The sequence below is a fragment of the Helianthus annuus genome, chromosome 16 (genome assembly GCF_002127325.2).
Source record: "Helianthus annuus cultivar XRQ/B chromosome 16, HanXRQr2.0-SUNRISE, whole genome shotgun sequence".
Classification (NCBI taxonomy): Eukaryota; Viridiplantae; Streptophyta; class Magnoliopsida; order Asterales; family Asteraceae; genus Helianthus; species Helianthus annuus.
Genome location: NC_035448.2, coordinates 180,758,916 through 180,831,004, shown reverse-complemented (window position 1 = coordinate 180,831,004; position 72,089 = coordinate 180,758,916). Strand labels below are relative to the sequence as shown.

Genomic DNA, 72,089 nt, shown 5'->3' with positions numbered 1-72,089 from the left:
TTTCCTGAGTTTCTTTATTAATTATCATTTCTTTTTCTTGACTTTTTCTAATAATCCGACGTCTTTTCTTAGGGGTAAGTGGTTCCTCAAACTGTGCCTTACGAACAAATATTCCTTCCTTAGTATCTGCTGCGTATCTGGAGGAATTTGATTGATATGAGGTTCCCTTATCTTTTGGTGAATTGTCTAGTTGACGATAGATGTCCGAAATTCTTTGCTTACCTATACTGTAAATTAACAAATAGTCAAATACCACAAAAGAAAACACATAATCACGATAACACGTATAGTCAAAATTGTCGACCTTGCGACTATCCGATTTTATATATTTTAATAGTATGCATCCGTACACACTGATTATCTTACAAGAGTTTTATTTTAAGTTATTTTACAAGATTATATTATTTATTATTTTATTATTATTAAACAAACACACCACACCACCACATACTATCCCTCGTCAGCTGGTATTTCAGAAACGACGTTCCCTCTCGCCGTACTTCTAGGAGATCTGTTCTCCCACTTCCCGGATTCTATTCCCTGCATCCACCAGCTCCTCGCCATAATAGCGGAGTTCAGCCAAGTTTTCATTGCTCATTGGCGGGTTTGGTGCAGGTTCCGGGTCGAACTGAGGGAAAAAGGTGTTAGGGTTATTCAAAAGGTTCTGAAATTCCCAGTCAGTGGTCCACGGTTCTTCTAGTTCTGCAGGTAGAGGTTGGGGGTTAACAATGGGATCTAGGATAGCAGGCTCCAAATTTACTGGGAGTTGGGATTCCACCGGGTAATAGAAAAGGTCTTCATCGGCAGGTCCGATGAGGTCACTAAGTGCCAGTTTCTGATCTAACTCCTCCCAGGGTGGCATTTCCTGGGCTTGCTTAGAACTTTCCCCGTCAGCTGGTATTTCAGAAACGACGTTCCCTCTCGTCGTACTTCTAGTAGATCTGTTCTCCCACTTCCCGGATTCTATTCCCTGCATCCACCAGCTCCTCGCCATAATAGCGGAGTTCAGCCAAGTTTTCATTGCTCATTGGCGGGTTTGGTGAAGGTTCCGGGTCGAACTGAGGGAAAAAGGTGTTAGGGTTATTCAAAAGGTTCTGAAATTCCCAGTCAGTGGTCCACGGTTCTTCCAGTTCTGCTGGTAGAGGTTGGGGGTTAACAATGGGATCTAGGATAGCAGGCTCCAAATTTACTGGGAGTTGGGATTCCACCGGGTAATAGAAAAGGTCTTCATCGGCAGGTCCGATGAGGTTACTAAGTGCCAGTTTCTGATCTAACTCCTCCCAGGGTGGCATTTCCTGGGCTTGCTTAAAACTTTCCCCAATCTCTATCCCTTTTCCTTTATCTTTGGGTTCCTCGACCTTTTTAACCTTCGCCTTCGGTATCGTTGGTTTCTTCCTACGCACACGCCTCCAGCCAATAAACCTCCTTCTCTTTTTCACCTTTGGTTTATCCTCGGGTTGAGCCCGGAATACCATTGGTTCCTCAACATCAGCCTAATAGCTCGTGGTAGTATCCATATCTGTAGTATGGATAGTAAAGTTTTGAAGGGCTTCTGATAGTTCATTCATGTTGTTAGCACACACGAAGACGCACGCAATCTTAAGTTAAAATTTTGTAACTAAAATTTCACAATATCACAGAATGGCAATCAGAAGATTAAGTATTTTTAAATACTTAATTGGCTTAAATCAGTGGCTCTGATACCACCTTTTTCTGTCACGGCCCCCGTCCCGGTTTTACCCGGTGCAGGAGACGCAGGGAAGAAAACCCGTGGTATTTATTATTTGATTTAGCAGCGGAAGATTTTAACAGGATCTTTAAACTTGAAAATGCCCGATTATTTTATTTCATCACTTAGGATGACCCCCGTAATTTACATTAGAGGAATTTCCCGAGGAAATTCCCTGATTTACAAAACATGTTTATTTATTTAACTGAGCCACCACTTCAAGCTTGATTAGTGCTCCGTAGCACTTTTCCCTTGATTCACAGGAGGTCGCCTGAAACATGTTTTAAAAATATTTTGTCAGCGGGGAAATGCTGGTGAATCATTCAATTTTAATAAAACGACACGTAGCTATTAATTACAGCATAAGAGCGATTACAATGGCCTTTATCTTATTTTTATCTGGCGTCGTGTCACAGCCGTGTGACGATGGTCATACCACTATTGGGTCCTTTCACCCAAGTAGTGATGATTATCACTGTTAGGATTTATTAGCCTAACCGTGAGAAATTAGTAATGTGCACAATACCCCACTAGCCAGTGATTCAAGATAACCACGACTTAATCCCTGTAATTATAACTTTTAAAAATAATTTGGAGTATTGTAAAACATGGTTGATAAAAAGAGAATGACTCACATTGCAAGTTTATACGGGCAGAGTTTAGCCTACTAATAAGCCTGATAACCTAGTTTAAACAACAATGCCCACGAACTAGGTTAGTAACTAATACAACATTTACGATAACTCACGAGATACAAACCCTCACAACGAATGACAAAGTGCGATACTAAACATCCATCGAATTCACGACGAATGACAAAGTATAACCCTAATGTGGGCAGCACTTAGACATCCATCGGATAGTTCCAATCGATCCGACATTGAATCGTAATAGCGATCGAGTTAATACCTGGTATCGTGGCAGCGCCTCCCTAATGAAAATTATAATTTCAAGCAGTAGAACTTCGTTTTGATTGAAAATTTTCGACACAGAATGAAAGTCCCATGCACAGGCTATTTATAGCCTGAATTTGGGTTTTACGCGGCCCACGTAAACCCTTCTTAACTCTTACGCGGCCCGCGTGGCCACCTAGTCTACGTGTAGGGCATATGTGTCACGAGTAGGGTCGCCATCTGGTCAACACGTGGTCCTGGATGCTTATCTGGTCAAACTTCATGTTGACGCGGCCCACGTAAGGGTGGCTTAACCTTTATGCGGCCCGCCTGAAGGTCAAATTTATTGTTTTCTTGGCTTTTTATGTACGTTAGGGTTTCAAGGGTCCGGGTTTTCACTTACGGGTCGTTTAGGGGTATTTTCAGCAGTCCTTACACTTATGACTTATAAAAAGTTAATAAGTCATAACTTAAAAGCTAACCCAAACACCCCCTAAGACTAGAGCATTGATTGGGTACCTTTTAACCGAAATTCTTCTTTGGCTCCCTGCTACCTCCATCCTTCATTTCAAAGCTGTATCTAAACATTGGCGATGGCTTTTGATTCACACACATTTCACCCTCTGGTATGATAAGCTTTCAAAATCTCCTGGTCTTTTTGTTCGAAATGTATATGTCCCGTTTGATGTTGAGAACCCAAGCACTCCTCCTTTTCCTAGTCTTGATTTAAACTTAGATCGTTGTAATGTTGAAATCGTGCAATCTTGTAATGGGTTACTACTTTTCTGTAGCGATATAGAGAACAGAGGTGGTTGTAAGTATTATGTACATAATCCCACCGCTAAGCAATTGCAAGTTATCCCATCTGTCCCAGGAGGTCATAGCGTTCATAAAACTATATGTTTTATGGGTCTGGCATATCATTATACAGATTGTCCTCACTACAAACTTGTTTGTATTCGCTCTTTAGATCCTCGTATGGAGTTGTTTCAGATTCAAATCTACTCGTCTGATATAGGGAAATGGAAGATTTCTGTCGAATCTTTATCTGCAGATACATCCGTCTTCCTCCACGCGGTTAACTGGAATGGGGCGGTTTATTGGGCTTCTCTTTATGGCAGTCTCTTGTATTATAAAATTGACGTTGAACAGTTACAAACGTTGCCTATGCCGGAGGGGATGTCTTATGAGATAGTGCCAATGTGCTTTAAGGAATCTAGAGGTCATCTGCATTTGATAGTATACAATGATTTAAATGTATCCAATATTCTTGAACGTAATAGTTTACGCCTGAGTGCGTATGTGATGTAGAGTCTTCATTCCGGGTGGTTTCTCAAGTATCAAGTAGTGTTTGATAAACTTGTGGATGCTTTTCCCAAACGTTTTCTCAGTACCTGGCTACTATCCTACGATGGATCCGAGTTGGCCATCCTCGCAATTTTCTCTCAACGCTTTCTCGGGTTTCCAAAAAACCCCCAACGCTTTCTCTCAAATGAGCCAAATCTAATCCATGCGACAAATGCAATCGTTGCAACAAATGATGATGCGAAACCCGTTCAACTCGCAATTTTAATCACAACAAAAACCTTCGCCAACACCGGTAGAATCGTCTCCCCAACCACAACCCTTAAAAGATGAAGTTGAAGAATGTGTTCCGGAGACGCAACCCCAATCCTCGAAACGGAAAAAAGGGTGTCACACCCCAACCAATGGCGGAAACATCGGGATGAGACGAAGTGTGAAGATTGCTCGAGACATCATAACGCTAATAATTGTGACAAGTATTTAAATAATCCGATTTCATTTCATAAGATAAATTGTCAACATTACAAGAAATTCAAAATACAACAAGTTCCAAAAGTAATACATAACAACATAAGCAAAATTGATACAACATATTAAACCTAAACGTCTATATGTGTATCTAGGCATCAACGCTACTTCTTTTCATAGCATCGTCATCATCAACCTGTAACATGTTTAAAAATACAATTCAATGCAAAAGCAAAGGCGAGTATACAAGTTTGATACATACATAGCAAGAGATAAGTTTTAAACAATTCCTCATAGCAAGCATGTGATTCAAGATAAACATCTAAACATGGTATGTGTCTAACATATCAAACCAAGGAAACGCAATATGCTCATGACATAACCGAAGATAAAGAGGCGGGTCGTTAATCCTATAGCGCTACATATGTCACGGTTTGGCTCGTACGAAGTTAATGATAAATTCAACACATAAGATTAATCCAAGTTTAAAGCATCAAGCCATCACGTATACAAGCATGTTATAGGAATGTTCATGTGTTTAAGCAAAATGTTCATGTGTAAGTTTGTTGATAGATAAAACATGTTACACCCCAAAAGTGATAAAAGTAAAAGGGGGAATACGAGTATTGATGTATAAGAATTTATACATCTTTTAAACGTCAAATACGCCCCGTTTATGCGAAAACTCTTTGTATTTTCATTGATTTTGGTACTTATTTGAGTTGTTTTTGAAAATACAGGTCCGGGCTTCGGCCCGGTGATGAAACGGAAGCTTTTGGAGCAAAATAGAGCTAAAATGGTGCATTCCAGCAAACTGCCAGATATGGCACTACCGTGCCAAACAGTGGCACGACCGTGCCAAGCCTCCCGAAGCCGGCACTCTCGGCCAGCACTAGCATCTGTCGTCCAAATCATCGAAATCAGGTCATGCACGACCGTGCCAACCACTGGCACGACCGTGCCATACCAAAATCAGCTCCTGATCATCTTATGTCCGAGAACGAGGTGACTGTTACCGAGCACTACCGGCTCGCACGACCAGAGCATCTCCGAGCACGGTCGTGCGCCCTCGGGAACATTTGAGCGCGATTTTTCCGGAAATGGTAGCTTGCTTGGTCAACACTCAAGAAAGTAGCTCTGACACTTGCCAAGCACGACCGTGCCAAAAGGTGGCATGGTAGTGCCAAACGCCCAGCAGTTTAAATACGAGTTTCTAGCTCATTTGCAAGGGAGTTGGAGCATTTTGGTGACTTTTTCTCTCAAGAATCTGGTCTTGGAAGCTTGTTGGAGCCAAGAAGGAGCCTTGAAGAGGATTAAACCACTTGAAGATCTACTCAAACACCATTTAATTCTTGTCTTTAACTTGGTTAGCTTACTACATTATGAACAATTTATGGTTATTTATGCTTGATTTGGTAGTTATGAGCCTTGTAGGCTAAACATTTGTGTTGTCTAAACTATGTTGAAGCTTATGAACATGTGATAATATGGAAGTAGATGTGATGATTGTTCTTGTTAATCTTCATGTTGTCATTTGATTTTGTTCTTGGAGTTCATATGCATGCTTAAAGTTCTTGTTCTTGAATGTTTGCTCATAAGTATTTACATGTTGTGTTGGAAAGCCCATGTAGAGATTATGATTATTGAATCTTGTTAACTTGTTAGTATGATTCATAGCATGAAACTAGGAATGGTGAGTGCTAATATGATATGAACAATGATTTGAGCTTGTGTGTGAATTCTTGCATCTAGATTTGGAAAGATCAAAAGTATGTTTATATGAATTCTATAGTTTGTGTTCATGTTTGGTTGATGATTTAGGCCAAGGTTGTTAGCTAGCATGACCATGCTTGTGGTTCATATCAAGAACATAGTGATAGTGCCAACTACTTAAAACCAAGTTAGGGTGATTAGTGTGTTTCTCATATTAGTTTTCCCTAATTTGTAGAGTTAGGAGTTTTGACAAATGAATAACTCATCATCAAAGATTAACATCAACTTAGCAAGTGAGCTTAAAGGAATAATTTTTAGGTGATTAGAATGTTAATTCATTTTTAATTTTCCTAAGAATTATAAACTAGGAAGCCTTGATTGGGGACTTAGTTAAAATTGGAGCTTGCATCATCACAATCCCTTCCTCTTTGTTGTCACATGTGAATAAGTGGATACTTAGTTTAGGCAACCTTTCTTAGTTATTGTTATTTGTTAGAAATTTTAGTAGTTTATTTATTTTGCATGATAAGTTAGAAAAACCAATCCAATCATTTGAAAAGGCTTTGAAGTAACAAAAGTTTAGTATCGAGACACCGCATCCACGGATTGATATCCGGTTCTTACCGATTAGCTATATTACCACCCGACGGGTACACTTGCCCTTTGTGTGTGTAGTTAGTTTCTAGGTGAAAAACCATTTTAAAACTAAATTTGTGTGAAGAAAAACTCAATTAAAAATATATATAATTCACGCACATCAAGTTTTTGGCGCCGTTGCCGGGGATGCGGTCTTCTTGAAAACGATTCGAGTTACTTATTTAGCCATTGTGAAAAGTGTACAAAGTTTTTGTCTACTTGTTTTATTTGCCTTTGCTTGATTATTTGAAAAAAAAATGATTATTTGCTAGTTGTTTTTATTTTTGTATATATTTTTGTGCATTGTGCTCCTTATTCCCTACAGGTCGTGCATGTCCTCAACCCCTGCTACTGATATCGTTGAGCCTTCAGCGAAGCCGGAGCGTGATCTTCACCGGAGACTGCGGGAGCGGTTTCGCGTAGTAGCCGAGGCGATTGATACAGACGCAGCGGACGACGACACCTTCTACGAGGTTCGGGTAGACATGGCGGACGCGGAGGAGAATAGGATCTTGAATGAAATTGGAAAACCGTCACTCGATGGTTTGCCTGCGAGCATCAATGCACCGACAATCGACAATAATAATTTCGAGATCAAGGCTGGCACCATATCGATGTTGCAGAATGCGGTGCAGTTTTATGGCAAGGATCACGAGGATCCTAGTGTTCACATCGCGGGTTTTCTAGAGGTTTGTGCCACATTTAGGATTCGTGATGCATCAGCGGATGCTATCCGCCTTCGGCTCTTTCCGTTTTCCTTACGGGATGGAGCCAAGGAGTGGCTTCTTTCACTTCCAGCTGGATCTATCACTACATGGAATCAATTAGCTGAGAAGTTCCTTCAGAAATATTTCCCTCCAGAGAAAACTGTTCGGTTGAGAACCAAGATTCTGAACTTTCGTCAGGACGAGGACGAGTCCCTATACGAGGCATGGGAGCGTTTCAAAGAGCTTATGAGAAAGGTCCCACATCACGGGTTGCCCAAGTGGCAACAGTGTCAGATCTTCTACCATGGTTTGGACAGTCAGGGACAGATGATGATTGATACATACTCGGGTGGTGATATCGGCACGAAAAATGCCACCGAGGCATTTAAGATTCTTGAAAAGTGTGCCGCGAAAAACCGGACGCAACAGCCCCCGAGGGGAAAGAGTTCTCGGCAGGGAGTTCATCATGTGGACGACTACACAGCCATGACAGCACGTATGGATGCCTTGTCTTCGAAATTTGATCGAGTGATGGAAATGCACTCGAGAGGTTCTTCGAGTGGGGGAGCTTATCAGGTAGGTGATTTTCCGACGGGAGAGATGTCACACGAGCATGTTGATTTCATGGGAAACCAATACCGTCCTCAAAATAATCCCTACAGCAATACTTATAATCCGGGGTGGAAGAATCATCCAAATTTTAGTTGGAAGCCCGATGCTTCTAACCAGCATCCACCCGGATTCGCTCCACGTCCCACAGCTCCGACCCATGGAGCATATGGTCCACCTCGTCCTCAGCAGGCACCTTCCTCTAGCGATCCGAGTGTCCATGATATGCTTAGTCAAATCTTAGCTGGTCAAAACACACAAAAGGCGGAGAATGAGAAGCGCTTTAGGGAGTATGACGGCTGTTTCACGAGGCACGAGAGTGAGTTGAGAAGCCAAAAGGCTTCCATGCAGACCATTGAGAACCAAGTTGGCCAGATTGCCAAGATGTTGTCTGAGAGACAACAGGGGGGCCTTCCGAGCAACACAGAGCCAAATCCAAATGCTACTGCAAAGGCCATCACGTTGAGAAGCGGCAAGACCGCTCAAGCTACCCCTCCGGCTGTTCCAGAAAAGCCAGTCGATGATGAGGAGGTTGATGAGGAGATTGAGGCTGAGTCTCCGGGTGAGGTGCAACAGAGGCGAGTCCCAGCAAGTACCGCACGACCCAAGGAGCCAGTGAGAGAGTATGTCCCTCCCGTTCCATATCCGGGGAGGTTGAAGAAGCAGAAAATGGAAGAACACTATGGTAAATTCCTCGAGCTTTTTAAGCAACTTCATATAAATTTACCATTTGTCGAGGCACTTGCTCAAATGCCTAAGTATGCCAAGTTTCTGAAAGATATCCTATCCAACAAAAAGAAACTTGAGGAGCTTTCGCAAGTGACCTTGAATGAGGAGTGTTCAGCGGTTCTTCAGAACAAACTACCGAAGAAGATGAATGATCCTGGGAGTTTCACTATCCCGTGTTTGATCGGTAGTTTGTCGGTCAGCAATGCGTTGGCTGATCTTGGAGCTAGCATAAACCTCATGCCATATGCGGTTTTTGCTAAGCTAGACTTGGGAGAGCCCAAGCCGACTCGTATGAGCATTCAGCTAGCCGACCGTTCAGTGAAGTACCCTCGAGGCATAGTTGAGAATATGCTGGTGAAAATCGACAAGTTTGTCTTTCCTGTCGATTTCGTGATTCTGGACATGGATGAGGATAAAAACGTTCCCCTTATCTTAGGTCGCCCATTCCTAGCCACTGCGAGAGCCTTGATTGATGTCTGCACTGGTAGACTTACTCTCAGAGTTGATGATGAGGAGGTTACCTTCGATATAGGGAAATCCATGCAACACTCACAGAGTCAGGATGATACACTCTACTTCATTGAGACTATCGATACTTATGTGAGTGATCATCTTCATGCTACATTCGAGGAGGATGTTATGGACACACAGCTGCTTGGAGGGGAGACTTTTGGTTCACCTAGTGTGGACCGAATGGTTGAGGAGGTGACCTGTCTGATAGGTCATGCATCTCCCCCGTGTCCCGAGGTATTTGAGGTTGTGGATCGCGTGACTGAGCCTAAAGCACGCCCTTCTATTGAGGATCCACCTTCGGTTGAGCTTAAGGAGCTCCCAGATCATTTGGAGTATGCTTTCTTGGAGGGTGAGACTCATCTGCCCGTTATCATTTCTGCTGGGTTGTCGAGGGAAGAAAAGGATCGATTGCTTGAAGTCCTGAAGCAGCACAAGAAGGCGATTGCTTGGAAGATTATGGATATAAAAGGGATCAATCCATCCTTTTGTACCCATAAGATCTTGATGGAGGAGGACTTTAGACCTGTAGTACAGCATCAGAGGCGTTTGAACCCCAACATGCAGGAGGTTGTGAAGAAAGAGGTCATCAAACTACTTGATGCAGGTTTGATATACCCGATCTCTGATTCACCGTGGGTTAGCCCTGTACAGGTAGTCCCGAAGAAAGGAGGCATGACAGTGGTGACCAATGAGAAAAACGAGTTGATTCCTACTCGTACTGTCACCGGATGGAGAGTTTGCATTGACTACCGCAAACTCAATGATGCCACGAGGAAGGATCATTTCCCACTCCCTTTCATTGATCAGATGTTGGAGAGGTTGTCGGGAAGGATGTACTACTGCTTCCTTGATGGTTTTTCAGGATATTTTCAGATTCCCATCTCTCCTGAGGATCAGGAGAAGACGACATTCACATGTCCCTATGGCACATTCGCCTACCGGCGGATGCCCTTTGGACTGTGCAATGCCCCGGCCACATTTCAGAGATGTATGGTGGCCATTTTTCACGACATGATCGAGGACTCCATGGAGGTTTTCATGGATGATTTTTCTGTGTTTGGGAGTTCTTTTGATCAGTGTCTCGGGAATCTGAAAAGGATGTTGGCTAGATGTGAAGAAGCCAACCTTGTGTTAAACTGGGAGAAATGCCACTTCATGGTGAAGGAGGGCATTGTGCTTGGGCACAAGATTTCACAGGCGGGGCTCGAGGTTGACCGAGCCAAAGTCGAGACTATTTCAAAGCTCCCGCCTCCCACATCCGTGAAATCTATTAGGAGTTTTCTGGGTCATGCAGGTTTCTACCGGCGATTCATAAAGGACTTTTCCCAAATCGCCCGTCCCATGACTCAGCTCCTCGAGAAGGATGCCCAGTTTGTTTTCTCCGATGAATGCCTTCGGGCATTTGAGTTGTTGAAGGAGAAGTTAGTGAATGCCCCGATCATGGTTGCCCCCGACTGGGAGCTGCCATTTGAGTTGATGTGTGATGCGAGTGATTTCGCAGTCGGGGCTGTCTTGGGTCAAAGGAAAGATAAACACTTTCACCCGATTTACTATGCGAGCAAGACCTTGAATGACGCTCAGGAGCACTACACCACGACAGAGAAAGAGCTCCTAGCTGTGGTCTTTGCTTTCGATAAGTTTCGGTCATATCTTGTCCTTTCCAAGACCATTGTGTACACGGATCATGCAGCTCTTCGGTATCTTTTTAGCAAGCAGGATGCTAAACCGAGACTGATACGTTGGATCTTGCTGCTGCAAGAGTTTGACATCGAAATCCGTGATAAAAAAGGGGCTGAGAATTTAGCAGCCGATCATCTGTCTCGACTTGAGCATTCCGAGGAAAAGGAAACTCGTGGGCCTAGCATCAATGACAATTTCCCCCACGAGTTCCTCATGAGGATCGAGACTAGTGATGATTCCCCATGGTTTGCTGACTTTGCAAACTACTTAGCTAGTGGCATCCTGATCAAGGGGATGACCCACCAGCAGAAGCGAAAGTTTTTTGCGGATGTCAAGCATTACTTCTGGGATGACCCTTACTTATTTAGGGTAGGAGCGGATCGGATGATCCGGCGATGCGTGTATGGTGACGAGGCGAGGGACATTTTACGCCACTGTCACGAGGGACCCACGGGAGGCCACCACGGAGCGAACAACACGGCGAGGAAAGTGTTTGATGCCGGATTCTTTTGGCCGACTATTTTCCGTGATGCCCACGATTGGGTGAGGTCCTGTGATGCTTGCCAGAGGGCGAGCAACATTTCTGCACGCCATGAGATGCCACAAAACGGCATCCAAGTTTGTGAGGTTTTTGACGTATGGGGGCTAGACTTCATGGGCCCCTTTCCGACCTCTTTTGGCAACCGCTACATCCTAGTCGCTGTTGATTACGTTTCAAAGTGGGCTGAAGCACAGGCTTTGCCCACTAACGATGCGAGGGCAGTGGTGCGATTTTTGAAAAAGCTGTTTGCTCGCTTTGGTGCCCCGAAGGCATTGATTAGTGACCGTGGGACGCATTTCTGTAATGCGCAGCTTGAGAAAGCATTGTCCCGATATGGTGTGCAACATCGATTCTCCACACCATATCATCCGCAGACGAGCGGACAGGTCGAGGTTACTAATCGGGGTATCAAGCGGATCCTGGAGAAGACGGTTAATTCTAGCCGTAAGGATTGGTCCGAGAAATTGGACGATGCACTGTGGGCTTTTCGGACAGCCTACAAGACTCCTATAGGCACCACACCATTTAAATTGGTCTATGGGAAGTCTTGTCATTTGCCTGTTGAACTCGAGCACAAAGCATACTGGGCTTTGAAGACAGTTAATCTTGACATGGCTGCTGCGGGTGAAAACAGGTTTGTGCAGATTCACGAGGTTGAGGAGCTTTGCCACGATGCGTATGAAAGCTCCAAGTTGTACAAGGAACGTACGAAGACGCTCCATGATGCCCGCTTGAAGGACAAAAAAGAATTCCGAGTGGGCGATCGTGTGTTGTTGTACAATTCGCGTCTCAAGTTGTTTCCTGGCAAGCTTAAATCTCGATGGTCGGGTCCCTACACTGTGCGGTCAGTGTTTCCTTACGGGACCGTGGAGATAGGCCATGAAGATGGCCGGTTGTTTAAAGTCAACGGGCATAGGTTAAAGGCTTATGTTGGAGGGCCCGTTGACCCGAGTGAGGAGGTTGTTACCCTCCACCCCAGGAACAAATGAATTCGGGGTGGTGAGTCTAGCTAAAGACTCGTAAATAAACTCAGCATGTTTGTGTATATTATCTTGTTATTATTTTTGTGTGTGGTTGTCTTTTTATTTTTCAGGTTGCGGTTCGTTCTGGTCGCGAGGGATGTTAGAGCTTGTTGCCGGCTCTCAGGTATGTTAGTTCGGTTCCTTTTCTTGGTAGGAGGTGCTTCGTGAGTGCCCCGGGTTCAAGGAGTTTGTCTATAGAAATGTCCATTTTCTACACCCTTAAAAAAAAAAATTTAAATCCGAAAATTAGCACCACCATCAAAATTCTGGCACTACCAGAAAGTGTCAGCCCCTTTTGCAGCTAATAATAGAACCATCTTTGAATAAAACCAACCACCACCATAAATTCTTCATAAAGCCTTCATCTTCTTCTTTGAACCCATTCAAAGCACTCACGGATTCTTGCATCTCCTAGCTTCCTCCAAGAAATTCTTTCATTCCAACATCATTCCAGGTATGAACCCTTCCCTTTTCTAGTTAGATTCAAGTGTTTTGTTAATATGTTCTTCTTGTTCTTCATAGTTAGTTTCCTTAGGTTTTTAGGGCTTGGTCTAAATCACCCGATTCAAGCCCGTTTTTTGTGTTTTTTGTGTTGGTTTGAACCACAAGTGACCGATTTACAAAACCCCTAAGCAAAAAGTAGAAAAAAATCGGGGTTTTGGGGCTGTTTTGAGCGATTTTTCGGGCTGGTGTTCGTCGCGCACGAGGGTGCCATACCCAGGCATGGTCGTGCTCTTCATAATTTCTTCAAATCTTCATAAAATCTTCAAAACTTCATAATTTTTCCCAGAAAATCCAAACGGCACGAGGGTGCCAAAACCCCGCACGATCGTGCCGCTCGTAAAAACGCTCAAATCGCTCAAAACACTCATCGGTGACCGGCCGGGCACGAGGGTGCCGTATCTTGACACGGTCGTGCGTTTCGGAAAATCGCCGAAGATCTGTCACGGACATCGGCCGAGCACGAGGGTGCCATTTGGTGGCACGGTCGTGCTTCTCGAGAAGTTGCTCAGATCAGTGCCGGTCGTCGGTCAGGCACGAGGGTGCCAAAAGGTGGCACTACCGTGCTTCTCGCAAAATTGGTTCAAATCCGAGCCGTTTACGGCCGAGCACGATGGTGCCGTGGGATGGCACGGTCGTGCTCCTGGGGAATAAAAACCCAGACTTCATAATTTTCCCAGAAATCTTCATAATTTCACTGATTTGCAGGTCTCGCACGGTAGTGCCATATGGTGGCACGACCGTGCCATTTTGTCCAGTCCCGAGATTTTTGCCTGTTTGTTTTGGTTGCTGATTAATCTTGTTTCAATCTTGCAGATGGATCACCCCTACTTGCAGTTCTCAAACAATGCCAGGGAAGGGTATTGTATCCCGAAGGTGGAACGATTGTGGGCCCGACGACACCTTATCGAGCCTATGAGGAAGCTGCAATTGGTGGATTTGGACCTGCTCGGACAGGCCGAGAGGTTCGATGATCTGATGACTCCCCCGTGGTCTCGTCTCTTTGAGATCGCGGAACCGCAATATGTGGAGCTTGTTATCGAGTTTTTCGCGTCATTCCGATTCACCTTTCCATGTCCGGATGTCTACGACAAAAAACTTGGTGTTAAATTCCGGTTGGGGAGGAAATGGCACCACCAGTCAATAAGTCGATTCGGGATGGTGTTGGGGTTGTATGAAGATGATGAAATCGACTCGGAACTTTTTCACGGGAGCCTGCAGGATTGGGAGCCTGATGCAAACAAGGCAGCCTTTTGGGAGCAGATTACGGTGCCGGGTCGGATTTGGGACCCTCGCAGAGCCAAAGCTACATGGATACTTGACCCGCTTCATAGAGTCATCGAGCGCGCCATCTTTCATGTGATTGGTGGTCGGGGTGATAGCACAGGGAACATCACCACCCGCGACCTATTTCACCTGTACTGCATCATCTCGGGCTCAAACTGCAACTTAGCGGTCAGCGTTGCAGAGTCGATATTTCGAGGCGTTGGTTCGACGCCCACGTCACGGATTTGCGGAGGAGCCTTTGCAACCAAGCTTGCGAAATTTTATCGGGTTCGGTTAGACCATCTGACCGAAGCCTGTGACTACGGCCTTCTCGACTTGCAACAGCTGAATTCGATGCATCTTACCAGGAAAGTGAACGGGATTCCGAAGCTCGTTGACCGACATGGAAGGATTTGGGACCCGCTACCTGTAGTTGAGGAGGGTGGTGATGATGGTGGTGATGATGGTGATGGCGGCGATCATGATGTGCATATGCACGATATCCCGGTTCAGGGCCAGCATGGGGGCGCTGGGGGAGCGGACCCCCACATGCAGGTTGGACATGTGATTCACGGGTTTGATAGCCCGAATTGGGATAATGTGTATGGTGGCTTTGGTGGTGGAGGTTATGCGCAGGGTGGTTATGGCGCCTACGGTCCTTCCGAGCCGTCATCGTTGGACCTCTGGAGGCGGATGGACGGACTGGCATTGGACCAAGAAGAAGTGAGGCGAGATGTGGGTCTCATACGCGCGGAGCAACATCGGCAGGGCAACTATTTGGAGGAGTTGCACGAGCAGCATCGACGAAGCATGGATTGGTTGTTCGGTTCGCAGCAGCATATCGCGAACTCACTCAACCATCCATACACACAGCCGCCTCCGCATTTTGCGCGTAGATCCAGGTTTGATCGCAGGGACGACACCGGTCCTTCGGGATCCGGTGGGAGGTTTTAGTCCCGCCCTCATCTCGTATTTGTATTACTATTTCGTGTTTGAGGGATGTGCCATTTTCCATCGTACGTACATCCCTCCGTTTTAGGTGTTAGTTTTTATCGCTTTATTAGTGGGTTAAATTAATAAACAAAGGCAAGGGAAGAAATGGGTTGGGTAAACTTCCTATGTATTTGATCTTGTTTGCTACATGTGCAGTGTTGGGTTAAATGAGGTGTCGGCTTGGTGGAAGGGTTGGTAGTTCGTTGTGGATGCTCCTAGTTGCTTCATCTTGTTCCGCTTCTAGCTTCATGTTTCAGGGGAGTTTTCGTGTTCCCGCCTTCCTTTAGTTGTATTGAATTTGCAATTCTTTTGCTTATTCAATTTTTTGTTGTACATCGAGGGCGATGTACAATTCAAGTGTGGGGAGGTGGTCTATCGCTTGAGCTTTGTCGTTGTCATATATATATATATAAAAAATATATATATATATATATATATATATAATAATAATAATAATAAATAAAATAAAATAACAATGCAAAGCTCTCTTTTAACAATTTTTGTGGCATATAAATCAAATCAACATAAGTATCTAAATAAGCACCAAAATTTTTGATAAATAAAATTGGGTTGACACAAAAAGGGGGTTCACTCGTGTAAAGAAAAAAAAAAAGACCGTTTAGTAACTTGTTTTTTGTACAAAATTGAGCATGAGAAATCAAGCGATTGACCTACTTGTTTGCCTTGCATATTTACCCAATACGCCCGTTTCCGTGAGTTATTTTTGAGCCTTATAGCTTTAGATTATTTTTGCTCATGTTTTTGCGGGCAAAGATTGAGTGAGCCGGATAACTTTTGCGATTTAGAACTTGTGTTAGGCATGCATTTCGAGGCCACAAAGCGAGAATACAAGCATAGAAGTGATTGAGGCATTAGGAAACCTTTTCATTTTAGCCATTTTCATTCACCTCCCTACCCGAATTATTCCCCTAGTTAAACCAATTTGAGCCTTTCCCGTTCGTTTCTTAAAAACCCCAAAACATTAGCCACTTAGCCAAATTAGCCTTTTATATTTTTAGCCCATTTTTGGTTGGAAGCCCGGTTCGGTTTTGATTAACTTGTAGCTTTTGTATAGTTCTTCTTAGTTGTTATATCCCTCATGTTCAAGAGTTTTTAGCTAGGTAGACGTACTTAGTTCTCTCCAAAGCATGGGTTAGTTCTTGTAAAAAAAAAAAAAAAAAAAAAAAAAAAAAAAAAACGAAAGAAATATAGTTGAAAGAGCCTTATCAAATGGCTTTGTTAGAGCGATTTTGGGAGCAAAAAGAAATACTTGTTGGTGAGCTCTCGGTTAGTTACTATTTAGTTGTATAGTTTTATTTTTCTTATGCTTTAAGTTAGTCAAACCGTCGGGTTACAACCGTTTTAGCCACTTTTCAAAATCCACTTCCATACCCCTAGCCCAAGCCAAGTTACAACCCAACCAAGACCTCATGATTTATGCTATATTTTTGTCTAGTGATTAGATTTGATCCTTCCACAAGCTTATGATATCGCATAGTTATCGTCTTGGCATCGAGTGTTCTAAACATACTCCATGAATTGTATGTGTTCCTATATTTAGCCGAGTGTGTGTGAACATTGTGAGGATGCTTGGTGAATTGGTAGGGATTTCTAAGATGGACCATTGCTCATAAACTTATTTTACATATCTCTTTTCGGTTGTTTCTTTATATTGAGCACTCCTTGATTGTTTTGACCCAAGTTATTTGTTTGTGCTTATGAAATGCTAGTTGAGATGATTGCCATTTAGAGAGTTTCGTTGATTTTAGTTTGCTTGAGGACAAGCAAAGTTCAAGTGTGGGGATGTTTGATGTATAAGAATTTATACATCTTTTAAACGTCAAATACGCCCCGTTTATGCGAAAACTCTTTGTATTTTCATTGATTTTGGTACTTATTTGAGTTGTTTGTGAAAATACAGGTCCGGGCTTCGGCCCGGTGATGAAACGGAAGCTTTTGGAGCAAAATAGAGCTAAAATGGTGCATTCCAGCAAACTGCCAGATATGGCACTACCGTGCCAAACAGTGGCACGACCGTGCCAAGCCTCCCGAAGCCGGCACTCTCGGCCAGCACTAGCATCTGTCGTCCAAATCATCGAAATCAGGTCATGCACGACCGTGCCAACCACTGGCACGACCGTGCCATACCAAAATCAGCTCCTGATCATCTTATGTCCGAGAACGAGGTGACTGTTACCGAGCACTACCGGCTCGCACGACCAGAGCATCTCCGAGCACGGTCGTGCGCCCTCGGGAACATTTGAGCGCGATTTTTCCGGAAATGGTAGCTTGCTTGGTCAACACTCAAGAAAGTAGCTCTGACACTTGCCAAGCACGACCGTGCCAAAAGGTGGCATGGTAGTGCCAAACGCCCAGCAGTTTAAATACGAGTTTCTAGCTCATTTGCAAGGGAGTTGGAGCATTTTGGTGACTTTTTCTCTCAAGAATCTGGTCTTGGAAGCTTGTTGGAGCCAAGAAGGAGCCTTGAAGAGGATTAAACCACTTGAAGATCTACTCAAACACCATTTAATTCTTGTCTTTAACTTGGTTAGCTTACTACATTATGAACAATTTATGGTTATTTATGCTTGATTTGGTAGTTATGAGCCTTGTAGGCTAAACATTTGTGTTGTCTAAACTATGTTGAAGCTTATGAACATGTGATAATATGGAAGTAGATGTGATGATTGTTCTTGTTAATCTTCATGTTGTCATTTGATTTTGTTCTTGGAGTTCATATGCATGCTTAAAGTTCTTGTTCTTGAATGTTTGCTCATAAGTATTTACATGTTGTGTTGGAAAGCCCATGTAGAGATTATGATTATTGAATCTTGTTAACTTGTTAGTATGATTCATAGCATGAAACTAGGAATGGTGAGTGCTAATATGATATGAACAATGATTTGAGCTTGTGTGTGAATTCTTGCATCTAGATTTGGAAAGATCAAAAGTATGTTTATATGAATTCTATAGTTTGTGTTCATGTTTGGTTGATGATTTAGGCCAAGGTTGTTAGCTAGCATGACCATGCTTGTGGTTCATATCAAGAACATAGTGATAGTGCCAACTACTTAAAACCAAGTTAGGGTGATTAGTGTGTTTCTCATATTAGTTTTCCCTAATTTGTAGAGTTAGGAGTTTTGACAAATGAATAACTCATCATCAAAGATTAACATCAACTTAGCAAGTGAGCTTAAAGGAATAATTTTTAGGTGATTAGAATGTTAATTCATTTTTAATTTTCCTAAGAATTATAAACTAGGAAGCCTTGATTGGGGACTTAGTTAAAATTGGAGCTTGCATCATCACAATCCCTTCCTCTTTGTTGTCACATGTGAATAAGTGGATACTTAGTTTAGGCAACCTTTCTTAGTTATTGTTATTTGTTAGAAATTTTAGTAGTTTAGTTATTTTGCATGATAAGTTAGAAAAACCAATCCAATCATTTGAAAAGGCTTTGAAGTAACAAAAGTTTAGTATCGAGACACCGCATCCACGGATTGATATCCGGTTCTTACCGATTAGCTATATTACCACCCGACGGGTACACTTGCCCTTTGTGTGTGTAGTTAGTTTCTAGGTGAAAAACCATTTTAAAACTAAATTTGTGTGAAGAAAAACTCAATTAAAAATATATATAATTCACGCACATCAAGTATACTCACAAAGTTTGCATATGCTTTCCAATTATCCAATTATTGACGAGTTGATGAGGTTAGAAGATTGAATGTGTAGGGTTAAAGTTCAAGTATGCTTATAGTCGAGATTCGGTATTTAAAACAACATAAAAGTAAGATATGAGAATAGCATGTGAAAATAATCATCTTCAACACTTAACACTTGTATGACACTTGGTAACCACAAGGGTTATGATAATGTTTTCATGAGTTGAACACCCATAAGAATCACAACAAGGTTTAGGTCTTAGGTGATGTTCTACTACTTTAACATATAAACATAAGTTCAACATCAAAGGTTCGAATGAGTGTATATATATATCTAGGTTAAGTACTACATATTATTTAGTCCAATAATTCAAGTAGGAGGTAGAAGATTAGGATCTTCATTTAGGCACCTCGTGTTATCATAGATGTCATGTATGGGGTATGAAGGACATGCTTCCATTTAGGAACCCCTTGAATGTTCACCACTTCACTTGATGTAAAAACAACCAAGGAGGGTCACGAACTAGGTTTAGCACAATAACATAAACAACCTAACTATAGAGAAATCATCAAATCATGTGAGGATTGTATGTAGGACAACCCAAGTTGTTCCATAATCACTCATTCATCAAGATCTAAGCTTGACATGATTTGTGGGTTAAATACCCTAACAAAACAGAAAGTATTTGAGGTTTTAACCTCTGATTTATAGTGTCGCAACCTTGTTTTTAAGCTTAACCAACCATAAGTGAGGTTGTAAGCATTAGTACATAGGTGTGAGATGTGTTAGACACAAGTTGGATGAGTTTAACAAAGTTTAGATAAAAACAAAAACGAACAACCCACTTTGGAGCCTATTTGGGGACATTCCAGGGACTTATTTACTGTGAAAAACCCATGGAAACGTAGATAAGGTCAATACAAAGTAGTAGGAAAAAGAATCGAGTGAATCGGATAAGAATTGAGTGAGTTATGCTCATTTTCGTGAAGGGGTGTCAATCTGCTCGAACCCTTGCTTTCAGCTACGGTTTGGAGGATGTTTTGAGAGTTTTTAGTGTTGCAAAAGTGGTAGGGAGGCTGGTTATAAGTGGTATTTATAGGGGGAAGGATTAGGGTTTCAATGGGTTGGGCTTTGGAAGTGTTTAGAAGGGGTTACACCTTGAAACTGGCCCACAAAACCCAACTATATGGGGCTGAATTTTGCTGAATTGGGGCTGCCATATTTCTTTATTTTTTTTTTATTTTTTTAAAACATTATAATGAGTATTTTTGTTAATTAAGTTGTGTAATAATATGCAACAATGTTTCCCCTAACTTGTAACAAGGTGAAATATGAAATAAAACATGATTTAACTAGGTAAAAAGTGTAATGTACAAGTATGTAACATGTTTGTAAGTGACAAGTATATGTCACATATTAGATGATTAACCGTTGTATAAATAAGCATATTATTAGGGGTTTTTAGGTATCAAAAATTTAAGGACAAGCATGGACATGCATCGTGAATAAGTATCGTATAAGTATGAATTACGAATAAGGATTCGATGTACAATGAATTCGAACGTATGAACATGTGTGAATATGTAGATGGTGAATTTAAAGAAATACGAATTTTATTTATGATCCAAGTCTCGGATTTTACAACGAAAAGACGACTACAATAATACAAGATTTCCAAAAATAGCATTACAAGGCGGGTTTTCTAATTATGGAAAGTATGAAAAAGCAGGGCGTTACAGTCTCCCCTTCTTTAGGAAATTTCGTCCCGAAATTTGTTCAAGAGGAAGACCTTGGAGAAAAAGCATTTTGGCTAAAAGAATCGAGACTTGGGAGTTTTGAAACGTTTAGAAAAGTACGAAATTTTGAAGAACGATAGGATAGGAATTTGTTTGACTAAAATGAGTTGAGGCGTTTAAGCATAGGTAAAACGTGTATGCGTGCGCATAGGCAAAGGAGTTTAAATAAGTTTGAATGTCCCAGAATGGAGAGGTATCTTTAAAATATGATATCCAAGAAGTATAATTTTCGTATAATGCGTTTAGTATTTTTGATGAAAAGTGTGGTAGTTTGCATGGGGAGTCTAAAGGATAGTATTAAAATCACATTTTCGTAAAAATTGTTTATTGAGAGTAACGAAAAGATTTGTTAAAGGTATACTAAGTACATTTACATAAGAATAAAGAATAGGAAGACGGTTTTAAAGGTAATGAGATAAGTTAGGATTTGAATGTTTAAACAAGCTTGATTGCGAACGGGGTTCATATGAAAGAAAGGATAATGGAGAATAATAGGAGTATGGGGTGAACAATTGACACTAAATGAATGCAAGTATATGAATGATATAAGTATTAGATAGACGAAAGTAGCGTGTTAGAGATGAAGTCTCGTCATGGATAATCGGATATAATGCGTTTGTGAGTTATTTAAAGTTTGTATTAGGTCAAAGGGTCTGCAAAACACTGAATTTCTCGTGGCACGTTTTACGACGGTTTGGTAACATGGTGAAACACTTATATATAGGAAGTACCAGCGGCGTATCCACCATGTTTTGACCATGTCACGTCTGTCTCGTATTCGGTGTCAGGTTACGTTCCGTGTCTTACCATACACTGTAGTACACTCTATGGTTCTCATACGCCTATCACTATAATCCCGTGTGCACCCGCGATTATTTTGATCGTCGCATGATCTGCATAGCTTGCACTAGTTGTGTATGAATCAGGGTATACATAAAAAGAATAAGAATGTGTACGTATAAGAATATAGTATGTAAGCAATTCCATGCTTAAGTATGTATGGGACCCACGCAAGCGAATCCCTCGGATTACGCTCGCGTATAGGTACGAATGTATGAATCATGAGTATAAGCAAAATTACGAGCATAAGTATAAGTTTAAGTATGAATATACACGTAAGTATGGGTAACAAACGTACGAGTAGTATGAGTATACGTGTAAGCATGAAACGTATAAATATAATTATAAGCATAAAACGCATGAGTACAAGTATGAATACGATTATAACTATAAGCATAAAATGCGTTGTTATGAATATGAGTGAGAGTGTGAGTACAAATACTAATGATTACGTATATAATATTAATTGAAACATAACAAAATTACATATGTAAGAGTGCTCAAAAGGTTGAGCATGTAAATACGAACGATATAAGTGAAATTGTCGCGATGAAGCGACAAAAACGTGTATGATGATATGAATGTATAGTTGTTTAAACGAAACGTTGAGTTTATTGAATCAAATTTAGATTGAGCTTGGTTTAAAAGGTAGAATATAGTTTGCATATGTAAGAGGATATAAAGTACTTATTGGTCATGCATATCGTATTTTGTAATGAATGGAAATGCTACCTTTGTTTTAAAAGAGTTTACGAAATCCGAAGATGGTCGGTCCCCATGAAGTCTTCTTGCCCACATGTTTTGGAAAATAGGTGTAGGAAAAGGTCTTCGAAAAAGTAAGTTCGTTTCATCAAAATAAGAAATTTTGGAGTTTTTGTGAATACGTTGATCCTTGGAAAAGGGATTTATCAAAGGTCTTAGTGTTCATTTTAAAGGGTTTTGACAAATGGTTCGTTGATGTTGGAAATATTCTTTGGTAAAACGATCTCATAATATCTATAAGATCCTATAAGTAATTGAGAAAGATTGGTTTGGTTTCAATTAAGAATGGAAGTCTCTAGTATGACGCTATAATGTGAGCAAGTTTTAGTGATTAAGTCGAATATGAAGTTCATGGGCAAGAGTTTCGTTGGACCGAGTTACTTGATAGGTAGCATTTCGTAAGGTTTTGGAGTTCGAGTAATAAGACGTTTTAAGACATGATTAAGAATCTCGTGTATATGAGTTGAGTGAAAATAGATTGTAGAATAAGAAGTACGTTTGATAAAACAATGTATTTTGAAATCGGTATGAGTGGGTATTTTGAATAATGATAAACAACTTGGGTATAAAATATGATCGAGTTTGCATAATAAGATATTTTGAAGAGGCGTTTTGGTAGCGATCACCTAGGTAAGGGAATCACCCCTAACTCGTTGGTGATGTCGTTTTTTTTTTAAGAAAAGGGGAGTGGAGTTACTCGTCAAGGTAAGGAAATCACTCCAATCTTAATGATATGTCTCCAGTCGTCGTTACAAGGAATACGAATTTAAATTATATGAAATCATGCATATATATAAATGTATGGAAAAGGTTCGATATGTTGTGTGTGTGAAAAAAAGAAATCGAAAGTAAACTCGAGTTTGAAAGATTGCATCGTATAAATAAATAATAGAAACACATGTTTGATCTAAATTTGGATGGTTCCAAAACGGAACTTTGACTAACCAAAGTGGTCGAAAAGTCTTTTGAATTTGAGGAGCATGCTTTGGCCTAACAGATAAAATACTCTCGCCGACAAGTCGGTTAACGGTATTTACCCTTCCGGTTACTACATGTCCCAAATCAATTGAAATTTCGAGACTTGGCGGGATTAAAAAAAAATATCAAGGAGTGGAACTAGTCGCCAAGGTGCGGGTTTCACCCCTAACTTGACGATTTCGTATCCTAAGTGTGGTTGGTACTCGTCGGGTCAAAATTTAGTTTCGGCATGTTGACAAGGGTCCACTAGAATTTGAAATTTGAGATTTACCATTAAGATGTGGATTTCACTCCTAGCTTAATGGCGATATCTCGTGTAAAAAGAAGAATAGATAGATTGAGAGTCGTTCACCAAATTGTGGGTTTCACGCCTATTTTGGTGAATTCGTCTCATTTGTATAATGCGAGTGTTTACGGATTTAGAATAGTCGAGTAAAATGCATGAGGGAAAGAGTATGTTAAAGGAATAAACAAACAAATTTAAACGCACAATGAAGCATATTAAGAATAGCACATAATGAGTGGGACAATAAAACATGTATTAGCACATAATAAAGCAAATATAGCATGCCAAGTGTTAACACATAAGCGACATATATGCTTAAAAGATAAAAAAGGAATAAATAAGAACAAATAAGGTAGCATGCAAGTAGTTTCAAGCAAAACATAAGAATAAAGCTCTAAAACTATAGACTAGGCTAAAGCATTCCTACTTTCCCTAATTCCCTATAGTTATGGCTCTGATACCAATCTGTCACACCCCAACCAATGGCGGAAACATCGGGATGAGACGAAGTGTGAAGATTGCTCGAGACATCATAACGCTAATAATTGTGACAAGTATTTAAATAATCCGATTTCATTTCATAAGATAAATTGTCAACATTACAAGAAATTCAAAATACAACAAGTTCCAAAAGTAATACATAACAACATAAGCAAAATTGATACAACATATTAAACCTAAACGTCTATATGTGTATCTAGGCATCAACGCTACTTCTTTTCATAGCATCGTCATCATCAACCTGTAACATGTTTAAAAATACAATTCAATGCAAAAGTAAAGGCGAGTATACAAGTTTGATACATACATAGCAAGAGATAAGTTTTAAACAATTCCTCATAGCAAGCATGTGATTCAAGATAAACATCTAAACATGGTATGTGTCTAACATATCAAACCAAGGAAACGCAATATGCTCATGACATAACCGAAGATAAAGAGGCGGGTCGTTAATCCTATAGCGCTACATATGTCACGGTTTGGCTCGTACGAAGTTAATGATAAATTCAACACATAAGATTAATCCAAGTTTAAAGCATCAAGCCATCACGTATACAAGCATGTTATAGGAATGTTCATGTGTTTAAGCAAAATGTTCATGTGTAAGTTTGTTGATAGATAAAACATGTTACACCCCAAAAGTGATAAAAGTAAAAGGGGGAATACGAGTATACTCACAAAGTTTGCATATGCTTTCCAATTATCCAATTATTGACGAGTTGATGAGGTTAGAAGATTGAATGTGTAGGGTTAAAGTTCAAGTATGCTTATAGTCGAGATTCGGTATTTAAAACAACATAAAAGTAAGATATGAGAATAGCATGTGAAAATAATCATCTTCAACACTTCACACTTGTATGACACTTGGTAACCACAAGGGTTATGATAATGTTTTCATGAGTTGAACACCCATAAGAATCACAACAAGGTTTAGGTCTTAGGTGATGTTCTACTACTTTAACATATAAACATAAGTTCAACATCAAAGGTTCGAATGAGTGTATATATATATCTAGGTTAAGTACTACATATTATTTAGTCCAATAATTCAAGTAGGAGGTAGAAGATTAGGATCTTCATTTAGGCACCTCGTGTTATCATAGATGTCATGTATGGGGTATGAAGAACATGCTTCCATTTAGGAACCCCTTGAATGTTCACCACTTCACTTGATGTAAAAACAACCAAGGAGGGTCACGAACTAGGTTTAGCACAATAACATAAACAACCTAACTATAGAGAAATCATCAAATCATGTGAGGATTGTATGTAGGACAACCCAAGTTGTTCCATAATCACTCATTCATCAAGATCTAAGCTTGACATGATTTGTGGGTTAAATACCCTAACAAAACAGAAAGTATTTGAGGTTTTAACCTCTGATTTATAGTGTCTCAACCTTGTTTTTAAGCTTAACCAACCATAAGTGAGGTTGTAAGCATTAGGACATAGGTGTGAGATGTGTTAGACATAAGTTGGATGAGTTTAACAAAGTTTAGATAAAAACAGAAACGAACAACCCACTTTGGAGCCTATTTGGTGACATTCCAGGGACTTATTTACTGTGAAAAAACCCATGGAAACGTAGATAAGGTCAATACAAAGTAGTAGGAAAAAGAATCGAGTGAATCGGATAAGAATTGAGTGACATTCCAGGGACTTATTTAGTGTCAAAAGTGGTAGGGAGGCTGGTTATAAGTGGTATTTATAGGGGGAAGGATTAGGGTTTCAATGGGTTGGGCTTTGGAAGTGTTTAGAAGGGGTTACACCTTGAAACTAGCCCACAAAACCCAACTATATGGGGCTGAATTTTGCTGAATTGGGGCTGTCATATTTCTTTATTTTTTTTTATTTTTTTAAAACATTATAATGAGTAATTTTGTTAATTAAGTTGTGTAATAATATGCAACAATGTTTCCCCTAACTTGTAACAAGGTGGAATATGAAATAAAACATGATTTAACTAGGTAAAAAGTGTAATGTACAAGTATGTAACATGTTTGTAAGTGACAAGTATATGTCACATATTAGATGATTAACCGTTGTATAAATAAGCATATTATTAGGGGTTTTTAGGTATCAAAAATTTAAGGACAAGCATGGACATGCATCGTGAATAAGTATCGTATAAGTATGAATTACGAATAAGGATTCGATGTACAATGAATTCGAACGTATGAACATGTATGAATATGTAGATGGTGAATTTAAAGAAATACGAATTTTATTTATGATCCAAGTCTCGGATTTTACAACGAAAAGACGACTACAATAATACAAGATTTCCAAAAATAGCATTACAAGGCGGGCTTTCTAATTATGGAAAGTATGAAAAAGCAGGGCGTTACAAAGGGAAGCAAGTGGCGCGTGAAACCGGTGACAAAGATCAACCTTCGAGAGCCAAGTCAAAACATTGGACAAAGTTCGAGGAGGAGGCATTAGCGAAGGCGTGGATTAGCACATCAAAAAAGCCCCATTGTCGGTATGTAAAAATATATAAATTTTATACTAAAAATATATAAATTTTACATTTTTTAATATATACTTTTGTTACATTCTAAAAATATAGGTAACAACCAAACCGGTGATGGGTTTTGGAAAGAAATATTATCAAAGTTCCTTGCGATTATGGAACAAGGTTATCACGATCTCGATTCCGTCGCTTTGAAGTGGCGAAAGATGCATCCGGTCGTGAACCGATTTGCAGCGATATATAATAATTTATATACGAGTAATCGTAGTAGTGGGATGAGTGACGAAGATGTTTTTAAAGAGGCGATGCGTAAATACGAAGAATCGCATCAGGTTGTTTTCCCACACGTACGGGCATGGGAAGTTTTGCGAACCAATAACAAGTGGGCGCCGATTCCAAACGAGGTTGCAATGGCTAAACGAACAAAAACCTTAAGAGACCGGAAGTTATAATGCAGGGGGCTCGGACGCACGATGCCAAATAAATATAAACGACGAGCCCGAATTTGACGAAGAAGAGTACATAGTTCGAGATGAGGCACGTCCCCTGGGTAGGGACAAAGCCAAAAAGGCAGCAGCTGCAAAAAAACAAGCCGCACCGGGGGGTGGTTCGAAAATGGACGAGTTTATGGCCCAGTTCAAAGCATACGCCGAGGTCATAACCCAAAAGACAAAAGCGAAGGAACGTGAAGTGGATGAACGGGTTCGGTTGAAGCAAGAAAGGAACAAACTAAAGAATGAGAGATAATGACAACCAATATCAACTCATATCCGGAAGAAGACCGAGTGGTTTTAAGTAAAATGAAAGAAAAGATCGCTAAAAATGGAATTCTTATTATTTTAATTTTTACAAATCTAGTATTTTTTTAAGTTATGTTTTCTTAGGTTATGTAATGTTTGGTTTTTTAGTATTAATAATTTATTTTATAACTTATTAAATGTTACAAAAACTTGATGAATTTAAAAAAATAATAATAAATTAAATAAGTGGGGTAGGGTCATCAACCATTTCCTTTGTTCCATCTTTGGAGGGGCATCCTCCTTGGATGGTGACATGGCGTTGAGGTGGAGGAGCATCCTCTAGGGATGAGCTCGGTACCGACCGGTACCGGAACCGAAAGTACCGGTACCGAAAATCCTCAAAAGTGGATACCGCTACTGGTACCGAATATACCCGGTACGGTACGGTTCGGTACCGGTACGATACCGGTATTTGAGGGTAAAAACCAGTACCGAACCGGTACCGTACCGGACCGGTACCGAAAATGTCAAAAGTCGGTACCGAATCGATACCGAAAAGGTACCCGGTTCGGTAAATTCGGTACCAGTACCGGTACCGGGTCAATTTTGCTCATCCCTAGCATCCTCAAAGGACTTGCATCGTCCTACATTGAGTAGCCTAAGGGTATTTGTATTTGATATTTTACCTAAAAATGGTAGAATTATATTATATTATAATTAAACGTCTTATTTTATTTTTAGGGTTTTTTACATATTTCCCCCTCCTAAGCTGGCTTATTACGTATCCCCCCCCCTCCCAAAAAAAAAAAACAATTACATATTTCCCCTTCTAAACCATATATATTACATATTTCCTCTTTTCATTAAAATTACTCTTAAAATGACTATTTTACCCTTAATGAACTTTAAATGATTATTTACATATTTCCCCTATCTAATATTATCAATTAATTACATATTTCCCCAATTCACCCATGTCAAAAAATGGAGAGAGAATAGAGTACATTACATTTGACTAACATTAAAACGTGAGAAATCTGTAAACATCATGATAAATTAATTCCTCTATTTTGTCACACTATTGTCACCTGTCATTACTATAACTTGATTGTTAAGGAAATCGACATTGAATACACAACCATTAGCTCTGGCAGGTTTCTTCGTTGTTTGTTTCCTTGTAAAGCCTTGACCTTGTCTGTAAGTATGGATAATTGTGTGCCATCAGACATGGAGGCTAATGTAAAATGAAAGCACCAATGTAGTGTGTGCTAGATTGAATGCAACAATGATATGTTGAAAGAGTGATATAAATTTACTCAGAGCAACGGTGGGAGAAGAATCACAAGGCTAGTAAGAGATGGGAAAGAAGCCATAACAAGATTTCTCATAACACACACTCTCTACATGTTCCTATATTAAAATTAAAATGCTATACGGTTAGAATGTTGTAGACATGGCATTGGTGATGAATCGTTACGCAGTTCATTCATAACAAAGAGTGGCAACATAAACTTTTTTTTTGAACCGCCAACATAAAAGAGATTTTATTCACAAAGCAAGTGGCAGCATAAACTAAAGTCACTATTACAAATTTTATGTATGACATGTCTATTAAATCCTTAAACATGTACTAGCCAATTTTCTATCCTAGAAATACACACATGTTAATCAAACGAGTGTTGCTAGATGCACTCCCTTTTTATAGAGTATACATAGAGAATTACATTAGCTGGCAAAAGAAGTGAAACCACATTCTAAAAAACTGAAAGTAGTGCGACAAACTGAAAAACATTAAATAAAGTTTTTTGAATTGATGATAAAAAAAAAGAATTAGGGAAATACTACATGAATTGGGGAAATATGTAATTAATTGATGATATTAGAAAAAAGGAAATATGTAAATATTCATTTAATAGTTCATTAAGGGTAAAATAGTCATTTTAAGAGTAATTTTAATGAAAAGAGGAAATATATGAGTGTTGTTAAATACACCCAAAAAGTCAATTTTTTTTTTACTTTTACCCAAAAGTCAAGCCATTTCAGTCAACTTTTCAATTTTTTTCCATAAATCAACTTTCATGAAACAAGTTTCCATAAAGCAACTTTATTTCATTTTCTTTCATTTAATTTTTTCTTTTTTTTAATTGTTTTTCTATTTTTCTTTCTATTTCAATTCTTAATTTTGTTTTTCATTTTAAAACTGAAATCTTATATTATTATTTACTTTTTTTATTCTTTTTATTATTTAAAATTATTACAACTAAACAACTATTTAAATTATTTTTTTTCCTTTTATTTTATAATTTAAAACTAATGAAATAAAGACGCTTTGAAAATATTATAGCCTATGTAGCACGGGAACGGGTACGAGACTAGGGTACGGGGACGATACGGATACGGAGAACGGCAAAACTCAAAAATCTAAGATACGAGTATGGCAAAATATATATATATATATATATATATATATATATATATATATATATATATATATATATATATATTAAACAAAATTAGTTTTTTATAAAGAGTAAAGTCCTATTTGAGTCCTTGTGGTTTGTGCAGTTTAACTATTTAAATCCAAAAACCAAAACTGTGTTGATTTGAGTCCCTGTGGTTTCTAATTTTAACAGTTTGAATCCAAAAGTAAACAACATCCAAATCAGAAACATTTTGTTTTTGGATTCAAATTGTTAAAATTAGAGACCATAGGGACTCAAATGGTTAAAATTAGAGACCACAGGGACTCAAATCAAAAGACAGTTTGGGTTTTTGAATTCAAATGGTTAAACTGCACAAACCACAGTGACTCAAATAGGACTTTACTCTTTTATAAATAAACTACAAAACAATCTCTTTCTTTCAAGATTTTCGAAAACCCACTTCTAATTTCAATATACACACATATCTTCTTAAGGTCTATTCTTCCCCATCATCCACACAAACTCGTCACACACAGACCACTTCGTTTAACCTTAAATATCAAATAACTAGAAGAGTTAATTGCCCGGATGGTCCCTGTGGTTTCACGTTTAGTCCCCACCTTTTGAAAATAGCAGGTATGCTCCTTATGGTTTGTCATTTTGTTACTCAGATAGTCCCTGAGTAGATGTCAGTTAGTTTGGAAATTGCATGTATGCTCCCTATGGTTTGTCTTTTTGTTACTCGGATAGTCCCCAGAGTAAATGTTGGGAGACTATCCGAGTAACAAAATGACAAACCATAGGGAGCATACATGTTATTTTCAATAGGTGGGGACTAAACGTGAAACCACAGGGACTATCCGGGCAATTAACTCTAACTAGAATATATATTTTAACTTAATTATACGTTTTAGACTCAAGTCTCAAAATCAATATAAATGAAAAAACATCCTCATTTGTAATTTGTCTTGGTCACTCGAAAAGTCTCACAAAAGACAAAACAATTTGAAAGAGATTATAGCTATATTTTTTTAGATTTTTTATTTTAGTTTTCATGACGAATAATTTAAAAGAAACAAAGTTTTCATGGCATACTTTTGTGATTTGTTTTTTTTAACTGTAAAGGAAAAGTTTAACAAAATATAATTAAAGGAAGGTACCCGATTCCTACAATCACGCCTTATTGGAATTTTCGCAAAATTAGCATGTCTGCGGCTAGATGGGAGACCATGTATAGGTGGCCTCTAAAATTATATACCCAGCTTTATCGTCGTGAAAGTGGTTTTGTCGATCTAAGTGATTAATTGTTTTAATGTTTGCGCGTTTACTTTTTTATTAGATGAACTTTTATTTATTTATGATGAATTTTTTCACTTTCGTGTTTATAATAAAGTGTCTTGACTATTTATTTATTAATATTGCTATTAATACTAATAATAGTATAACAAAAAAGTAACAAAAGTATTATAAAGTAAAATAACATAAAAAACATAATTATTAATTTTGACTTTATAATAAAACATAATTATTACTTTTAACTCTATAATAAAATAATATAATAAAGTAGTTAATCATTACTAAATCATTATTAAATTTGACTTTTGGGTATATTAATCTTCATCTTGGGTATATTTATCACACCCTAGATGGGTTAAAAAGGAGAAATATATAATTGATTTTTTTTTGTTTGGAGAAATACGTAATAAAACAGTTTAGGAGGAGAAAATATGTAAAAAAACCTTATTTTTATAAACTGGTCAGTTTACAGCTCTGATTTCATTGGTAACAAGTGAAATTGGGGTTCATAAAGGGTCAGATTAACACCATTCCCCGCCGTAACCACCTAGTTAAACATGATAATGAATGAATTTCGGTAGAAGCTAACCAAATGAAATTATTTAATTACGAATTCAGAAATCGCTGAAAATCCTAAACTGAAACCAAAATAACAAATAACAAGATTTGACAGTTATATAACAAGATTGGGCCCGGCCCACTTTCTCCTTTTAATTTCACAAAGGAGTTTCTAAAACCCTAACGGAAAAACACACTCACCACAAAAATGGTGCACGCCAGAGCCAAAACCAACAAGTCTGGAGCTTTGATAGGTTCCAACGATGACCTTTTAACCGAGATCCTTCTCCGGCTACCAGTTACCTCCATCCTCCGCTTCAAATCTGTTTCCAAACACTGGCGTTTGCTTTTGACTCACACACATTTCACCCACAGGTATGATAAGCTTTCAAAATCTCCTGGTATATTTGCTGACAATGTATATGTCCCGTTTGATGTTGAAAACCCAAGCACCCCTCCTCCTTGTCGTAATCTTGATACCTACTTTGACCGTTCGGGTGTTAGAATCTTGCAATCTTGTAATGGATTACTACTCTGCTGTACTGAACGAGGGTCTATAGGTCAGAAAGCTGCTGATAAATATTATGTATTTAATCCCACCACCAAGCAATTGGCCCTCATCCCACCGATCCGCGGAGGTCTTAAAGTTCGTAAAACAGTCCGTTGTATGGGTCTGGCATTTCATCAAACAGATTGTGTTCACTATAAACTTGTTTGTATTCGTGAATTAGATACTCGTGGGGAGTTGTTTCAGATTCAAATCTACTCATCTGATACACGGAAATGGAAGATTTCTATTGAATCTTTCCCCGCGTGGATAGCCACCTACAGCCATGGGGTTTACTGGAATGGAGCTGTTTATTGGGCTCCTTCTTATGGCACATTCAGTCCCTTGTACTTTAAACTTGATGTTGAACAGTTGCAAACGTTGCCCTTACCTGCGCAGATGAATCCTTCAGAAACAAGATTCGGGGAAATGTACTTTGGGGAATCTAGAGGTCATCTGCATTTAATAGTATCCAAACGTGATAGTTTGCGCCTAAATGTGTATGAGATGTTGAGCGATCATTCTGGGTGGTTTATCAGGTATCAACTTGAGCTTGATGAGCTTCCGGGTGCTTTCCCAGAAATCAACATTTTTTTCGATCAGTACGAATTACAAGTCATTGATGTGGTCAGAGGTGAAGAAGAAGAAGATACGTTCCTGGTGCTGGTAACCCCCTTTAAGATGATAACATATAAAGCTCGTGCCAAGAGTTTTAAGGAGATCTTTACGCTCACCAATTCCTTCCCCTTTCACTTCCATGATGGGTACTCAAGATTTCATCGTTACACCGAAACCTTAGCTTCTTTCTAAAAGACAAGTTGATTTGTTATTATCTCTCGCTCGTAATAACGGGGTTTGAAAGTGCGTTTTTTTGAAAAAAAGTATTAGCTTATAAAAATATTAGGTCTTGGTAAAGTGTCTCGGTTATGACTTCCATAACCAATCAAAGTTAAGGGGGATTTGAGCGCACCCTCTGTTACGCCCTTAAGTATGCGTCATTGTGTCCGTGGTGATAAGTGTACTATGACACGGGCTTAAAGAAGCTACCTTATGTATATATAGAGGGTGTTCTAGTATGTTCTACTTTTCAGAATCATTAACATTATTTTTATTGTTGTTTAGGGGTGTTTGGATGTTTATGATTATGTGATTATTGTGACTTGAAGTCGTAATAATCAGTTTTGGTGTTTGGATAAACTATAAACTTATTTTGTATGTGTTCCTTACCCGCTGCAAGTTAAAAAAATGGAAAGTAATATTTACTGGTTTTTACTTCCATCTACACTTTTATATAATCAGTTATTCAATTAATAAAAAGGTTGTTATATTTTATTTTATTTTAAATGTTCCCACCTGCATCATGTTCAAGTGTTTTGAGTTTAACTGTTAAATATCACATAACCTGTTTCAAAATACACATCCAAACACTCCCTTTGATGATGAATTTATATTCAGCGAACTTGTTTTTTCGCTGCATTGAATTGTGAAGCTGCTGCTTGCCTAAATCCAGATGTCATAACAGATGAATATGTCGCATCAGGCATGTGAACTTACTACCAATATCAGGTCAGGTAAACTCATATACTTGATATGATCGGGACTGGATTTCCATGGGGAACAAGTCATTATTTATGCTTCATCAAATTGTGTAAACGACGCGTTCTGGTTCTTTTTATATGAATCATAGTTCCCGATCTCCCCTGCATAACATTTATTTGATTTGAACCACAAATACAGTCTTGCTCTTCAATTTTGCAAGAATAACAAATAAATGTAACCAGTTAAATCCACTTTATAGCATAGTTGTTGATAGGGTCAGGGGTGAGCTACGTAGCACGGATACGGATACGGGACTGGGGTACGGGGACGACGAATGGCAAAACTCAAAAATACAAGATACGGGTACGACAAAAAAAAAATATTAAAAAATAAAAATATATTAAACAAAGTCCAAATGTTAAAAATATATTAAACAAAGTCCAAAAATATATTAAACTCTAAAAACACTACATCAACCATAGGTAATTAATCAATAATCAAGTTGTTTTCAAATTCCGTTTCATCTAGCGAGAGATCGGCAACCTCCAAAAACCCAACATCTTCCATTGAGTCAAAAGCATCTCTGCCCACACCCCACATCTTTACATCATCATTCGGATTCCTTGACAAAAGTTGTAGATTATTGTGGATGTAAACCAACTCTTCAGCACGGCTTGTAGTCAATTTGTTCCTCCTAAGCGAATAGATAAATGCATAAGTACTCCAATTACGCTCAGCACAGGAAATTAATGAAATAATGTTAAAATTAGTGCACTTTTAACATTTACACCCAATAATATACCTAAATATTAGAATCTTCAAATATTTTATCAGATGTGCATTATTTGGATATTTAATTCCTTATTTCAACCCGGCAAGTGACCCCCACCATAGGCCAAGAAATCAAGAATCTTCAAACGTTTTTCATATTTTACCCCAATATTTTTCCACTTTCAACTTTGGTCTCATTTAACTTTTTATCTTTTACAAATTTGTCGTTTTACATTTCGGTCTAAATATTATGAGTTAATACCATGCAACGAACGTGTGTGGTTCAAAGTTTTTACGCTATTTTGTTTTGCGGTGTAATGGCTCTGTCGTAATGTACGGGTCCTAAGTCGACTTAGTTATTATTTTCTTTGTTTTATGTTTCAGTCTAATTTTTTCAAGTTAACACGTTGTTATGCACATGCGGGATTCAACATTTTCACGTCTACTTTTTATTCAGTTTAATGGTACCGTCACATCGCATGGATCCTAAATACTAGTTAGATTCATTTAATAACAATATTCTTAAGACACAAAATTATAAGTATACCAATATAATAAGGTATATAAAACTGAAATGTAACAACATGCAACATGACTCGTGTCGTAATAATACAAAAGTATTTATAATCAAACATGATAAAGAATGAACAAACATAAAAACATTTTTGTAGAAGCGAACCAAATGAAATTGTTTGATATTAGATCTTCGAAACTGTTAGTCGTAAACTAAAACTAAAAATAACTAGATTTGGCACTCTCTGTAAATTTGAGCGGGATAACCTCTGTTTGTGATTATAGATTAAAGGACATGTACTTTAGTGATATCTAAGTTTGCACTAAAAATATACATTTGAAGTGCCTGAAGATTTTTACTCATATAGCAAAGAAATAAACAATACTACTTTACTCATATAGCCAGTGGCGAAGCTTGAAAAAAAAGTTCGGGGGGTCGGAAGGTAACAGACCTACAAAAAATTTTCTATCGCGTAGTTTCGAGGTGTATGTTCGGGTCGGACGTCGGTGATTTGATTCGGGTCGGGTCGGGTCAAACATTAATATCAAATAAAAAACGTTCTCAAACATTAAAACGTAAACATTGTTTAACAAATAAATGAACAAAGACACCAAAACATTAAAAAGGAGAGAGGAAAGTGGGCACACGGTTCTCCTGGATGAGAATTATAGTTCTGCCCATCTTCCCCATAGCATAATCTAATAACAAAACAAGTTAACAAATCACCCTAAATTTCAAACCATAATTCCTATGTAAATCAAATCACAATAAGATTAAACAAATAAAATTAGACATAGTTACAGAAAGATTCAACAAGTTTAGGGCAAAAATTCAAAACAATTTCACCCCTTATTTCAACCTAAATCATATAATTTGCAGCCCTAAATTAAACCTAAAGATAAAAAAACACATATCTTTAACCTTATGAAGATTGAAGAAGTCGAACAAGAGTACAAGACCACAACAAAGAGCAGCGTTTGGGCTTTTGTTCTCGAACAAGAAGCTGAAGTCGAACAGTTCTGAAACCTGCGTTTTCCCCCCTTCTGCAGTTTTGGCTTGTGGCTTCTGTTCTTCTGGTCGATGTCCCAAAGTAATCGAATTTAGGTTTTTTTTTTGATAGGGTGGGCTTTTAAGTTGGACTATATAATTATTTGATTTGGGTTATATAATATACATTCTAGTATTCTACCAAATATAATGATTTGGGCTATAATATTTGGGCTAATTAAATATTTTATTTGGGCTATATAAATAAAAAAATTAAAACTAGGGGGTCGAAAACGTATATACCTAATTTTTTTGATAAATCCGGGGGTCGAAAACATATATACCTACAAAATCATATACGAAACGTACATATATAACACTACTGGCCGAAAAGTTCGAGGGGTCGGGCGCCCCCTCCTGCCCCTTAAATCCTACGCCCCTGCATATAGCAAACAAAACAAATAAACAATAGTGTAAACTGTCAAAATGGTTATTGAGGCTTGCTCATTTTTAACATTTTAATCTAAAACTTAAAACTTTTGAATTTGGGTCCATGTGGTCTCAATTTTGTTGTGATTTTTAAAATCAAAATCTGGTCAGATTTTTCAGTTGACAACAAAATTGAAACCAAAGAAGCCCAAATTTAAAATTTTTGAGTTTTGAACTAAAGTGACCAAAACCATTTTCGCATTTTACTCTAAACTAATCTATAACTTAAAAAGAAAGGTCGGTGGGGTTTCCCCACCAACGAACTAACACCCTCAAGTTTGACACTTGACATAAAAAAGCCCATTTCAAAAAGTCAAAATAGCGAATAAACTTTAGAACTTCACAAAACAATCCCTAAACTTTTGAAATTGACATTTTTACCCTTTAAATTCTAACCTTTTAAATTTACCCACGTATTTTCATTATTTAGCTTAAAAAAAAAACTATTTTCGAAAGTAAGTATTTTTATGTACGTGTCGGTGTAAATTCACAATGCATTAGGGATGAGCACGGTACCCGTTCGGTACCGAACCGGTACCGGTACCGAAAGTACCGGTACCGAAAAAGGGGAAAAGTGGGTACCGGAACCGGTACCGAATACACCGGTTCGGTACCGGTGCCGGTACTTAGGGGTGTTTTACCCGTAAACACCGGTAACGTACCGGTACCGGTACCGAAAAACGAAGAAAGTAGGTACCGTACCGGTACCGAATATACCCGGTACGGTTCGGTACCGGTACCCGGTACCAAATGCTCATCCCTACAATGCATGCTTATTTTTATGTACATTTTCAGATGGTCTGCGTCTTGAAGTTTAAATGTATGCGTTGGTATATATTCATGTTTAATCGATAAAAGTTCATGTTTCATAGTTTTTTTCGAAAAGAGTCTGGTCAAATATAATATGTTTTCATACTATTTTTGCATACGTTTTCGGGTAGTCTATGTTTTGACGTAAACAATGTTCAGAAACGAGTCGCGTCAAATATAATACGTTTTCCTTCAACGATATAAATTCGATTTGTACGTTTTGACGTCGCTAAGTCTTGATGCAAAGATAAGAGTGGTGTAGTAGTTAGGTGAAACGCTCACTAAACAAACCAACTCGGGTTCAATTTTGTTTCTTTTGTAACAACAATGTTTTAGATCGAATAGGCTAAAACACACGTTTTCATATGGTTAACGCTTCACATAATGTGCCTCCAAGGCACTAAATTTAAACAATCAAGGTGTCACCGCCGCAACGCGCGGTTCATGACAACAATCTAGTTTTACTCTAAACTACAAATTTAAAAGTGTTTTCATATAGAGCCTGGCCCCGCCCGGCCCAGCCCAGCCCAGCCCGGCCCACTCTCTTCTCACCATTCTCCGAATTCAGTACACACCTCACAAAACGAGTTTCTGAAACCCTAATCAACAACACATCTTCTTCTTCAACAATCACTCTAAAAATGGTGCAGACGAGAGCCAAAAGCAAGAAGTCTGCAGAAATAATTAGTTCCAACGATGACCTTTTAACGGAGATCCTTCTCCGGCTACCAGTTACCTCCATCCTCCGCTTCAAATCTGTCTCCAAACACTGGCATTCGCTTTTGACTCACAGACATTTCACCCAAAGGTATGATAACATTTCTAAATCTCCTAGTCCTGGTCTTTTTGCTTCCTATACATATCATTTAGCTCCAGATGCATATGTCCCCTTTGATGTTGAATCCCCAAGCACTCCTCCTTTTCCTACTCTTGCTTCCTGTTTTGATCTTCCGGGGGTCAAAATCGTCCAGTCTTGTAATGGCTTACTACTTTGCTCTACCAATCGAGGGCCCAAAGGCGGCAGAGGTGCTCTTAAATATTACGTATTTAATCCCACCACCAAGCAGTTGGCACTCATTCCACCCGTTCTTGGAGGATGTCGTAAAACTATATGGTTTATGGGTCTGGCATTTCATCAAACAGATTGTCCACACTACAAACTTGTTTGTGTTCTTTCTGCTGTAGGACCTGATGTGGATTTGTATCAGATTCAAATCTACTCGTCTGATGCAAGGAAATGGAAGATAGCTATCCAATCATTCCCTGCGTCGTCTATATTCCCCGCCCGCCCGGGGGTTTACTGGAACGGAGCTGTTTATTGGGCCCCTTTTCCTGACAATACCAATTTCCTGTACTTCAAAATGGACTCTGAACAGCTGCAAACGTTACCCTTGCCTGTTGGCTTCATCTGTTCGTACTTTGGAGAATCTAGAGGTCATCTACATTTAATAGCATACAATATTCACCAAGAAAATAGGTTACGTTTGAATTTGTATGAGATGTTGAGCCATCATTCCGGGTGGTTTCTCAAGTATCAAGTACAGCTTGATGCGCTTCCCAATGCTTTCCCGGATATGATTCGTCATAACGGTTATATTTTCAATGTCATTGATGTGGTTAGAGGCGAAGAAGAAGAAGATACATTCGTGGTGCTGAAAACTCCTAAAAAGATTATAAAATGCAATGTTCATGACAAGAGTTTCAAACAGATATTTGATTTTGGCGAGTACCCCTATGAAAATTTCCATCGTTACATTGAAACCTTGTCTTATTTCTAAAAGACAATTTGGTTTGTTTAAATCGTTTTCATTATCAGGGTGATTAAATATGCGCTTATAGGTAGTCTTTGGTTTTAAAATGCGCGCATAATGCGTGATGCGCCCGTTGCGCTAGTAAGAGCGCATCGCAACACCTGATGCGTTGCGTTTACATGATGCGGTGATATTGCGACAATTTCGCATAATGCGACCATTGCAAAATGCGCTATGATGCGTGCAATATTGTTTTTTTTTTTTTGTTTTTTAAAGAGTTTGCTATGGGCTGGGCTGTTTGGGCGGTACAATAGGGTTTTTTGGGCGGGAAAATAGGTGATATAGGGGTAGAAACAAAAAGTAACTTTATCAAAAAGTTGTCTGGGAACTTGTTGATCCATCATTCCATTCTGCAATTTCAAAGATAATAGTCTACAAAAAGGAAACTTCTGTTGTTTGCTTCAAAGAATGAGATTATCAACCGGGTAAATGCAAAAAAAAAAAAAAAAACAGCCATCGATTAGAGCAGCAAAGATCCAGAATGAGTGACTTTCATCATCTCTTCTTCTTCTAAGGTTCTTCAGGTACTTTACACTTCTTCTTCTTCTTCTTCTGCTTTTGTTAACTGATATCTACATCTTCTGATTTTATATATATGTTGACTGAATCACAATGTTACATATTTGCCAAATATGTTGATACCTGTTTTTTTCATAACATAATGTTTATATTTAATATGTTGTTTTGATAAATTGTGTTTTTGATGTTAGTATTGATCATTACATTTGAATGGATGGTTATTTGTTGGTTTGGTCATTGTATATGTTGTTTAACCAGCATTTGGTCCATTATTATATATGTTGGGTCATTATATATAACATATGTTGTTTGGTCAGTATGCTTATGCTGTCTAGTATGTGAGTGCAAATTGATCATGTTGTTGCTGTCATGGATTAGAGCAGTCTAGTTTTTTTTTTTTTTTTTTTTTTTTTTTTTTTTTTTTTTTTTGTATTTCTTCCTCTTCTGATGTATTTTGGGCATAAACAACCTTCTGCTTGATTAAAATGAAATTTAGTGTCATGTCATGAGTTGATGTTTACAACCTGTTGATTGGTTCTTAATTTCTCATGTTTTATATTATTATATGTTAATTTTGTTTTATTTGTTTTTCAGGTTTCAAAAATACAATGGCTACACCTTCAGATTGAAACGCCAACACTTCTGCACTAAAATCATCTGGCGATCCAGCGAGAAAATATGGAACACAAGACCCTAAAGTTCGTAATAACATTACTTGTAATTTCTGTAACAAAGTGGTTAAAGGAGGAGTTTCTCGACTGAAACAACATTTTGTAGGTGGCTTTAAGGATGTTGTTGTTTGCCCAAAATGTCCGGCACATGTAAGAGAGGAGATAAGAAAATATATGCAACAGAAAGAAATGTCTAAGGTTGAAAATATTATGAACTCCACAATTGGACTTGATGAGTATGATGTTGGTGATGAAGATTGTGAAGAAGTTGATGGTAGTAATGTGACTCAACGCAAAAAAAACAAGGGTAAACGGTCCCTTGAATCTACTTTACAAGAGATTTAGAAAGGAAACGGGTGGGAGCTACGGGATAAAGCATGTAGAGATGTAGCAAGATGGTTCTATGATGCGGGCTTATCATTCAATGCAGCCACATATGATGGTTTTAAAACTATGATCGAATCTATTGGACAATTTGGTCCGGGGATGAAACCTCCGAGTATGTATGGACTGAGTGTTCCTTTACTTATTGAAGAACACAAGAAAGAGTGGGCAAACAAAGGGTGCTCAATTCTATCCGATGGATGGCGAGACTCGGTTGTCCAAAAGGATATACTTAACTTTATGGTTAACTCGCCAAAGGGTTCGGTGTTTCTAAGATCTCTTGATGTTTCAGCCGTGTCCAAAGATGCAGCTTTATTGTGTAGGGTTCTTGATGCAATGGTGGAGGAAGTTGGAGAAATGAATGTGATCCGAATTGTAACCGATAATGCATCGGCTTACAAGCTTGCGGGTCAAATGCTTGAACAAAAGAGGAAGCATCTTTATTGGACTCCATGTGCGGCGCATTGCATAGATCTTATGTTGGAGGATATCGGGAAACAAATTCCGAGGGTGAAGAGTTGCATAAAGGAAGCCATGTTTATAAATGGGTACATTTATAACTTTGTTGGTCTTGTAAACTTGATGAGAAAGTTCACGAATCAAAGGAACTTACATAGACTCGCGGTTACAAGATTTGCCACGTCCTTTATCACCCTTCTTCAATTTCACAAACAAAAAAATAATCTGTCTCAAGAATGGAGAGATTCTAAGTGGTTTAAGGATGCAAAAGGCAAGAAAATGGAGAGTATCCTTTTACAGGATACCTTCTCGAGGAATATTGTGTATGCTCTCAAATTAGCAAGTCCTCTTATTAGTGTACTTAGGTTAGTTGATGGTGAAAGAAAGCGGGCTATGGGATATATCTACGCAGCCATGGCTAGTGCTAAAACAACCATCGAAAAGAGTTTTAAAGAGAAAGAAGAATTTTATAAAGAAACTTTTGAGATCATAGATCAGAGATGGGAATGTCAGCTTCACAAACCATTGCATGATGCTGGACACTACTTAAATCCGTCGATTTTTTTATGATAATGCAAAAGAAATTTTAGAAAATGAAGAAGTTATGGGTGGCTTATTTGACTGCATTGTTAAGTTGTCTCATGGAGGAGTAGAAGAACAACAAAAGGTCACCACAGAGCTTACTCGATATCATCAAAACGCAGAATGACTTTTTGGTCAAAGTCTGGCTATCAATCAAAGAAAAACCAAAGCTCCAGGTAATTACAATCCCAACTCCCACATATTGAGTTACTGTTGCATATTTTTATCACTTTTGCTTTCAAATGCTGAACTCAAATATAAAAAAATATACTTACTTTCTAAAAATTTTCTTATATTTTAGCGGAATGGTGGGCATTATTTGGATCATCGGCTCCTAATTTACGACGATTTGCCATACGAGTTCTTAGCCTAACTTGTAGTGCTACAAGTTGTGAAAGAAATTGGGGTGAGATTGAAGAAGATGTTGGAGTGTTCAATGGTGAAACGGTGCTTGGTGATGAAGATAGGGTGATTATTGAATAGAGGAGATAGTAGAGGCCATTTAAGAAGGAAGTTGTGACCAATATCTATAACTAATATCTAGATACAGAATTACACACTCTTAGTATGTCTGATTTTGACCATTATGGTTACTACTTGCTACTCTTTTTTGTGGTTCTAGATATATTTTTGTATGGTTGATTGGACTAAAAAGCATAGTTCTTATCTTCTTATTATTGTGTGTTTTTTTAGCTTATGTGTGTTTTTAAGAGTTGTTATCATGTATAATTAATTTTTTAGTATTTTTTATATAAAAAGCGCATCGCATACGTGATGCGCTCGCATCGCGCATTAGATTTTTGGATCTAAAGCATCGGAGCGCATCACGCAATTTAAAACCAAGCTAGGTACTATGATTGTAGTTCATTTCTTTATCGTTGCGCAATATGTTTATACTGGTACTAAACTGATGATCAAACCGGAAGTTTTAGTCATAGTTATTAAGGGTAAAGTTCTTGTACAAATAATTTTAACATACTAAACATACAAATTGAAGGAAAACTAAAAAAGACAAGGTGACATTTTTGTAATTATCAATAACTATCAAAGTTACTCTACAAATATACCTAAAAAAACCTAACCACTCCCCCCACCCCCAAAAAAAACCTAAAAAAACCTACCCCCCCCCACCCCACCCCCCAAAAACCTAAAAAAAACCTAACCCCCCCCACCCCCAAAAACCTAAAAAAACCTAACCCCCCCACCCCCAAAAACCTAAAAACACCTAACCCCCCCCCCCCCCCACACACACACACACAACCCCCAAAAACCTAAAAAAACCTAACCCCCCCCCCCCCAACCCACCCAAGCTAAAATGCTAAAAACTAAACCCCCAAAAAACCTAAAAAAATAAAAAAAAACACACAAATTATTTTATTTTATTTTTTAACATTTTTTATTAAAAAATCGCTACTTTTAGTAGCAGCAAAAAAAAAATTTTTTTTTTTTTTTTTTTTTTTTGCTAACGAAATGTAGCGATTTTTTTTAATAAAAAATGTTAAAAAAAAATTTGTGTTTTTTTAGGTATTTTTGGTTGTAACTTTGATAGTTGGTGGTAATTACAAAAATGCCACCTTGTCTTTTTGGGTTTTCCTTCAATTTGTATGTTTAGTATGTTAAGATTATTTGTATTTGATCTTTTGCCTAGTTATTAAAGGCACTAGGTGCACTCAAGGTGCATAGGTCTCGCCTGGTGCCTAGGCGCAAAGCGCAAAAAAAGCGAGGGCTTGAGAAAAATAAAGCGCATAATGAAAAAAAAAATTAAAAATATATTATATATTAGAAAATATATTATATATTAGAAAAGAAAGCGCATAAACAAAGTCTATTATGTAACACTTTATATCATCTAATTAGTACCAAAATATTAGTGTATTAGTGTAGAAAAGTAGTTTTCTTTGATTAATATTAGAAATTTGGCTAGAATCTTGTCGGAATTTAGCCGGAAATCTCCGGAATCTAGGAATCTTGCCGGAATGTGCGCCTGAACCATCACCTGGAGAGTTAAAGCGCAATTTCCTCGACTTAAAGCTCAACTGCGTCGCCTCGCTTGAAAAATGGGCCTAGGCGCAAGAGGCGATGGCTTTTAACAACTATGGTTTTAGTAATGTTTTGTGTTTGTTGAAAACTTTGTTTATCAAGAAACGGAAATTCATTTACTTGCAACTATATATGTATTTGCCTATTTGGATCAAACTGGAAGGTTAAGTCAACCGACAGATCCTACCCACAGCCCTAAGGAATCAACAATTTTTCTAAGGGGCTGTTTGTTTATCTCTTAATGAGACTCTTAATGGTTCAGACCTCAGACCTCTTACTGGTTCAACACTTAGTGGTTCAGACTGTTTGTTTCACGAGCAGATGTTTGAATGGTTAAGACAATATTTGCATCTGAATGGGTAAGACCTCTAATCTGAATTGGTCAGACATTTGCCTCTGAACAGTTTAGCATTATATAGGCTCTTAATGGTTCAGACCTCTTACTGGTTTAGCACTTAATGGTTCAGACCTCAACACTTAATCATTCAGATGTTGCCAAACAGCCCCTAAGTTCCACAATTATTGCAAACACGTCGTTCAACTTGTTAATCGCTGGCCCAACACCCTATTTTCAAATCTAACATGTCTATATAATCCAGATGCACACATCACGGGTTAACAGAAACCATAGCAATCATTCAAGCATATCATATTCTTGATGGGGAGGGGGGGGGGGGGGTTAACGGGATTATGGGTCAAAATGGGGAATGCGTTTTCAGTTAAACCAAGGCCACCACACTTTGACAGGTTAGAGCATTCGACGCCTCTTGTTCTAAAAGCTCAGCTAGCTTAGCCTGTAAAAGTTAGTTTTTATGGTTATGGGAATCTTAACTGTTTATAAAAGTTTGATCTATATCAAGTGTGTAGGGCTTATTACTTGATAAGGGAGGCTTAACGTGTGAGGCATGGTCACAGATAATTTCATTAATGGGACAATTCTTCGTGTTTCTATGTTTTAAGTTTAGTATCTACAGAAACAACAAAAGACTAGAGTTTAGTTAAAGGCCTTCATCATTGAGACTCCATAACCGAATGGTATAGACCTACTCGGGTGAAAAAAACTAGCGTGCATCTTAAAGTTTATCACAGTTGCCAACCGACCCACTTCAGCTTTACCATCACTCGTTTTACATTTTTGTCAAAACCACCAGTCCCACACACCGTCGTAACGTCTACCGCACTCGCCTAAACGCGTAAAAAGACCTGGAATCAGGTAGTTATTAAGGATGTGGGTCTTGTTTCTATATTTAAAAATGAGGATTGACAGATTTGATGCATCAAAATTTCCAACCTGCTTCGGGTGGTCAGTTTGTTATTGATGGAAAATGAGCAGGGACTCGTAATGTGTGAGGAATGTTTAAACTTCAGTGGACCACTTAGACCATCACCGGTGCAAGATGCTAAATGCACCTACAAACACATCCAATTAGCTTACACATCAGATTTTCGTAAATGCATTAAAAACACTTATTTTATCTCCAACCCTACAAACATTTCTGTCAATACTTACATTTCCACATCATCACTGCTTTTTATATTTTGTTTTTAATCCATTTTCAATTGTTCTATTATTGAAAATATAAATAAAGTAAGGATCATGCTATTCACACACCCCAAACCTTATTTCCACACCCCCAAAGCGGGGCGTTTTAGCCTGCTTTCTAGACAACCGGTGATGTGATGGTGTACGATGTCAGTTGAAGCGCCCCGCTTTGGCCAAAGCGGGGCGTTTAGGGTTCTTTCTGCAGACAAAGGGTGACAAGACTTGATTGGATGTTATATTCTGTACGGTGTCGCGCAAAAGTGGAACATTTGAACCCTAAACGCCCCGCTTTGCCAAAGCGGGGCGCTTCGACCCTCATTTCATGCATCGGAGAATCTATTGGCACACCCAACTTATCTATCCGCACACTTTTCCAAGGGGTTTTCTAAGGGCACACCCCCTGTCATCCGCACACTTTTCCAATTCAATACGCATCGTATAGGCCTATACGATGCATATTGAAATAAAGTAAAAGACATGGCAGACTGATTTTTTGAAGTTTATTTTTTGGTGTCTTCTGTCGAATGTGAACCCGAGAAACGAAAGAGATTTCGAGCAGTTGGTCGATGACATGATAGATAAAAATCTTGACACGATTATATCCATTTTCAAGTATTAGACTAGATAATCCAAGATGAAATATATTAAAATCATTCAAGCCCACTTGTCTACAATGTGTTATGGTGAGATTTTTCAAGTTTGCACAGTGGAAGAAAAGACCAACACCCTTGTCAGTGGGAGAAACGAAAGGGATTTCGGTGGCTATGGGAAATACAAACCGCAATCGTTTGTGACTATGGTTGTAATGATGGGACCCTTGATTTGAAACACATAATGTGCGTTGATTGGATTGTAGATATTCGTTGTGTGCATTCATATTTTAGCGTATTTTTGCGTATTTTAGGGTATTTTAGCGTATTTTTGCCTATTCATATTTGATGAAACCGGGATGCTTCGGTACGAGGTCACCAGACAAGAACTGACATGCTCAGCCTTTGTCTGTTGACTTTAACCTAAAGTGTCCCGCTTTGGCCAAAGCGGGGCGTTTGGGTGTGTGAATAGACCAAGGGGGTGTGTGAATAGCCTGGGCCTAAAGTAATTAAATATAGAGTGAATTTCAACGATTTTCCTTTATCTTTATACCCATTTTCAGGCGTTGTCCTTTATGTTTAAAATTGACGAGTTTTGTACTTTATGTTTTTAAATCATACACGTTTTGTCCTTTAGCCCTAACCCAATTAGTTTTTTCTGTCAAATCTGGTCATATGCAATGCACATGAGGGTAAAATTGTCTTTTCACCCTATTCTTTAAAAATATACGTAGTATATCATAACAAAAGCCTTCTCTTCCCCAAATCAATCCCATTTCAAAACCCTAATTTCTCTCTAACAACCTGCAACATGACTGCCAGATCTTGAATTCATGACTCCCTGTGCAACACGTGATTCCAACAATTTCAGCAGCTTTCTAGTCCCCTAACCGAACATCTTTTCCACTCTCAAGCCAAGTTTTGACCTTCAGAAAAACAAATAAGTAGAACAAAAATTCTGTTAGAAATAGAATCGAACAAGAAACGTAAGAGAGGGAAGAGTTCAATTCATTATCCAGTTACTTCTTACAACCATATACAACGACTTATAAATCGTTCCTGAACTACCTAACCAATTATTTTTACAAGAACCTTGAACTATGACATAACTACACTTTAAGTCCCTGTACTTATTATTACAACGATTACCTTTTAATCCCTCAACTATTCAAGCATGTAACAATACTCCCTTCTTTTAAAATTCTTGACCTCAAGAATCAATATTAAAATCGGGATATCTTGCAATAAACTCTGTAGCAAGCATCCAAGTAGCATCATGTAAGGGAACATCCTTCCACTGAATCAAAAACTTAACCACTGGTCTGTGACCCTGCCTTCCTAATTTTCTGTCAAGTATTGCTAAGGGTTGAAGCACTGTTTATCAGCATTAGGCAACTGAATAGGCTGTGTAGGTGGACCATAGGCCTGCTTCAACAAGGAGACATGAAAGGTAGGGTGAATTTGAGACCCATATGGAAGATCCAATGTGTATGCAGCTGCTCCTACCTTTTTAATGATAAAAAATGGGCCATAATAATTCTAAGACAGCTTAGAATATCTATGCACCCTTAGAGACGTCTGAACATAAGGTCGTAGCTTTAAGTATACCCAATCACCAACTTTGAAATCTCTTTCACTTCTTCTAAGATCAGCAAATTGTTTCATCCTATTTCTTGCCTTCTCCAATGCTTGTTTAAGGGTAGAAATCATTACCTCCCTATTTGAAAACCATTCCTCTAAATCTGCTACATTAGTATCACATGGAATGTGAGGTAAATGTATTAGAGCATCTACACCGTACAAAGCTTTAAAAGGTGTCATCCGGATAGCAGAATGCGAAGTAGTGTTATACCACCATTCGGCGAGAGAAATCCACTTCAGCCAAGTAGTAGGTTCAGTCATCACCATACATCTCAGGTACGTTTCTAGACATCTGTTCAGGACCTCAGTGTCACACCCCGACCACGATAAAACAACAAATCGTGGCGAAAACATCGGGGAGTGTTGTAACAGAATCATTGTTTCAAAACACACGGAAATTTGAGGTTTCGTTTTATTAAACATTAAACATTTACATCGTTTTGAGATCTAACAAACAAGTTAAACATAGTCTATTATTGTTATTAAGTCACTAAGGCCTTGTCCAGTCCTATGTGAGTATGCATCCTAGCAATCAACATCATTCAACAATACCTGAAACATATGTGAAAACAAAGTCAGCAAAGAAATGCTGGCGAGTACATAGGTTTTATGAGAGTGTCGGATTCATGGCTAGTTTACATGCTGCAATACTTAACTAAAACCTTGTTTTGAAAAGTATAGTATTGCGTCATAATTAACCAACTCAAATCAAGTTGGTTATAATTTATAAAATCTCGTAGCCATGATTCTTAACCCAAAACATTTATTTAATCAAATCAAATTGTAAAACATCTCGTAAAAACTCGTTAATAAAACTCGTATGGTTTATATCATTTCGAAAACCTCGTTGTGTGACATCGTTTTAAAATCGTTTCCCAGTGAACTAAATAATGACACAAAATGTAATATGATAAGAGCATTTATATATAAGATGTACCAGCGGCGTATCTACCATGCTTTTATCATGCTACACCTGTCCCGTTATCTAATCACATCCCAAAACCAATCGTTTAACCAAATCGTTTATCTCGTTTAAGTCGTTTCAAATAGTTTAACTTCTCCCAAAATCGTTTAACTCGTTTTAATAGTGAAACTACTTTTGGTCGTCTCGCTAATAACATTCAAACTGTCACACCCCCAAAATCCACCTGCGGAGTATCACCGCTTGGGAGCGTGACTGACCAGGATCAAGCCACCAATCATATAGAATAATGTATATAGTAAAAGTAATTGCAATTAAACCAAACCAAATCCATATGAAAGGTGTTCCAAAACATAAGTATGTTATCACTGTTTAGCGGAAGCGTATAAATAAAACCCAACATAATAAAATTTAGTATGAAATGTCATAAGTGTTTAATGAAACAATCACGATCCAAGCCCACAACGACCAGCTCCTCCATGTGCAAGCTCCATGTATCTAACGACCTGCAAGGCATGTAACAGAGGATCAACAACTAGTTGAGCGAGTTCACAGAAAGTAAATGCGTAATAGTAAGTTCGTTTGTAACATGTGGCTCTACTGGGCCGATAGTACGTTCTATTGGTGGGGGCTTCCCATGTTGTATAACCACTAGACTAGTCGTAACCATAAGTGTTCTACATATCCCGAGAACAGTAATACGTACAAGTTTACGTAGGTTTTACGTAAGTATACTTCACAACCGAGGATAGGGGTACGCGGGGGTTTACGTAGGTTTTACGTAAGTGCCTGACACAACCGAGGCAGTAGTGAGTATAAGTTCACGTAGGTTTTACGTGAGTGTCCTTCGCAACCTGAGGACAATGACCAATACAAGTATACGTAGGTTTTACGTATGTGTCCTGCACAACCGAGGACGATGGTATGGTAGTCTAGTAATAGAGTAAGTACGATTCTATTCAATCTCAATTCCCGTGCCCTGGGAATCCCATGCCTTAGTAAGAGTGTGAACTCACCTTGATTTGCTCGGTATGTTATTGCTTCTAGGGTTAATTAATGTTTAAGTCCGTTACTCACGACCTAAGGTATATTGCATATAAATCCAAGATAAGTGATTGCATTCAATTAGGGTTTACATATCCTTGATATTCAAGTAACTGTGTTTTGTGTGCTTATTGTGTACAATCTGATATCACATCGAATGTTCATACATACGGGATCATACAGTTGCATTCAGTATTATACGATTATATACAGAATCATACATCACGTAAACAGTTAATCGTATTCACATAATTCATGCGTCGCGTCTTTGATTACACAGTTTAGTCTAACGTGGATGTTAATCTAATTGCCACCGTTAACATACTTAACATATTAACATCGTTATCAAGCTTAACAGGTTTAACAGAGTTTGTGGCTTAACCAAGTGACATACACATCTTAACAGCCTGAACATTATATAACATGCAGCTCATTGTTTCAAAGTAATCATCACACAACATCGGACAGGGCCTTGCCCTTCTAAAACTCAGACAAAAGGTGGGGGGGGGGTTTCCCCTGTTCAAAGGTCGGACAAGAGTCCCTAAGCATGAAACTCGGACAGAATCAAAGGGGGTATGGGGTTAAAAGTCGGACATATGAGGTTGGGGGTTAAAAAACTCGGACATGGGGGTTTAGGGATTAAAGTCGGACCAATGAGGCAAGGGCCACAAAGTTGGACCCCTTAGCCTGTTAAAAAGTCGGACAAAGTGGAAGTGGGGTCTAAAAGTCGGACGACCCATCTCCACTTTGCAAAAACTCGGACCCCATTCCTATTACAAAAGTCGGACTAGTGGTTAACCCACAAACTCGGACAACATGTCATTCATATACGCAAACATCGGACCCTTAGACATTGAATAAAACTCGGATCCATCATAATGTTATAAAAACTCAGACAACAAGCACCTAATAAAAGTCGGACAAGCATCAAGAACAAAACTCTGACTAACATTTCAATCATTCGTTCTTTGAAATTGAAGCAGTTACGTTTCTTCATTCAACAGTTACATTCTTACGACTAGAAAACCCTAATCTCATGATTTTAATAATGCAAAATCAATCAATCATCAATAATTTTGACCAATCAATCATCTAAATCATCAGGCAACGTTTACACAACAATCAACATTAATTCCCAATAATCAGAATCCAAAACCACAATCACAGAACATCATATGAAAGCTAGGGTTTTCATGAACACATAATCAAGAATCAAGAACAACAACAAATCAACTAATCAATTAAACAATTACCTTGTACTGATTCTAGAGAAAGTGTGGAATCACGGGTGATGAATATCTTGTGCCAAAGATGATGGTGATGATTGCCAGAGAATTAGAGAATAACAGTACGTGTCTTGCTTTGTGTAAATGATTAGTGAAAAGAAATTAGGGTTAAGTATGATTTAGGTTTCACTAATAACTCTTTACACCCTTTATTATTATATTTTACAATAGTGCACCATCTCACATCAATTTCACAGTTTCACCACCAAGTTTATGCATTTAACAAATTTATCACAATTAACACATAACCATGCACAATCACACAATACACTTCATTGTATCAAAACGTATACAATTCCATAGCAACTAATTGTGCAAATAATTAACTACACAAACAATGAACGTGCAATAAATGCTAAATAGAAATCTTGGAAATTCGAGTTGTTACATTATCCCCAACTTGAAAGAAATTTCGTCCCGAAATTTAGCATGCGGTTACTGAGGAAGCTAGGTAAGTTGTATCGTTTACTGGTTTTCCTGGGGTGTCACATCATCCCCCCGTTGATTTGGAATTTCGTCCCGAAATTCCGCAGTAGGAGCTTCAGCCTCAGCAGTAGTTGCATTGGTTTCGAATAACTGGGGGTACTTTTCTGTCATCTGATCTTCGCGTTCCCAGGTGTACTCTGGGCCACGTTTGGAGTTCCAACGAACTCGGACAAGATGGATTCTCTTGTGTTTGAGGACCTTAACATCCCGGTCCGTGATTTCTACAGGTTCCTCGACGAAGTGCAACTGCTCGTCGATAGTGAGCTCTTTCAGAGGAATTATGAGGGTCTCATCTGACAGGCACTTCTTCAGATTCGACACGTGGAAAACATTGTGAACTGCCCCGAGTTCAGCTGGTAGGTTCAGTCTGTAGGCTACTGTGCCTATTCTTTCTGCGATTTCGAACGGTCCGACATACCGCGGATTGAGCTTGCCTCGTTTACCAAAACGAACCACACCCTTCCAGGGTGAGACTTTGAGTAGCACTCGATCCCCAACTTGGAACTCAAGCGGTTTTCTGCGTTTATCAGCGTAGCTTTTCTGGCGATCACGAGCCGCCGCCATGCGTTGTCGTATTTGTGCTATTCGTTCAGTAGCATCAACTACCATTTCTGGACCTGTAATCTGACTATCCCCCACCTCTGCCCAACAGAGAGGTGACCGGCATTTACGCCCGTACAATGCCTCGAATGGAGCGGCTTGTATGCTGGTGTGGTAACTGTTATTGTACGAAAACTCCACTAACGGGAGGTGCTTTTCCCAGCTGTTGCCGAAATCGATAACACACGCCCGAAGCATGTCTTCTAGAGTTTGGATCGTGCGCTCAGACTGCCCATCCGTCTGAGGGTGATAGGCTGTGCTCATGTCTAATCGAGAGCCAAAAGCTTTGTGCATTGCTTGCCATAGTTCTGAAGTGAATCGTGCATCGCGATCCGAAATGATAGAGGTGGGCACCCCGTGCCTTGAGACTACTTCTTTCAAGTATACGTCTGCTAATGTGGAAAACTTGTCTGTTTCTTTGATAGCCAAGAAATGAGCAGACTTTGTGAGTCGATCAACGATCACCCAAATAGTATCATTCCCGCGCTGGGATCTAGGCAGGCCAGTAACAAAATCCATGGAAATTTCTTCCCATTTCCACTGTGGTATCCTGGGTTGCTGAAGTAGGCCTGAGGGTTTCTGGTACTCTGTCTTGACTCTCGCACAAGTCAAACATTTGCCGACGTAAGTTGCAATGTGGGCCTTCATGCTAGGCCACCAATATGTTGTTTTAAGATCGTGGTACATTTTATCCGACCCTGGATGCACCGAGTAGCGAGACTTATGAGCTTCATCCATCACAAGTTCTCGTAAACTGCCGTATAGTGGTACCCAAATACGCCCTGTTACATAGTAGGCGCCGTCTTCCTTTTGTTCTAATCGTTGCCTCGAGCCACGTAAAGCTTCAGCCTTTACGTTTTCCGTTTTCAATGCTTCCACCTGAGCATCTCGTATCTGGGCACGAAGATCAGACTGAATAGTGAGCTGCAAAGCTCGTACCCGCCTAGGTAAAGTGTCTTTTCGACTGAGAGCGTCAGCCACAACATTGGCCTTGCCTGGATGGTACTTGATGGCGCATTCGTAATCATTAAGTAACTCGACCCATCGTCTTTGACGCATGTTCAATTCCTTCTGCTTGAAAATATGCTCGAGACTCCTGTGATCGGTGTAAATAGTGCACTTGGTACCGTACAGGTAGTGTCGCCATATCTTAAGCGCAAAAACGACAGCTCCCAGCTCTAAATCGTGCGTCGTATAGTTCCGTTCATGAACTTTGAGTTGTCGCGAAGCGTAGGCAATAACTTTATCCCGCTGCATCAACACACATCCAAGCCCCTGTATCGATGCGTCACAATAGACCACAAAATCATCCGTGCCCTCTGGCAATGAGAGAATAGGTGCGCTGCATAGTCTATCCTTCAGGTACTGAAAAGCCGTTTCTTGTGTTTTACCCCATCGATAGGCAACACCTTTCTGTGTCAACATTGTAAGCGGCTGTGCGATCTTTGAGAAGTTTTTGATGAATCGTCTGTAGTACCCCGCCAAACCCAAGAATTGGCGTATTTCTGTTGGTGTACGCGGTGCAGGCCAGTTCCGTATCGAATCTACCTTGGATGGATCGACATGAATCCCATCCCTGTTCACCACATGGCCTAAGAAGTGGACTTCACGAAGCCAGAAGTCGCATTTTGAAAACTTGGCATACAGTTGTTCTTTTCGAAGAAGTTCCAAGATAAGACGTAAGTGCTGCTCGTGTTCCTCCTGACTCTTGGAGTAGATCAGAATGTCGTCGATGAAGACAATGACGAACTTGTCAAGATAGGGTTTGCACACCCTGTTCATAAGATCCATGAAGACTGCAGGCGCGTTCGTAAGCCCAAATGGCATGACTAGAAACTCGTAGTGACCGTAGCGAGTTCTGAATGCTGTTTTGGAGACGTCCTCATCCCGGACTCTCAGCTGATGATAACCAGACCTTAGATCAATCTTGGAGTAGTAACTCGACCCTTGCAACTGGTCGAATAAGTCGTCGATACGAGGAAGAGGATAACGGTTCTTCACTGTGACCTTGTTTAGTTCGCGGTAATCAATGCACATTCTGAAAGTGCCATCCTTCTTTTTCACGAATAATACTGGAGCTCCCTAAGGCGAAGAGCTTGGACGAATGAAGCCCTTATCCAAGAGCTCTTGTAGTTGCTTTGACAATTCTTCCAGTTCAGTTGGAGCTAAACGATACGGTGCGCGAGCTATAGGTGCTGCTCCTGGAGCTAGCTCGACTTGAAACTCGACCTGGCGATGAGGCGGTAGACCAGGTAAATCTTCAGGAAACACCTGAGGAAATTCGCGTACAACGGGAATATCCTCTATTCTTTTCTCTTTCGTCGATGCATCAGTAACTAATGCCAGAATAGCAGTGTGCCCCTTTCGTAAACATTTCTGTGCCTTCAAGAAAGAGATGATGCCAACCACAGCACCACTCTTGTCGCCCTGAACTTCGAGAGGTTCCTTACCCGAACGAGGAATACGAATGATCTTCTCCTTACATAAGATCTCTGCTTGCTGCTTGGATAACCAATCCATGCCAATGACGATATCAAAACTACCCAGAACTATAGGAATAAGATCGATGGAGAAAGTCTGACCAGCGAGGATAAGATTACAACCCTGAACTATTTGTGTTGCTTCTAGACTTTTACCATTAGCTAACTCTACGACATGCTTGGTGTTTAATGGTGTTGGCGCACGTTTTAACATTTGTCTAACTTTAAGAGACACATAGCTTGTATCCGCACCCGAATCAAACAATACAGTAACATAAAAGTCGTCAAGAAGAAACTTACCCATGACTACGTTGGGATCATTTCTCGCTTCTCCCTGCCCCAGCACCAACACACGACCCCTAGCATCATTGCCGTTGTTGTTCCCACCGTTGTTGTTGTTGTTGCCATTTCCCTGATTGTTGTTATTGTTGTTGTTGTTCTGGTTCCTGTTTAGCTGAGGACAGTGCCTTTTGAAGTGCCCTTCTGCGCCGCAATGAAAACACCCCTTGTTGCCCTGTTGCTGATTCTGCTGTGCTTGTGGCTGCTGCTGATTCTGGTTCGCAGGCCGAGGGCTTCTACAATCTTTGGCCTCATGACCCATCTTGAGGCATCTTTGACAGCGACCCTGGTTACACTGGCCACTGTGGTGTCTGTTGCAGTTGTTACACTTTGGGAGGTTCCTTCGATATCCACCCTGCCTGTGGCTACCTGAGGAGTGCTGACTGGGACTCTGATAACTGTCAGTCTTTCGTTGCTGAACCTGTGACTGAACTGAAGCTGATCCCTTGCTGGAATCCCCATCCCACTTTCTCTTCTTGTCACTGGGAGTAGCAAGTGTAGCAGAAGTGGTAACGGTAGCAGTAGCGCTGATACGTTTAGGCAGTCTGTTCTAATCCACTGCCTGATCTGTAAGGCGATGCGCAAGGCGTTGAATGGCCTGGATGTTGTCAAGATTTGCCGATGTTACATGGCTCTGAATTTCTGGCGCTAACCCTTTGAGATACAACTCGATGCGCTTGATTGGAGGGTCCACCATAGTTGGACACAGCACGGCCAGCTCGTTTGACCTCTTGGTATAAGCTTCGATCTCTGACCCAGTCATTTTCAAATGGTAAAGCTCATATTCCAACTTATGAATGTCTTCCCGTGTGCAGTATTCCCTTTTGATCAGTTCCTTGAAATCATTCCAAGGGGTGGCGTTAGCAGCTGCCAACCCTAAGATCTGCACTTGCACGTTCCACCAAGTTAGAGCGATCCCCTCTAAAGTACCAGTGGCATATTTCACCCTGCGAGCCTCAGGGCATTCACACATCTCGAACACAGACTCGAGCTTTTCAAACCAGTGGAGGAGTCCAACCGCCCCCTTCGTGCCACTGAATGAGCTTGGACGACAGTCCATGAAGTTCTTGAATGTGCAGACAGGCTCTGATACCAATCTGTCACACCCCCAAAATCCACCTGCGGAGTATCACCGCTTGGGAGCGTGACTGACCAGGATCAAGCCACCAATCATATAGAACAATGTATATAGTAAAAGTAATTGCAATTAAACCAAACCAAATCCATATGAAAGGTGTTCCAAAACATAAGTATGTTATCACTGTTTAGCGGAAGCGTATAAATAAAACCCAACATAATTAAGTATGAAATGTCATAAGTGTTTAAGGAAACAATCACGATCCAAGCCCACAACGACCAGCTCCTCCCTGTGCAAGCTCCATGTATCTAACGACCTGCAAGGCATGTAACTGAGGATCAACAACTAGTTGAGCGAGTTCACAGAAAGTAAATGCGTAATAGTAAGTTCGTTTGTAACATGTGGCTCTACTGGGCCGATAGTACGTTCTATTGGTGGGGGCTTCCCATGTTGTATAACCACTAGACTAGTCGTAACCATAAGTGTTCTACATATCCCGAGAACAGCAATACGTACAAGTTTACGTAGGTTTTACGTAAGTATCCTTCACAACCGAGGATAGGGGTACGCGGGGGTTTACGTAGGTTTTACGTAAGTGCCTGACACAACCGAGGCAGTAGTGAGTATAAGTTCACGTAGGTTTTACGTGAGTGTCCTTCGCAACCTGAGGACAATGAGCAATACAAGTATACGTAGGTTTTACGTATGTGTCCTGCACAACCGAGGACGATGGTATGGTAGTCTAGTAATAGAGTAAGTACGAGTCTATTCAATCTCTATTCCCGTGCCCTGGGAATCCCATGCCTTAGTAAGAGTGTGAACTCACCTTGATTTGCTCGGTATGTTATTGCTTCTAGGGTTAATTAATGTTTAAGTCCGTTACTCACGACCTAAGGTATATTGCATATAAATCCAAGATAAGTGATTGCATTCAATTAGGGTTTACATATCCTTGATATTCAAGTAACTGTGTTTTGTGTGCTTATTGTGTACAATCTGATATCACATCGAATGTTCATACATACGGGATCATACAGTTGCATTCAGTATTATACGATTATATACAGAATCATACATCACGTAAACAGTTAATCGTATTCACATAATTCATGCGTCGCGTCTTTGATTACACAGTTTAATCTAACGTGGATGTTAATCTAATTGCCACCGTTAACATACTTAACATATTAACATCGTTATCAAGCTTAACAGGTTTAACAGAGTTTGTGGCTTAACCAAGTGACATACACATCTTAACAGCCTGAACATTATATAACATGCAGCTCATTGTTTCAAAGTAATCATCACACAACATCGGACAGGGCCTTGCCCTTCTAAAACTCAGACAAAAGGTGGGGGGGGGGGGGGTTTCCCCTGTTCAAAGGTCGGACAAGAGTCCCTTAGCATGAAACTCGGACAGAATCAAAGGAGGTATGGGGTTAAAAGTCGGACATATGAGGTTGGGGGTTAAAAAACTCGGACATGGGGGTTTAGGGATTAAAAGTCGGACCAATGAGGCAAGGGCCACAAAGTCGGACCCCTTAGCCTGTTAAAAAGTCGGACAAAGTGGAAGTGGGGTCTAAAAGTCGGACGACCCATCTCCACTTTGCAAAAACTCGGACCCCATTCCTATTACAAAAGTCGGACTAGTGGTTAACCCACAAACTCGGACAACATGTCATTCATATACGCAAACATCGGACCCTTAGACATTGAATAAAACTCGGATCCATCATAATGTTATAAAAACTCAGACAACAAGCACCTAATAAAAGTCGGACAAGCATCAAGAACAAAACTCTGACTAACATTTCAATCATTCGTTCTTTGAAATTGAAGCAGTTACGTTTCTTCGTTCAACAGTTACATTCTTACGACTAGAAAACCCTAATCTCATGATTTTCATAATGCAAAATCAATCAATCATCAATAATTTTGACCAATCAATCATCTAAATCATCAGGCAACGTTTACACAACAATCAACATTAATTCCCAATAATCAGAATCCAAAACCACAATCACAGAACATCATATGAAAGCTAGGGTTTTCATGAACACATAATCAAGAATCAAGAACAACAACAAATCAACTAATCAATTAAACAATTACCTTGTACTAATTCTAGAGAAAGTGTGGAATCACGGGTGATGAATATCTTGTGCCAAAGATGATGGTGATGATTGCCAGAGAATTAGAGAATAACAGTACGTGTCTTGCTTTGTGTAAATGATTAGTGAAAAGAAATTAGGGTTAAGTATGATTTAGGTTTCACTAATAACTCTTTACACCCTTTATTATTATATTTTACAATAGTGCACCATCTCACATCAATTTCACAGTTTCACCACCAAGTTTATGCATTTAACAAATTTATCACAATTAACACATAACCATGCACAATCACACAATACACTTCATTGTATGAAAACGTATACAATTCCATAGCAACTAATTCTGCAAATAATTAACTACACAAACAATGAACGTGCAATAAATGCTAAATAGAACTCTTGGAAATTTGAGTTGTTACACAAACCTTCGTGACTCGACTATCTCGCCTTTCGCATTAATAAACCACCAAAGGGTAAATTAACAATCACAGATTCGGTCGCTACCCACCTAACCCAAACATAACCATGGGTGCAGTCTGATAATGGGATTTGTCAGATCCTATGGTACCATAACCTAATACTGGTCGGTTTGGCAAAAATTAATGAATGTTATTCGTTATGTAATTACAACCAACAAGTTTGTTCACTTTATCAAAATCGTTATTAATTTAATATAAACCATTTCAATCGTTTTCAAAAACCATAGTTAAAACATTGAAATCATTTAACACATATGAATCACCCCAAAACAATCGAAAACAGTAAAATAGGGGAACTATGTACTCACTTGAGAATTCTTAGTGGTCTTTGAACAACAACCAAGCAAAGTTAGAGGGAGCACAAAATCAATCGGCAACCTAATAACTATATAAATAAACCGGACCTAAGTCGGAAGATCGGATAGGATGAGGTCTTGTAAACCAAATGAGTTATTGGAACTCATATGACATGGTTTAACAATGCCTACATACTAAATCGAAACCTAACCTAAGTGCTTTCGACTCGTTACGACCCGTTTAGGTAGCTTATGCTACTTTAACGCGTCGTTCGCGTAAAACGCGTTCGAGACGTCTAACTAGTCCTATGACAAGTATTATATGCCTAAACATGTTTATTTATGTTACATAATCAGTTATGTGACAAATATTTGGGTTACATATGTTTAAAATCCAATTATGCATGAAAAGGGCATTTTGGTAATTTACCTAAGGCATATAAACTACCTATCATACAACTACTAAAACTAGGTGACCATAAGGTATAACCTCGGAAGGTTATTCCCTATGCAACTATGGTCACTAAACATGCTTGGTCGGATCCTAATGATCAACCAAACGGGTCGAGTTCGAAAGTCTAAGCGGTGGTTTAGACCGCTTGACTTACGACTCTAAACAAGCACTAAACTAAAAGTGACGAGCTAAGCATGTTAAAACATGCTTAACTAAGTTAGAAAACAGGTTTTGATATCAAAACAAAGTGTTTTGATACCAAGAGTAGTTTGGTTGCAAAATACGCTTAAATGCGCATTTTGACCGAAACTACGACTCGTCACTACGCCTAGTCAACGTGGTAATCAGTAGGCATAGTCACTAGGGACTATAACCATCGTGATTACGCTCACGTTGCGAAGTTCAAACGAACTTCTCGTTGACCAACTCGTGGTCAAAGCTGAAAGTCAAACAATGTTTGACTTTCGAGCTAGGAAAGCAATAAAAGAATGAAAGAGGACTTACAAAGGGCCCAAATAGATTTGATTCCAAGTTTTCTCAGGTAGGAAGTGAAATGTCACAACCACTTAGAGAAATCTCAGATCAAATGTGAGGAAATGAATGAGAGGGCCATGCTATATATAGTTTTAGCAAAACCGTTAGGATCATTTCTTGGAGAAGTGGGAATGATCTAGGCCATACAAGTGTTAAGGACTGATTGGGGGACTTGTTCTCCACACAAACCAGCCCCTAGCATTGAAAACCATTGATCAAAACCATCAAAAACGAGCTAAAAGACCAGATTCAATGTTTCTGTCTGATAGGCTGTCACGCCCCGCGTAAGAATTAAGCTTGGGCTTACGCTCCAGGCCTGGCCAACTTTGACAGATTGTCAAAACAGGTCCCTGAACTTGCAAAACATGCATTTCGGCCCATTTTTGACACGTTTAAGCCCCGTTAACCTCATTTCAAGGCTCTAAAATGAAGTTAAAGTATTGGGAACTCAAAATATGCTCAAAAACATCTCGGATGTCAGTTCGTTTGGTCGTACGGTTGCGTTGTTCGGTTAATTACGACGGAAGTCGTAACGAACGCAATAACGATCCAAATTAAGCGACGAATGAAATTTTATCATGCCAATCACTAAAATAAAATATTTTAATGATTACATAAATTTTTGGGTGTCCGGATATATTCAGAACGTAAGATATGCGCGAAAATGCAAACTTGTGCACTTTTTGACGCTTTTAGTCCCTGAATGACCAATAAGTTTATTTTAGCATACCGAACCCCTCAAAGCCTATTTCTAGGCTATGTAAAGGATATTTAGGGTATGTTTAACTTATGATCAAGTTCCGGAAGCGAATAAACTTGATTTCGGCATACCAAACCATCCAAAACTTATTTCTAAGTTATATAAAGGTTATTTAAGGTATGTTAAGCCTATGCCACTATTCCGGAGTGTTTGTTGCATTAAACTGGTTATATTTACGCATCAGATCGCGTATAACCTTCCAGAAAGCGATTTAAAGCCCGAAATCGAACAAGGATTGATATGTGCAAATGATACACATATTTTCACAAATCCCAAGTATGAAACACAATATTTCATTGGTTTGGTATTTGTTTGACGGTCACAGTGACACAGGTGTCACACTCAGTTTGTCCATCTGACTAGGGGTGATAGGCAGTAGAAAGGGCTTGATCAATGCCTTGTAATCTTAAGAACTCTTTCCAAAATAAACTCAGAAATAAGGGATCTCTATCAGAAACTATAGTCTGAGGACAACCATGCAACTTGAAAATATTGTCCATCATAACCTGAGCTACTTGTACTGCTGAGAATGGATGTTTTAATGGCAAAAAATGCCCATATTTAGTAAATCTATCTACAACCACCAAAATGACATCTTTGCCCCCAGACTTAGGTAATCCACTTATAAAATCCATTGATACATCAGTGAAAATGGATTTAGGTATAGGTAATGGTTGTAACAGCCCAGGAGTAGCTACTGTTTCATATTTTGCCTTTAAACATATATCACACTTTTTAATCATGAGTTTAATATCTTTTGAGGCCCCTTTCCAATAGAACATATCCCGGAATCTTTGAACAGTTGGTTGTACTCCAGAATGTCCCCCTAATGGAGAGGCATGACAAAGCAACAAAAATTCATGTCTTAAACTTGAATCTTGGCCTATCCATAATTTCTTCTTCCTGGTTAACAAGTTGCCATTCCATTCCACATTCTTAATCATTTCACCTTGTGATAGCCTTTGAATTAATTGTTGAGCTAAAACATCATTATCCCAATGTGTCTTTATCTTTTGAAGAAGGAGAGGATCATAAGAAGAAACTGCTACCTGAAATAAGGTAACCCCTTGGACTCTTGACAAAGCATCTGCAGCACTATTCTCTACCCCTTTTTTATAAACAATGTCATAGTCATAGCCCATACGTTTACTCAGCCAAGTATGCTGCAATGGGGTTGTTATTTTCTGCTCTAGCAAATGTTTCAAACTTTTTTGATCTGTCTTAATAGTGAAATGCTTTAAAATCAAGTACTGATGCCAGTGTTTAACAACTAATAAAATGGCCAAAGTTCTTTTTCATAGACAGACAGTGCACATTGTCTAGCAGAAAGTGCTTTACTTACAAAGGCAATAGGATGTTTATCTTGCATTAAGACTGCTCCTAATCCTTTTGAGCTGTCATCGGTTTCTATTACAAACTCCTTTGACCAATCAGGTAAAGCTAAGACTGGGGCAGTTATCAATGCAGTTTTAAGCTTTTCAAAAGCCTTTTGAGCTTGATTAGACCACACAAATGCATCCTTCTGCAACAAGTTAGTAAGTGGTTTAGCAATAGCCCCATAAGAAGCAATAAATCTCCTATAATAGCCTGTGAGCCCCAAAAATCCCCTCAATTGTTTGACATTTGTAGGTGTAGGCCAGTTTTTCACAGCTTCTATTTTAGAAGGATTAGTAGACACACCCTCCTTGGATATTACATGACCCAAATACTCAATCTTCGAACCACCAAAACTACATTTAGAAATTTTTGCATACAATTGATTTGCCCTAAACAATTGCAGTACTTCCCTAAGATCTTGGACATGCTGTTGCATAGACTTGCTATAAACCAAGACATCATCAAAGAATATAAGAACAGTTTTCCTTAAAAACTTCCGAAAAATAGAATTCATAAGGCCTTGAAAAGTTGCTGGGGCATTAGTGAGGCCAAAAGGTAGTACCAAAAATTCAAACAACCCCTGATGGGTTCTGAATGCTGTTTTATGAACATCTGCTTCATGCATTTTAATTTGATGGTACCCTGATCTCAGGTCCAATTTAGAAAAAACCTCTGCCCCTCCCAATTCCTCCAAGAGTTCTTCAATTAATGGAATTGGAAATCTGTTTTTGACAGTTTGGTCATTGAGTCTTCTATAATCTACACAAAGTCTCCAAGATCCATCTTTCTTTTTAACTAGAACCACAGGAGAAGCAAAAGAGCTTACACTGCGTCTAATAATGCCCATGTCCAACATTTCCTGTACCATTTTCTCAATAATATCTTTCTGGCCCACAGGATACCTATATGCCCTCTGATTAATGGTAACTTTGTCATCAATCAACTGTATTTTGTGGTTGCAACTTCTATCAGGAGGTAATGCATTAGGAGTCTGAAATACATCATCAAATTCCTGTAACAAGGATTTAATTCCATCATCAGGCTGTAGCCCAGACAATGTTGTTTGATGCTGAAAAGAACCTTTTTCTAATTGCATACTATACAGCTGAACTTGTACCATCGGTTTGTCTTTACCCAACATATTTGTCAATTTCTCCAGGGAACAAAATGACACGTCGTTATTGTTAGTACCCTTCAGCATAATAGTCTTGGAATCCACCTTGAATTGCATTGTCAATGCCTTAAAATTCCAAACTATGTCATTCAGTGATTGTAACCATTGGATTCCCAAAACCATGTCGTAGTTGTCCAAAGGTAACAGCAACACATCAGTTTTGAACCAAACTCCTTGCATTAACCATTGAAAGTCCCTACACAATTGATCACATTCCAAATTTTTCCCATTTGCCACTTTAACTTTCATTAACGACAACCCTTTAGTGTGACACTGTAATTTGGATGCCAATTTAGAATCAAGAAAATTATGTGTTGATCCTGAATCAATCAGGATCTGTATTTGTCTGGTTCCTATAGTGCCCACGATCCTCATAGTTGAAAATGAAGTAACTCCCATCAAAGCATGAATGGAGATTTGAGGATCCAGACCCATCTCGTTTAGGTTCCCTTGATTATCAATTTCTTCTTCCCCAATATCATCATCACCATGTATTTCTAGCACATACAAATGCTTGTACTTACAGTTATGTGTTGGGGAATATTTTTCATTGCACCAAAAACACTCGTTTTTTGCCCTTTTTTCTTCGCCAACTTTGCAGGTACTTTTCTAACATTCTTGAGCATTTTATTAGCAGGAGGTGTAGGCAGTAATGACAACGTGTTAACAGGATTTCCCCCATATTTGCCCCCTATATTTGTTCCTGTTTTTACGGCAGATGTACTAGTACTACTATTGTTATTGGCCACATGAGTTGTAATACTTTTCTTGCTTTCTTTATCACCAAACAAGGTTGAGTAAACCACACTTTGCTGCTTAGCCATTGCTATTGCATCTCTCATTGATTTTGGCTTAAAAATTTTGACTAAACAACGAATTTCGGGTCTTAAACCCCCCACAAACAAACTGGCAGCATACTCGTCTGTTAATTTGACTCTATTTAGCAAGGAATCGAATTCTTTAGTATAATCTTGTAACGAACCTGTTTGATTGAGATTCTTCAATTCTTCCATAGCATCTTTGGATAATCGTTCTGAAAATCTATTGATGATTGATCTTGAATACTCATCCCAGGTGATATCTTCAATTTCACGATCTTGGCTGTCAAAATAACCTTGATGCCACTCTAATGCAGGACCTTCTAAATTGATGATCGCGTAATGTACTTTTGCCACTTCAGGAGTTTTATCGACAGCGAAGAAATGGTTGCAACGTATCACCCACCCTTGGACTTCATTGCCATTGAATTTGGGAAAATCCAATCGTCCTGCACGAACCAGCCGTTGATCTTGGAGTCCTGTACCCCTATCATTATTCACTGTACCCCTATCATTATTCAATTTGTTGTTAATCTCTGTCATTTGAGTAACCAATGTTGTCATACTGATCTGTAATAATCTGATCGCCTCAGAGTTCTGATCCAGAATTGCTTGTTGCCCTTCAATTAGACTTGCATTACCCTGTGCTAATTTCTCTAATCTTTCCATTTCCTGTTGTCTCGTCGCCATACACTTCAATTAGGTCAAAATTGAGATAAACTGAACAAATTTTGATCGGAAAATTGATGAATTACTGAAACTGGAACAATCAATTTCAGAGAATCGAAACGAAAAGAACAATCAGAAGAGAATCAGAAGAGTGAATTGATCGAAACAATGATCAATTACATAATCGAACCGAATGGAATTAATGGTGGTAATCGGAATTTGTTGTATCGCAGATGATCGGAATCGTCTAATTTGAACGGAATTCGAGCTCCGATGAGGATCGGTAGCTCTGATACCAATGTTAGAAATAGAATCGAACAAGAAACGTAAGAGAGGGAAGAGTTCAATTCATTATCCAGTTACTTCTTACAACCATATACAACAACTTATAAATCGTTCCTGAACTACCTAACCAATTATTTTTACAAGAACCTTGAACTATGACATAACTACACTTTAAGTCCCTGTACTTATTATTACAGCAATTACCTTTTAATCCCTTAACTATTCAAGCATGTAACAAATTCATAAGAACTTCCGTTAATAAAGACGTCACTGGGTCCATTTCAATTGCTTCAGATATATTTTTGGTTATTAGGTCATGTTTACAATAATTTAGATTCATGTTGCTCCATTAAATTCACAATGATTTGAATTCATGTACATTTGAAGGATAAAAATAATGACTGCAGAAAAATACAACTTCACACAAGGTCAACAAGCATATCATACATTGATACACATGATCATCTAAAGATACCTTCAAACACACTTCAATCCTTCTTTCCATAAACTCAATATCCTTTACAATATAGAATATATCAATATTGAGCATCTAATCATACAATAAATTAATGTTCAACGTACCTTCAGCCGTAATTCTGCAGTTATAACTTCCAAATCTCTTACGGGATCCAAAGAGACGTCAACATGTTTAATATCAAGGTCTTCAAATGCGCCTATTGTACCAACATATAGAACAATCACTCATAAAAATTAAGCGAAAAAATTTATTGGAACTTGGTTCATGCATGGTAAGATCCAAACACAAACTTGATGTATGGTTATGAGTGTTGATAGAAAAAAAATTCAGATAATTCAAAAACAAATTATTTAAGGAGTACGAAAGTGAAGTCTTACGTAATACATGGAATATGCCATCAACAGCACGAATGTGAGATAAGAAATTGTTTCCAAGTCCTTGTCCTTCATGAGCACCTTTAACCAACCCCGCAATGTCGTGTATCTCTAAGAATGCAGAAACCTATCAAGCAACGCAACGACAATCACAATTTGAATATAAGCCAAAAGGTCAGTCTGTTTAATTGGCAGCTCCATAAGCAATTACATACATGTTGGTGCTTTGACTGATAGTAGTGAATAATTCAATATACACACATTGTGAATATACTCGTTCGTCACTCTGTGTGTGTATAATAAACATATATAGATAGCCACATATAGAAGTACCTCACTCTTTGGCTTGAAAAGTTGACAAAGCCAATTAAACCGTTCATCAGGAATATTGACACGGGCCTCATTAGGTTCAATGGTACAAAGTGGAAAGTTTTCAGCAGGTATCGACAGCTTCGTGAGAGTGTTGAAGAGCGTAGACTTCCCTACATTCGGTAATCCAACCTGCAATCAGCAGCTAACAACAACAACATGAGTCCATATTCTACCCAAACAGATGTGCGCTTTCTTTTCAAACAATCAACCACTAAAACTTGACACCAACTCACCAATGTGATCACATTAAAATTCAATATCATAACATCAGTTTAATCATAAAAAAAATCCCAAATCATAGTAAGATAACCAAATTTGAGCCAACTTAACTACAATCACAAGTCCACAACATACAAAATTAAATATTGTATCTTGATTTATGAACAGCATTGAAACAAAATCCTCATTTCTAATATTATGATTAATATTTACAATAGTAATGAAAAGCTAATCATTTATATTTTGTATAAAACACACAAATTCAAATAAAAAATTGCAGTAAATTACATCAGGAAACTGTATAAAATGAAGCAAACAATGATCGTGATTCATGACGGATAAAAGTTTTTTAAGGAACTAACAATTCCAATCTTCAAATGCGATGAGAAGCGGCCAAGGATGGGCCTCTCAATGGGAGCTTCCTTCGATTTTGCAGCCTTTGGAGGCATATTCTACTTGCAGGAGCGAAGACTGCGTTCAAGATTTATTTGGGGTTTTTGTTACGTATGGTTGATTATCAACGATTTATATTAACTACTGGGATTCCATCCACTGGAATTCGATCAGCATGAATTTGGTTGTGTTATCAAAAGGGAAAATACAAAAAATAAAAATAAAGTCATGTTTAAATGGATATCGATATGTGTTCTATACTGATAGAAAACTATAACAAATGAAGACCTCTACTTGTTTTGAAAATACAAATGCCAGTATCAGTACAACACCGACACTCATATAACTTACAATACCAGAAAAAATATTGTATTTTGAATACAACGCTATTTTCAACAAAATTTATACCACAGTGAGAAAAAAATAATTAAAATACAAGTAAAAGCAAAAGGGCACAAAAATAGTGTCCAAAATACAATATAACAAACTTTATTGTACCTCATAAGTTCATCAATGTTTGATATAATATAATATAATCAAAGAGTTTGAGGTGAAAGGAGTGACTTAGGGGTGTTTAAGTGTGGAGTACTCCTAAATGTTGCCCAGAATGATCTTTGATCTCTAGATCGCAAATGATAAACGTAACTTTATTGAATACTGAATGTTGAATACAATGGAATGATTACAAATGAAACTATCTATCCCTATTTATACTAATCTAATGGGTACAAGTGTAGAGACATGTCCCTTCGTGAACGGATGTGTCTCTAGATCTTGTGGTTGTAATTAAACGTGAAGAGGTGTCTAAGATCCAAAAGTCGCGTCCCTTCATCCTTGTATGGCTGCGAATTCTGAATGGATGCCTCCCAAGGGGTTTCGCACCCTTTAAGGTGGTGGTTGTCAAGTTCTGTTTTGACAACTTCAGTCCCTGTACTTTGTAACCGCCATATAACTACCTTTTAACCGCCATATAACTATCTTTTAACTAATAACTAATAAACCCTTGCACTTTGAATGTGTAGAGATTAAGGATTTCATTCATCCCCTAATCTGGAACATCCTTGAGTTGTTGCAGATCTTGAACTCCGAGCAGTTCTCGCATTGTAGCAAATTTGACTCTTGCTAGTGCTTTTGTTAGTATGTCTGCCCGTTGTAGTTCTCCACTTATGCGTTCCACAGTGATATCTTCGTTCTCCACGCATTCTCTTATGAAATGATAGCGTGTATCAATGTGCTTGCTTCTTCCATGAAAGACTGGATTTCTCATGAGTGCTATTGCAGAAACATTATCCACTCTGAGTGTTATCTTCTCTTTCTTCCAGCCTGTAATTTCACTTAATAGTCTTTTAAGCCATAGTGCTTGGCATGCTGCTGCAGTGGCTGCCATGAATTCTGATTCACATGATGATAGTGCCACTGTCTGTTGCTTCTGTGTACACCAGGTTATAGGTGATTCTCCAAAGTAGAGTACCAGACCAGTTGTTCCTTTTCCTTTGTCTGTATTAACTCCAAAACTACTATCACTATAACCTGTGATCTTACATCCTCCTTGCTTCTTGTATATGATTCCATGCTCTTTAGTTCCTTTGATATAACGTAGTATTTGCTTCACTGCTTTCAAGTGTTGCTCCTTTGGTTCTTGCATGAATCTACTAAGCAGACTGACTGGGTAACATAGATCTGGCCTTGTATGCAATAAGTACCTGAGAGAACCTATCAGGCTTCTTTAATGTGTTGCATCTACTAGATCTCCTTCTTCAGCCTTCGTTAATTGTGTTCCCGGATTCATGGGAATCTTTGTGTCATTGCAGGATAACATATCAGCATCTTTGAGTATCTTGTTGATATAGCCTGTCTGCTTGATGGCTATCTCACCCCCTGCTTGAATAACTTCTATTCCCAGATAATATGCTAGCAATCCTAGATCGCTCATTTCAAACTTGTTCTTCATCTGAGATTTGAAAACATCTATCTTCTTCCTTGATGTTCGAGTGACTATCAAATCATCAACATAGACTCCAACTATCAGTGTAGAAGTCTCACTCGTCCTTGTATAGATTGCATTCTCTAAAGTGCACTTCTTGAAGTTAAGTGACTTTAGGGTTTGATCTAACTTCGTATTCCAAGCTCTTGGTGCTTGTCTCAATCCATACAGTGCTTTTGATAGTCTATAAACCTTTCCTTTATTTCCTGGCTTTACAAATCCTTCTGGTTGTGAGGCATAGACCTCATCCTTGAGATCTTCGTGTAAGAATGCAGACTTCACGTCTAAGTGATGTACTTCCCAACCTTGATATGCTGCTAAAGCCAACATTAGTCGAACTGTCTCTATGCGTGCTACTGGTGCAAAGACTTCGTCAAAGTCTATTCCGTGTTGCTGAACATATCCTTTTGCAACCAGCCTTGCTTTGTGTCTGACCACGTTTCCGTTTGCATCTTTCTTAGTCTTGAATACCCATTTTAAACCTATTGCCTTGTGATTTCTTGGCAACTCTGTCAACCTCCAAGTGTTATTTTTGTTTATCGAGTCTGACTCGGCCTTCATTGCTTCGATCCACTTTTTTTCAATAGATGCTTCCTTGTAATTCCTTGGTTCTTTTTCAGCAAGTAATAATTCTTGTGGATCTACTTGAATTTCCTCTATCTCTTCGTATAGTTCTTCGAGACTTCTTAGTTTTACCAGAGTGTCACTAATACTCTCCGTTGTACTTTCAGAGGTAGATGGACCTCTACTTGATAATCTGCTTGAATTTCCTGCTGAGTTCTGATTGTACGAATGTGCTGGCGGGGTTACATAGGAGTTTGGTTCTTCTGTCTGATCTACTCCTGAATCATTATGATGTGGCCCGCTACTACCAGGACTACTTGGTTCATTTTCTTCTAACTCTGGTGGGTTGTCATCTTCTTGAATGAAAAAGTTTGTCCATTCGGGGTTCCCTGAATCTACCTTTTCCATATAACTATTCCAATTCCATGGTTGACCTTCCATGAACTTTACATCTCTACTGACACATATCTTGTTCTTCGCCGGATCATATAATCTGTATACCTTTGATCCTTCTTCTATTCCAAGGTAAACCATGGGTGCACTTCTATCATCTAACTTCTTTTGTTGAAGTGGTAATACCTTAGCGTATGCTGTGCTGCCAAAAACCTTTAAGTGTTCCAGATTCGGCTTTCTTCCTTTCAATGCTTCATACGGGGTCTTGTTTACCAAAGCCTTCGTTGGAATCCGGTTTAATAAATATAACGTATGTCTTATTGCTTCTCCCCAGAAATTTTGTGGCATGTTCATTGCCTTTAACATACTTCGAGTAGTTGACAACATCGTCCCGTTTCTTCTTTCCACTACTCCATTTTGTTGTGGGGAATATGGCGTTGTAAGCTGTCTCGCTATGCCATTGTCCTTGCAATACTTTTTGAATTCAGCCGACGTGAATTCTCCTCCTCTGTCCGTCCTTAGCATTTTTAACTTGGTTCGAGTTTCTGTCTCCACCTTTTCTTTGAACTGCTTGAAAGTTTCGAATGCTTGATCCTTGGAAGTTAGTAGATATGCCCACATGTAGCGAGTACAGTCGTCTACAAGCAGAAATATATACTTCTTCCCAACATGTGTTGGTGGGGATATAGGACCACACAAATCTCCATAGACTAAATCCAGAGGTCTCAAAGATCTGAATTTTGCCTGATTTGGAAATGGTGTCCTAGTATGTTTTCCTAATAAGCATGCGTCACATACTTGATTGGCATGACTTATTTGAGGAACTCCATGTACCAAGTTCTTTTGAGTCATTTCCTTAATAGCATCGAAGTGTAAATGGCCTAACCTTGCGTGCCATAACCATGCTAAATCTTCTGTGTTTGAGAGCAGGCATATTGGCCTTCCAATCTTCAACTTTACTTTATACAACTTGTTCCTCATTCTTCTGACTCGCATTAGTAACCTTCTGTTTCTGTCGCGGACTGTTAGTAAGTCTCCATCCATTACTACTTTGCAACCGATTTCTATAAGTTGTCCGAGGCTCAATATGTTGCTTTTCAGACTTGGAATGTAGTATACTTGAGAAACAATCTTTTGTTCTTGGTTCAGACATTCCAGCAGTATTGAACCTATGCCTTTAATTTCTACGTGCGACCCGTTACCGAACCGAACTTGCCCTGTCACCTTTTCATCTAATTCTCTGAAGTGACTTCGCACTCCTGTCATGTGGTTGTTGGCTCCGTTGTCTAAATACCATAGACTTTCATCTTTTGTGGCGTAACTTGCTGGTTCTATGCGTTCTTCGTTTAGTAGAACCCTTTCTTGAACAACGTTTTCTTCTTATATTGACATTAGCAATACGGGTGCTTCGTCTTCCTCAACGAGATTTGAATGTTCTTGTACAACATCTTTCTCAGGACAGTCTTTCTTGAAGTGTCCATACTTCTGACACTTGTAGCACTGGATCTTACTTATGTCTGTTTGGTTTCTTCCAAAATTCCTCCAATTCTTAGACTTTCCACCTCTAGGTCTGTACGAAGATCCTTCATACTTAGTGTCTTGCTTGTATTTATTGTCTCGCCAGTTTCCACGCGGTTGGTTGAACTTGCCACGCCCGCGGTTTCCAAACTGTCTTTTTCTGCCTGAGTTGTTGTCGTGATGTGTAAACATCAACTTGTCTTGACTTTCTCCCGGGCTTCCTTTCTTTTGCTTAAGTCTTTCTTCGAATGTTTTTAACCTTCCGACCGCTTCTTCTAGCGTCATTGTTTCTAGATCTGAGTACTGTTCCATCGAGGCAACAATCTGAGTAAACTTATCTGGCACTGCATTTAGGAGTTTGCCTACCTGAGTCGGTTGACTCAGTGTTTTCCCTAATTCGCTTGCCCGGGTAACTACACTGTTTATCTTTGCGGTGAATGAGTCTATAGTGTCATCTTCCCTCATTTGCATTAACTCGAATTCTGATAAAAGTGTATACCAACGAGCCTTCTGTACCCGATCAACACCAACGTGTCTTGTCTTGAGATTTTCCCAAATTTCCTTTGCAGTTTTACAACTTGCAACTTGCAATACAACATCCTCCAGTATTGCTTGGAACAGATAAGCAATTGTCGTCTTATCTTTCTTAACATCCGTTTGCGTATTTTATGCCGGTTCAATCGTTTCCCAAAGTCCATTCGCTTCCAAAATCGTTTTGATGTGAATTGCCCAAACCGTATAGTTTGTTGCTTTCAAAATAGGACACTGGAATTGGGAAAGAGAACTTCCTTCCTTTTGAATTACAATTTGTGAATTTGGTCCGGTTGCTCCTGACATGTCTTCCGACCGAACAATGTTCACTTTCAAAAAATTTTATCTTTCTTGGTTTCAACAAACCTCTAATCCTTAACCCACGCGTATAACCCAACGCGTAACAAACAATCAATCTAATTCGCACTAAACCCTGGAATCAAAAACCCTAGATTCCTAACCCCTGGTTCGACCCTGAACCGAAAATAAAACTAAATTGCGAATTGAGACCGAATACTAAAACCTGATCGCGAATTCCCTGCGATGC

General features: G+C 39.0%; 4 protein-coding genes and 1 pseudogene across 6 annotated transcripts; 3 read left to right on the top strand and 2 right to left on the bottom strand.

The window, feature by feature from the left end:
* Nucleotides 1-7,076: 7,076 nt before the first annotated feature.
* LOC118488311 lies at nucleotides 7,077-8,866 on the top strand. Its single transcript, XM_035985675.1, has 2 exons — nucleotides 7,077-8,745; nucleotides 8,859-8,866. The coding sequence occupies exons 1-2, from the start codon at nucleotides 7,077-7,079 to the stop codon at nucleotides 8,864-8,866; spliced, it is 1,677 nt and encodes a 558-aa protein (XP_035841568.1).
* Nucleotides 8,867-31,757: 22,891 nt separating this feature from the next.
* Nucleotides 31,758-33,876, top strand: LOC110918261 (F-box protein At5g07610-like). Its single transcript, XM_022162607.2, has 2 exons — nucleotides 31,758-33,244; nucleotides 33,661-33,876. The coding sequence occupies exon 1, from the start codon at nucleotides 31,833-31,835 to the stop codon at nucleotides 32,979-32,981; it is 1,149 nt and encodes a 382-aa protein (XP_022018299.1). The 5' UTR covers nucleotides 31,758-31,832; the 3' UTR covers nucleotides 32,982-33,244; nucleotides 33,661-33,876.
* A 3,897-nt stretch (nucleotides 33,877-37,773) lies between these two features.
* On the top strand, nucleotides 37,774-42,384 carry LOC110885404 (F-box protein At5g07610-like). Of its 3 annotated transcripts, XM_035984938.1 has the most exons (4): nucleotides 37,776-39,616; nucleotides 40,206-40,309; nucleotides 40,389-41,883; nucleotides 42,009-42,384. In XM_035984938.1, the coding sequence occupies exon 1, from the start codon at nucleotides 37,923-37,925 to the stop codon at nucleotides 39,057-39,059; it is 1,137 nt and encodes a 378-aa protein (XP_035840831.1). In that variant the 5' UTR covers nucleotides 37,776-37,922; the 3' UTR covers nucleotides 39,060-39,616; nucleotides 40,206-40,309; nucleotides 40,389-41,883; nucleotides 42,009-42,384. The 3 variants fall into 3 exon arrangements, with proteins under 3 accessions (XP_035840832.1, XP_035840831.1, XP_035840830.1); XM_035984939.1 differs by having other exon boundaries at nucleotides 37,774-39,616; nucleotides 40,206-41,883; XM_035984937.1 differs by having other exon boundaries at nucleotides 40,206-41,883.
* A 4,281-nt stretch (nucleotides 42,385-46,665) lies between these two features.
* Nucleotides 46,666-66,608, bottom strand: LOC118488310 (annotated as a pseudogene).
* Nucleotides 66,609-70,873: 4,265 nt separating this feature from the next.
* On the bottom strand, nucleotides 70,874-71,476 carry LOC110920106. The gene has a single exon (XM_022164342.1). The coding sequence runs from the start codon at nucleotides 71,474-71,476 to the stop codon at nucleotides 70,874-70,876; it is 603 nt and encodes a 200-aa protein (XP_022020034.1).
* Between the last annotated feature and the right edge of the window lie 613 nt (nucleotides 71,477-72,089).

Excerpts from the sequence above, each read along its gene's own strand:
- LOC118488311 (XM_035985675.1), top strand. The coding sequence starts at position 7,077 with ATGTCCTCAACCCCTGCTACTGATATCGTTGAGCCTTCAGCGAAGCCG.
- LOC110918261 (XM_022162607.2), top strand. The coding sequence starts at position 31,833 with ATGGTGCACGCCAGAGCCAAAACCAACAAGTCTGGAGCTTTGATAGGT.
- LOC110885404 (XM_035984938.1), top strand. The coding sequence starts at position 37,923 with ATGGTGCAGACGAGAGCCAAAAGCAAGAAGTCTGCAGAAATAATTAGT.
- LOC110920106 (XM_022164342.1), bottom strand. The coding sequence starts at position 71,476 with ATGAGGGAAGATGACACTATAGACTCATTCACCGCAAAGATAAACAGT.